We start from the raw sequence: 70,992 nt of genomic DNA on the forward strand, positions 1-70,992 counted from the left end.
TGGGACGGCCATGGTATTATTAATATAGGACCCTACTTCCAGTCGTCCGTGGAATGAATTTCTGTTTGAAAAGAGTGATAGATTGTCGTGTTCAATGAACTTTCCAGAAATGCATTACTCTAAACTATGCACGCGTGACATGCTAATAAATCCCGTCTAAAATAATAGACGTGTTTGGAACTCGTTCTAAAATAATTTTATTTTTTATATGAAAATGAAAATGAAAACGTTTTCAATTTCAGACATAAATTATTTTTAAAGATGCATTTAGTAATTTTATTAAGATATTATTTTCAGTATAAAAAAATTCATTAATGTCTATCTCTCTGCTCGAGAGAGAAGAAAATAAAAAACGACTAAAAGTTGTCTTTCATTTCTCTCTCTTTTATACTAAATTAAAAAATTATTTTCATTTTTTTTTTGACTTTATTGCGCTAAACGCCGTTTTATAAATGTTTTTATTTTTCTTTAAAATATAAAAAATAAAAACGAAATTAATTTCAAACACAACCAATGTGTTCATAATTGTAGACTTAATCTAATGGTAAATCTCATTGATACTTGCGTGTTCGTGGTCCAAATTTAGCTTAGCGGTAGCGGTAAATTTACATGTTTTGCTTTTGTCTCATATGCGAATGAAATATTATCTGTGTTTTAAGTAAATATTGATTGATATATTTTAGGGAGAAACTAGAAACTAGAAAGTGAGAGAGAGCAAATAAGGACCACAGTTAGCAGCAGTTTCTAGCCATCCATAGTGAGTGGACAAAGAGGAGTGAACTATATTGTTTCCAAAAAGTTAAAAATAAATAAAATTGAGCCGCCACTGGACAATCATGTTGCAACAAATATTTTTAAGTAAAAAAATACAAAAGCTTATCAGCAATGACATTCATCGTTGGCTTTAATCGGACAAAATACCAAATTTGTAATATATCTATTTCATAAATTTCAAACCGAGAAAATACAAATTACACATAATAGTATACTAACATTGGTTCGTAATAGAATAATTAGTATTGACGGTGAAAATTTGTTCAACGAGATAATCATATGAGACGGTTACAGAATTAATTTACTCGGTGAATGTGACAGGTAATTGAAATTACAGAAAAAAAATAAAAAAGAGGGAACACTAAAATTTTTAGTGGTTCACCTCATGGCGTCCACTGTGCCGTTCCTCAAAAATAGAAGGTCATTTCACTATAACTTTGAGAGAACACATGAATGCATGAGAGCTCTTTGCCAAAGATTAGACCTAGAGTTTCTTTTCTTTTTTCTTTTTTTTTTTTTTTGAAAGGATTGGACCTATAGTTTTTACGCAGGGTAAACCTGTTTTTTGTACAAACTTAGGTTGGTTAATACCGACACATCTAAATTTGAATTCAATTCCTAGTGTGATTATCTCTACTAATTTCAAGCTTTATCTCATGTCGGATTTTATGACTTCTTATCTTGAGTTAGATGTTTGGGTTAACCGAGATTTTTGGTCGTTATGCGTATTCTTCATATTGAATTTTGAACAACCTCATTGGCTATATGCCTATATCCTTATCTTGAGAAGATTCTGTTATAACTGGCTTATTTGGGTTAGGTCAATTCGCTATCAACAATTAATATATTTATTTTGAAAAAATTATTGAACTTACTTGTAGAATACATGTATCTAGATTTTAACATTTTACTATTGATTAATACACTTTTAATTAATATAGTATTTGATTAAAAAAGAATTAATAAAAAATGAATAGTAAAAATTCAGATTTGTGCCCTCCAAGAGCTCTTTGTCTCATTTTCTGTGTTGTTTTGTATATTTCTCACCAAAAAATCGCTTCGAGGTTTTAAAAGCTACAATGGTCATAAAAGAAAATGAATTTGTATCTACATTACACCGCAGTTCAAGCAGTACTTTGAGGAGCATTTAACACGTAGCAAGGCCAAATGAGCCTTGCAATGTTGGCCAAATCCAACCCCTCTTAATTAATTACAGATTTCTACAATAAAGTATTCGAAATAATGCATATTTCTAAACCTTACATCCACAAAACTTACACTTTTACATACCACACTATAAATTTATCAATAATACATTATCAATTTCCCAATTTCCACACATAAATTACGAAAAAAACTCGAGAGCAAGGAAAAATACTTTTAATGAAACATGACAAAACTGTCAAATTTTAATCAAATTCCATACTTTTCATAATTTGACTAAATGCAATTTGAAAGTTTAGAATAGTTCTATCACTACAATGCTTTTCATATTCTATGTAAAATTTTCCTTAATAATCTTTCAAATAATAAAAAAAAAAAGATTTTCCATAATAATAATGTGATGTTTTCCAACTCTCCAGTCAGCTGTCACGCCAGCTCCTACTTCCTCCGTCACTTTCTCGCACTCCCTCTCACTACTTCATGTCATGTGCCTGCATCCTCTCTCTCTCTCTCTCTCTCTCTCTCTCTCTCTCTCTATGTATATATATACATATATATGCGCACACACACACACAAAATCGGGTTGGCTGAGCTCTCACACTGCCAAAGCAGAGAGTAAATCCAACAACAGAGTTGTCCCAACTCGATCGTCCGTACCAACACCGATCGACCAGCATTTTTCCATCAAAAAAAGTAATTTCAGTTTGATAAGAACAAGATCGCTCTAAATGCACGTACATCGAGCTCGATCCTCTCTCTAAATTCAATCATCACCCTAACTTTTTTGGTTCTCTCTCTCTTCTGACACCAAAAACAGAGAGAGAGAGAGATATGAACGACCAATTATCCAAACCAACAGCGATCTTCGGCCTCCGCTTGTGGGTCGTCCTCGGGGTCTGCGTCGGAGCCTCCTTCGTCCTCCTCCTCTTCCTCATATCTCTCTGGTTCGCCTCTAAAAGATCCAAGAACAACAACAATGACAAGTCTTCGCAAATACCCACAATTCCAATTGTATCGAAAGATATTTTAGAGGTTGGTTTCGATCATAGCCACAGGCCAAAGCGGACCCAGATTGATCACGACCCGTTTCCCTATCCCGACACGGCTCCGGGAACGGACCGGCAAGCATTGCTCCCGCCTCCGGAGGAAGAGAGCCCGTTGGGTTATCGGAGAATCCAAATCGAAATCGGCAAGGATCATCGGATTTCTTACCCGGCAAGGTTTGGTAGATCTTGTTATAATAATGAAAATGGTGGTGGTGGTTATCAGGTGACTGTGGCCGTCCCTGAGGTTTCCCACTTGGGTTGGGGGCATTGGTACACTCTGAGAGAGCTCGAGGCGTCGACGGACGGCTTCTCGCCGTTGAATGCCGTCGGAGAAGGCGGCGACGGGATTGTCTACCATGGTGTTTTGGAAAACGGCACTCACGTTGCTATCAAGAACTTGCTCAATAATAGGTGTGGTTTTAAGAATCTAGTTACTAGTGTTGCATAAAGCCTAGTGTTTGAGTAGTCTTTTTTAATTGATGAAACGATAATAAATTGGTGTTTGAAAGGGGACAAGCTGAGAAGGAGTTCAAGGTTGAGGTTGAAGCAATTGGACGAGTTAGGCACAAGAATTTAGTGAGATTGCTTGGTTATTGTGCTGAAGGAGCTCATAGGTACTTCTTTCTTTCTTTTTTTATTTTATTTTTAAATTGCCATCTTTTTCTGAATTCCATCAAATTTATCTTCAAGTCCCATATAACACTTTTCCGTGTCTCTCATGGTGATGTAGGATGCTTGTCTATGAGTATGTAAACAACGGGAGTCTAGAGCAATGGCTACATGGTGATGTAGGACATTGTAGTCCTCTTACTTGGGAGATTCGGATGAATATCATCTTGGGAATAGCGAAAGGGTATGTTCTGAAAGCTTTGATTTTTTCTTTTCTTCCCCTTCATAAAGCCAAAAAAAATTTCATTTTTTTATAGTCACTAGTGAACTAAACTTGTAGGTTGACTTACCTTCATGAAGGACTAGAGCCTAAAGTCATCCACCGTGATCTCAAGTCAAGCAGCATTATACTCGACAAGCAATGGAATCCCAAGGTTTCAGATTTTGGCCTCGCCAAACTCATTGGCTCAGATAGGAGCTACACCACAACTCGTGTCATGGGAACATTTGGGTATGTATATCTGAGATTGAGCAAATTTTTATGTTATTTTTTTTGTGATGGTCTCCAGTAGGCCGTCCTACCGGTAGGATCAGTTTTCTGACCGTTGGATCTTGTTAAAATCAAATGAGATTTAAAAGGTACGCAAACACAGACAATTTCTGATGTAAATCTGACGGCTGAAAAAAGTAAAACTACCAGTAATTCAATTTTTCTGACCCCACGGGAAAGACTCCTTTACCTTTCAAAAATAGATCATAAGATAACATGTTGTTGTCTTTGTAGCTACGTGGCTCCTGAATATGCAAGTACAGGCATGTTGAATGAAAGAAGTGATGTGTACAGCTTTGGAGTTCTTATGATGGAAATAATTTCTGGCAGAAAACCGGTTGATTGTAACCAACCTTCAGAAGAGGTTTGCGCTTGAGATACCGCGGAAGTCAACTTGTGTGATTTAATCAGTTCTCAATGTTGTCATTTTTCCCTTGTGTCTCTCCGTGTCATGTTTGGATTGAAGGGTTTTTTTTATCAATTTTGTAGGTGAAATTAGTGGAGTGGCTTAAGAAGATGGTTAGTAACAGGGATTCGGAGGGAGTACTGGATCCGAAGCTACCTCAGAAGCCGGTTTCTAAGACGTTGAAGCGGGCTCTTCTTGTTGCCTTACGTTGCGTCGATCATAATGCACACGAGCGGCCTAAGATGGGACACGTTGTACATATGCTTGAAGCTGATGAACCCCCCTTGAAAAATGTATGTCTTCACTTGGTTCCCGCTTCTGTCAAATTCGGCATAGCATTTTTTGGTACATAAAAATGCATATCATATTACCTGAAGTAAAAAAGCCCTTTTAACCATAAGACATATCAAAATCATAAAAGGACTTAAAAAATATGCTGAACTTAAAGCACAGATATTGATGAGTATAGAAATTGTTTACATCATAGCTTAAGACACAGCCGAAAATATTTTCCTTCTTTGATATTAACATTTATATTCCATGTGCTCATGTTTCTGCTTTTGTTACTCACCAAGATCTTAACATCTTTGCTAATTAGGGTCGGATGGCTCGAAGGGACACAGGGCAATGAGCCGGTGAGAGATGATGTCGGAAATTACTGGAGCGGGAAGGTGGAGTGCCATTGCGATAAACAGGGCCAAATCAAGAGGAAAAACAGATGTCTTTTGAAGGGTATTGCTGATCTTGAACTCTGTTTAAAAGTTGGCCATCCGTGTAAATGCTGATTAATTCGTTCATTCATATGGCACTCGATTTGGCGTCTTGATTATGGATTTATAGCTAGCTAATACAAGAAAAATATGCTTCAGTGTTGATAAACACTAGAGGTAGAAGATAAAGCATTTATCAAGAGTTGTATATTGTAATTTGGCCAAGTTATTGCTTAAATCCTAGTTTAAAGAGGGATCACCAAATAATTTTGTTTCATCCACTCGTACTCATGAGCTCATACACATTAACACATGCAAATACAAATACATGAAACGGCATTTGAAGTAACAAAATTAGAGATATCTCTATTAGTCAAAGCATACGACAAGCTAGCCATATGTGGCACTGTCGTGTATCTGATACAAGTGGCGCATTTACCAAGCATAAGAATATATGTAGAAAAATTATTTCCGTGCGGTTCAAACAAATAGAAGGTATCAGGAAAAGCGTCGCAATCTACAACCAAAATGAGAGAGCCGAGGCCAATATTAATCCACACAGCCACTGCAACTGAGCTGGTCTGCTATCAAGCGAAGCGAGAGATGGCGTTGATGGAGATGTGGTACTAGTGCCCTCGGCTGCTGGTGGAGGGGGAGAAATCGGCGGAACATCACACGTACCATATGTTGCATTTTCCTGCTCATAAGACAAATAATAGGTCAACTAATGGCTAGAAAAGCAGTTGACAAAAAAGTGAATGTGGTAGCAAGTAGCATTTTTTTTCCCCTTTCAAAGTAAGTAACAAAACCTTGCAATAGGCAATGTTGTCGCAACCACATGTCAGATGACCATTTGCTTGATCAACAGCTTCTGGGGCTCCCCCACCGTCGCTTTTCTGCAACAAATAACAAATTAGTTACCTTGTGGGGCAAATTTTGTCCCCCATTTGTATTTCACTGTCTCGTTTATAGTTACCTTGCTCTATTTTTGGGTAGGTAAATCAGATATGATAGTCACAAGTATCATTGGACTAAAATGTCTAAAGTCTATACCTGGTAGTAATCAACAGCAATGAAATTTGGCCACCTGTTGCCTGCTGCTTCATAACAAGTCTTCGTCATGCTTTCCAATGGAGCTGAATTGTCTGCACATACTTTCGTTGCATTTGGGTTGTCGGGGAAGTAATTCTGCAGGACCAATGATCTTGATGTTGTGCTCAAAGGAGAGGATTCGGCACGGTGTGGACACGAACTGGAATTCATCCCACCATTTCCATCTAAAAACGTTTATCATTTGGCAAAATCTTTAACATTAGACGCATAATTCAAAAGGTTAACAACTGAATAACGGAGTCAGTTCTAGTCATTTTTCTTTCAGTAAGTTTGTAATTGAGAACTCACATTGGTTTTCCACCACATAGTCCCACTCATGAGCGAACCCTTCAGATTCCTTATTCTTTTTTGAGGTGAAGGCCACCAACCTCTGGTTCTTCTGAACCATGTCATCGACCGTCGGCCAATCTCCCCCATTCTTTGGCATCCGAGACACCGGGAAGAGATATTTGTTCAGGCCAGCGGAATTAAAGACCTTTGACAAGCCCTGAGAAGATGTCACGTAGTCCTCTATAAAAATGGTGACAATCTCGGACGGGTTTGCTTCCAAGAACGTTTGGATTTCTTTTAGCACGTTAATGGCAGGTTGCTGCATAGAACATTAATTCACATACAAAATTTCATTAAAGGGAAATTTTTTTTTTTTTTTTTTTTTTCCTGAAGTACATAAACGACAGAGCAATTTATAATTTGGACTTACAAATGCTGTGAAGTTGTAACATTTGCCACCAGTGGAATGACATAACCAAATATCATTCAAGAAGTCGTACATATCTAGCATAAGCCCTCGTACTCCGTTCTACCAAAGATTAAAAAATGAACTAAAAAAATGAGGTGTGTCATTATCAAAAGCTATTATTTAATTAGTAAAGTAAAACCAACTTAATTAAATTCCAAAAGACAATACGAGAAAGAAAAAGTAACAAAATCAGGCATATGCTCTAAGACAGATTCCATGTGGTGGGTTAGAATAAGTGCATTGGAAGGTGGGAATTAGTTAGTTCAAGTGGATTAGTTGGAATATTAATCATCCATTATAATTTTGTTTAATCAAAAGGTAAAAATAACAGGTGGGCTTGAATGCTTGATTTTAAACCTAGAGGGGACAAACAAAAGTGGGGATATGCACAGACCCACATCCCAACTGTTATACTTTCCAATTTCTATACTCATCACTATCACTCTCACTCACTCACTCTCACCTTTTTAATTTATGTCCTTTTTCTCTAAATCCAACTATCTCTCTCTCTTACTATCCTTTTCAATTTATGCCCTTTTTTTTTTATTTATCTAAAATCTAAATCCAAACTTCCTTTCAATTTCTTGGTTGGCCTCATTAGCTCATTTAACCCAACTCCTTTCAGTTTCCGTCGGTACTTGCAATTAAAAGAAAAAAAAAAAAAAGAAGAGAAAATTTTACAATGATAAAGTGATCCAGTATGCGAGTGCTGCGTGTATCCACTTGAGTTCAAACTTTGTTAGTTATTCAGCAAAAAGAAAACTTTGTTAGCTTTATTTTTTGAGTAAAATAAGGAAATTTTACGGTATATTAAATTTTTAACGATTAGATATATATTTATATTAAAAATTTATATCACGTTACATAAAATTATTTTTATTATAAATTTAATAAAAATAATTACTCTAAAATGGATCACAATTGTGGGACGCACGGTAAAGGAAGCCGTAAAACCCTATGCCACAAACCGTATGAAAAAGAAAATCCACCAGTTAAGATTTATGTTTTTAACCGTATTACTGTTTCTGTCAGTTCTAAATGTAATATTTGACTAAATACCGCTGAAACGTCACAAACGTGTGGTAAGAGCATAAATAAATAAATAAAGGCCATATTTTGTCGGGTGCGACAGTGATAACACAAGTCGAATTGAACCCAAAACCAGCTGCCACGTCAGCAGACGGAATGATATCTCCATCAAGATGATTAAAAAGAAATTGTGAAACCAAAAAAAGTAAAAGAAAAGAAAAGAAAACTTACATTGAGCTGAGAAGCAACGGTGTCTTCTTGATTCATGGGAGTGACGAGGTAAGATCCGGTGGCGGACTTAGCACCGGCTCTGGCATACGAATTGTGGGTCGTCAACCAGGAATAATTGTTAAATGGCAAGTTTTTCACCTGTTTAAAAACCCAAAAAAAATTAACGCAAATAAAAATTAAAATAGAATGGACATGAAAATATAAATATAATAAAATAATGAATTTTATTTTGTACCTCAGAAGTTGGGATGATTGGTTGGATTCGGGTGCATCTGGGTCGGGTATTCCCGTTGGCGGCGCAAGTTTCGCAGCGCAACCCGGTGTCGCAATCACTGTCCTTGGAACAAGTCTCTCCGATCTGTTTGGCAGCCCAGAAATTAAAAAGGAAAGTTTAAGAAACCAAGAAATCAAAAAGGGAAAAAGCGGAGAAGCCGAAGAATTGTTCCAACTTGGGAAAAGAAAAGAAAAACAAAAAATGTTTAACACCTTGAGAGCGGAGGAATGGGAGAAAAGGCAAATAGCGATGAACAGAAATTGAATCATTGTCTGCAGAAAAAGGACAGAACACAAAACATGTAAGAATGTGAATGAAATTAATGGTACACGAAAAAGGAAAAAGGAATTTAACGAGCAAATGGGAAAGACTTTAGAACGTGGACAAACCTGCTTTGCCTTCATTTTCATTTTCATTTTTCTTCTCAGATACTTTTATGTACGAGGGAAAGTTCTCTTCTAAATTTAATACTATTCTCTCCGATTTCTTTTAAGGAAAAAAAGGGAAAAATAAAAAAGTGGGATCGAACTTGTGAAGAAAGAAAGAAAGAAAAAAAAGTGAATGGGAAAACACACTGTTGAAAACAACGAGAGATTTGGGTTTGGTGTGGATGAGGAAATGTGTCCTTGTCCATTTTGGTACGTTGCCTTTATATCCCGTGTACCGTCTTGATCATGCTTTGTTCTATTTTTCTCCCTCCTGTTTATTAATTTATTTATTGTTGTTGATTAAGATTTTATAAATATTTTACAAAACAGTTAGCCAATTATTTCATGGTAGGATATATATAAAAAAATTACATATTGAAAGAGTATGTTTTTGAACCATCAGATTAAATAAAAAATGATCATTTTAATAAAAGTACGACAATTCAATGAGATTTTATAACAACTTGATGGTATAAAACCATGTTCTTTTAATAATAATAATAATAACAATAAAATTGCACACACACACACACACACATATATATATATATATATATATATATATAATCTTTACACTTTACCATAAATCTATTTTAGGTTCTCTCAATTTTATGTATTTTTTTTAGACATTTTGATGTGAATTTTAACTAAATTTAAATTTCAGAAACATTTATTGCGCTTAGTATACCCCCATTATAAAAAAACTCCAATTTTTCATGAGATTATACCGTAATCATGTCTTAATTTTTCCAGAAAAATATTGGAAGTCTTTAATTGTCCTCTTAATTTAATTTGATAATTGTTGAGGGATTTTTTTTAATAAAAGATTGAGAGCGGGAGAAGTATTCTCTAAATGATGGGAAATACAATCTCTCGAGAGTACTCGAGGTTAGACCTTGAAATCATTAAGGGTTCGTTTAGAAAGTATACGTAAATTATAATTTTTAATTTTAACGTTTGAAATTTAAATTTTATATGAGAGTCTGAGTTTATGAAACGAACGACCTTTAAAGAGCTTCTAACATCGATACTATAGATCAGAATTAAATTTAAAGGATAACATTGACTAAAATATATCTCGATTGAGTTAACCTCGAACTTTTCAAAATGTATGAAAAGCGATATCGAGCTTATGATGTAATTGAGATTGCTTAAGGCCCGACTTCGAATGAAGTATTGACTTAAGGGCCTGACCTTGAGTAAAACTATAAACTTAAATTTCGGTCTCCAGTAATGCATTTTAAATTAGCATTTCTTTTCACAACTTGAATTAAGAAATTGAGTTGTAAATTTTATATTAGAAACAATACTAACATACAAAGTTAAATTTGAAATTTTGTGAACAATAAAGAAAATATTTGAATTGTAATTTGAGTTATGAAAAGAACATAATAGTTCCAAAACAAATATCAGGGAGTTTTCTAAGTTATTCCCAATATAAAAATTCACTTGAATTTTTAGAAAAATCAACTAACTGGTGATGTGTATCGAACAAAGTGTATAAAAAGATTTCACTGGTTGATCGCTTACCTTTGAATATAACACTTATTTCCACATTTTCCATCTTTTACTCTCTTGTTAAAATTCTTCCAACTCTCGTAATTTTGTTCCTAACTAAAGTGTCGTGTTGGAGTGCATTTTGGTGGTCCACCCTTGTTGCCTTTCCAGGTGAAGAGCGATGAAGAACAATTGAAAATAATAATAATAATAATAATAAAGGGACATTAAGAACTTATTCTTATCTTTCATTGCGGTTTGGGCGTTTGACCCCTTTTTTATATAGAAAAAAAAAAAAAGCAGCAGGGGATAAGGGGCCAATCAGGAAAAAAAAATCCCTAATTCGTGTAAATAGGAACTTCAAAATGATAAAATCCGCTGGTCTTCTAGAAAGACTGCCCATTTTATAGAAGACTCCACAAGAAACAGTCTTAAGGAAGGAGTTTCCTAGTTTTTTCTTGGTAATAAATAGTATTATGAATAGTACTAGTGCATACAATTAAACAAACATTACCTATCATTACCAAAAAAGAAAATAAAGCATTACATTACATCTGGCGTAAAGCATGCGTATCTCACTCAACAAACTTAAAAAAAAAAAAAATCCTTTGTTTTCGCAGCCTTACCTGACCGACATTTGTCCTGAGTTGGAACCAAAGCCCAAGTCTTCATGTATAGTTTTTTAGAATAATCGCTAACGAGGCCAGTATATGTGTATATAAATATATAAATAGATATATAATACATATCATATGTTTTGTGTGTGTCAACTGTCATATTTCAAACTTCTCCTTTTTTATTTTATTTTCTAAAAAATATCAAAATTCAAACTTCTGCTTGCAAAAATAGAAAAGACATGCCCAGTTGTCAATCTCCACAGTAGATACTTTGGGCTTATTTTTTAGAGTTTAACTTGAGTATAATTCTTGAGTTGAATTTGAGTTATAACTTAAGTTGAATTTGTAATTTGAGTTTGTGTTTGGTTGTGTACATTTGAATTATGGTCTGAGATAAGAATCTTTCTGAGTTTGTGTTTGAGTGAGTCAAAATTTGAATTTGTATTTAGATAGTATTTTAATAAAAACTCCATGCTGATGAAAAATTTTAATAGGGCATATGGGTCGGGTTTTATTCGTCTTTTCATTGTCAACGCATAGAAAAAAAATCATCTCAATCAGAATTAAAACGAAAAAGTTATAGCATTTTTAAGAATAGAAAAAATACTGTTCATTAATTTGAGTGCGAGTTTCTAAACTCGAGCTGAAGGGGAAACTTGAACTCGAGTTTTAGTCCTAAACTCGAGTTTAAACTCGAATTTAAACTTAAAAGAACATGAACTCGAATAAAATTATAACTCGAGTTATCTTTTTTTTGAGTTTTTCGCTCAAAAAAACAAGTCCTTTCTTTTTTTCTTTCATTTTTGGTGATGTGAACAAAGCAGTTATTGAAGATCACTTAGCAAAGTGGCCGCCAAATGGGACCTCCGACCACGTACACAGATTGTGAGATACCTCATTAAAACCCTCGGCATCCAGGAGAAAACAACAGAAAGGAAGAAGAAAGAAAGAAGATATGTATACACACATATAGAAATCGTCTTAAATCCAGCCGGATCAGTTAAGTACGTGTAATTTTTTTTCGTATTTATGCATGTGTAACACTCAATTTACTTCAGCGTAATATTCAACAAACATAGTCTAACACATTAAATATTGATTGTTACATGAACATATATACGTAAAGAATTACATATAAAAATAGACATTGTTACATTTACATTAAAAAATTACATTTTAATATATATATATATATATATATTTCAGAAAAAAAGATATATACATAATATTGAATATAATTGAAAAAGACTCCTTGGCTAAGTACACAGCTACTATGGTCGACGCATGTGGTTGATTGTTAATTTTAGAGATTTCTTTATTTCTTAAAAAAAAAAAATATTAAACATGATATCATCTATGTTTTTACGAATCCTGCCGTAACATATTGGGATAGCCGGGTAGGACTAGTCCATGTTACTCTTTAATCAACAATATCTATCGAAGAAGTCCTCAGATAAAAACAATTGCTTAAAATAATCTTTGATGACGTATCGTAATTAACTTCGACGTTGATCCATCTTGAAGAATTTAAAAATGAAATTAGTCTCCACAGCTGGTGAAGTACGTATTTACGTATTAAATAATGTCATACAAATTGATGTAACATGCTTTAGTAGGCGGTCAAGTAATACTTCTTTCCTTTAAATTAATTGAAAGATTTACGGGTTTGTGCGGTTTATAGATTTGAACAAAATTTTAATTTGTTTATAATTTTATAATAGAAGATACTGTAGCAAAAACATTTTGAACTGTGAAACAAACAAAGACTTGTTGATCTTAAATGGAATCGGTAATTATGGGTGAGCTTTAGATGATAATGTGGTATTTATAGTTTGTTTTAGAGTTCAGGCATTGACCCGTGACCCACCCATGTCCGCATGTACGGCCGTACGGATGTGTCATGCAATAGGATAAATGTCAATTACCAGTGGTTCTTGCACTACATTTGTCCAACGGTAGAGATGATCCTAATTTTGTCTGGAGTTCACATGGTGTACAGAATTTGGGGTGCCCTCGGGTGTTAGGCCATGTAAGGCTCATGCAGGGCTGTAGGAGGAGTGTGGAATGACGCCTCCAGGTGATCCGAACAGGAGGCCAGGGCGCCTTGATCGGCTGGCTGCGTGAGTAGGCTCTGTTACTATGTGAAAGGCTGATCGGTACAGCTTTGTCAGAACAGTGATCGACTTAACACGCTGATCAACCCATCAACACATATAGGGCTTGTTCTTTTGAGTGAAAAACTCAAAAAAAGATAACTTTAGTTACAATTTTATTCGAGTTCATGTTCTTTTAAGTTTAAACTCGAGTTTATGACTAAAACTCGAGTTCAAGTTGCCCCTTCAACTCGAGTTCAAAAACTCGAACTCAAATTAATGAACAGTATTTTTTCTATTCTTAAAAATGCTATAATTTTTTCGTTTTAATTCTGATTTAGATGATTTTTTTTTCTATGCGTTGACAGTGAAAAGACAAATAAAACCCGACCCATATACCCTATTAAAATTTTTCATCAGCACTGAGTTTTTATTAAAATACTAGCTAAATACAAATTCAAGTTTTGACTCACTCAAACACAAACTCAAAAAGATTCTTATCTCAAACCATAACTCAAATGTACACAACTAAACACAAACTCAAGTTACAAGTTTAACTCAAGTTATAACTCAAATTCAACTCAAGAATTATACTCAAATTAAACTCTAAAAGAACAAGCCCATAATTTTTGGGTTAAATTTGAGTTATAACTGGAGTTGAACTTGTAACTTGAGTTTATGTTTGGTTGTATGCATTTGAGTTATGGTTTGAGATAAGAATATTTTTGAGTTTGTGTTTGAGTGAGTCAAAACTTGAATTTGTATTTAGATAGTATTTTAATAAAAACTCAATGCTGATAAAAAATTTTAATAGGGTATATGGGTCGGGTTTTATTCGTCTTTTCGTTGTCAACGCATAGAAAAAATAATCATCTCAATCAGAATTAAAACGAAAAAATTATAGCATTTTTAAGAATAGAAAAAATACTGTTCATTAATTTGAGTTCGAGTTTCTGAACTCGAGTTGAAAGGGAAACTTGAACTCGAGTTTTAGTCCTAAACTCGAGTTTGAACTTGAGTTTAAACTTAAAAGAACATGAACTCGAATAAAATTGTAACTTGAGTTGTATTTTTTTGAGTTTTTTACTCAAAAGAACAATCCCATAGTTTCTTGAATATAATGGATAAAAATATAAATAAAACGGGTAATTTTGATAAATACTCGAAAGTGTATGAGTTAGAATTTTTATTTTTAACTCTTGATTTATAATCTTTTTAATTAAATAATTACACTAATAAAATAATACTTGTCAAAAATAAAGAGTAAAAATTTAAACTTGTGTAAAGATAAATTCTGTAATTTTTTCAAATAAAACACTTGTACATGTTATTAGTCCATGTTTCGCAATCCAGACGAACAGAGATTAGGTCTGAACATTTCCTTGCGTATCTGAGCCCAAAACTTAATATAATACAAATTGACTCGATTGATTACCATTTGTAATTAGTCAATGTTTATCGATTAATTTCCAATAGCTGATTCGTAATTCTATGTTTTGTTTTGTTATTATTATTATTTTTGGCTGAATGTTATTCTTTGGTGTTTATTCGTTTTGTCGCCTTTTGGAATTTGGACCGTTTTGTCGATGATTATTGAATGGTTCAGACAAAAGCATGTGCTATTATGGGTATCATTTGTGCGTGAGAAAATTAACTGGAATCAAATATCGAAATTCAGATGATGACCATACGGAACATTGACTAAACCCAATAAATCTTATGGCACAAGTATTTTATAATAGATCAATTCCATAAAAAAGTATTATAATACAATAAGGGAAAATAAAAGTGACAAATAGAGTGTATGAACTTAAATTTTTATTTTTTTATTTTTAATTAATATTTATTTAATTAAATAATTATATTAATAAAAAAAGTATTAATAAAAAATAAAAGATAAAAATTGAGGTCCTCATTTGTTTTATAGAAATTACTATTTAAACTTTTTTTTGTTATAAAATTTTCTCTCGTAAAAAAAAAAAAAAAAAAAAAAAAAACCACCCACACGCGCACACAGACTTCGGAACCCTATCTGACTCCTTGTGTACTTAGGATAACGAAAACTATAGAAGAACAGCGGAGAGAGAACCGATTAAGATAAGAGTGTTTTCAACGGAGTTACGATTAAGAGGGAGGGTTTTTTTTTTTTTCTTTCTTTTTTTGGTGGAATTTAATTATTCAGTTTTATAATTAGAAACTATTTGCTTAGATTTACATATTTTTTTGCTATTCGTTTTTCATGCTATCCAGGAATGGACGGTAAAAGCCACAAGATGGATATTATCTTTTCTTCCAAGAGAAGACGCTGCTAGAACCAGTGTATTGTCTAGACGATGGAGTTCTATCTGGGATTCCTTCCCAATATTTGAGTTTGACCAATTTTGTCATATAAAATCACGAGGTGGTTCTCCTTCTAAGTATAAGGAGAAAGCTAGGGAATTCATGAACCTTGTGGATAAATCCCTGCACAAATTAATTCAGAAGAAGTTGCGAATCGAGAGATTGAGTTTTTTAATCGATTCTGTGGATCATAACTTGGTTTCGATGATTGATAGATGGTTGTTTTTAGCTCTTAATAATGGTGTTCAAGAGATATCCCTCATGATCACTACAGATTTGGCAGGTTTTCCTCAAAATTATTATACTTTGCCTAAAACATTATTTGCGATTATATCAGTTTATGCGTCTTCCAGCTTCAATCCTCTTAAAAAATTATCGCTGCACAGGGTTAGTATAAGCGAAAATGTTCTACGAGATATCGTCCATAATTGTCCAAACATCAAGTATTTTGCTCTCGAACATTTTTGTGGATTGAAGACTGTCAAGATATTTCCAAACTTAACAAACTCGAGTCGGTTAGTATTGTGGACCCACTGCCTAATGATGAACTTGACAGCGTTAGTATTGATGCGCCAAAACTTAAGTACTTTAGTTTTCAACCTTATGATCAACCCAAATTGCCTTCTAGAATCAGTTTGAATTCCTGCCATGATCTGAAAGTTCTACGTCTAAGTAAGTGCGGTGTCACCGATGATTTGTTGCATTTCATATCTTTCTAGTTTTCCTTTCCTTGAAAAGTTGGAAATTGTTCTCGTCCCCACGTTGCGAAGGGTTAGAATTTCTGGACAACAACTCAAGACTCTCTGTCTTGACAGATGTAACAACATTGAGAGTACTATTCATATTGATGCTCCAAGACTATCATTATTCAAATTAGACATTTGTAATCTGCCTATTATAGTATCGGAGAACGTTTCATGTCCAGTGGAAATTTTTTATGAATTTAGTTCCAACTACGGTAAAGTTGGTAATTTCTTGGAGATTGGCCTCGGGGAAAATATTTCACACTAGTCGACGTTAAGAATGAGGTACGATCAGTAGTATAAGTTCGACTGTTATTGTTACCATTCTTGACATTTGCTTATATGAAATAAATGTTACTTGTTACAGCTTCTTGCATTTTTTTTTTTTCTAATTCACTATTTGTTCGTGTGTTGAAGGTTTGTTTTGATCTTGAAGAGTTGGGACAAGTGACAATTCCTTCACCGATCAAAATTGACCGTTTAAACCCAACTTCTTTTAGAATTTCACCATCAGTGGATTGGGCAGCTCTTATAAATGGTCCACTTTGGAGTTGTCATCCGATGACAATATCTCTTACCCCGGGTTCCATATCCCAAAACAAGTTCATAAAAGTATGATTGCCTTCGCTTATTTTTGCTAGGAAAGGGAAACACACATACTTGTTGATACGAGGTTCATAGCCTGTATTTTTATATGAGATGCTTCTTTCTGTTATGTGTTGTGAGACGCTAACGAGTGATGGTTGTTGTCCTGAATACTTCACGAAGATCATAGTTTTATGAATGATTTAGAAGTTGGCAAAGCTTTTGAGTTTGGACATCGATCGATAGTGTATTGACAATTACTTCCTATAATTTGTAGGATCTTTGTGAGAAGCTATTGGACAAAGAAAACTCATTTTGCTGCATTTCTTCTCACATAAAGTGCTGCCGCCACGACTGGAAAGCTGTAAAGATTGAGAGTTTCGGAGGAATTGAAGACGGGAGGCTTCTTGATTTGGATCTGTTGTTTCACACATTGCCATTGCTTACAAGAAATCAGAAAAGTGTATATTAAATTGGAGTGGCAGATTTAGTTCTTTGTTTACTTAGAATAGACAATATGTGGGAAAATATAGAATAAAATATGTATACTTAGGTATGAAAAATTTAGTAATTTGTTGTATTGTTACTTGAGTTGGTGTCATTGGAAGGGTATTCCTATACGCCTTGTTTGGCAAGCTGGATTGGTATTGCGCCATTCCTCGTGTTAGTAAACACTGTGGCGGGTAGGTCCTCTTGCCCGCATGATCTGCTGAAACTTCTCCTTTGGAGGATTGGCATAGACTCCCACCCTACTCGTGCGCGGCTTATTAGGGTCAATCTTTGTAGGATAGAGTGGCAATTCGTGTTAGTGGGTCGTGTTCGTGTCAACCTGTTTATTAATCGTATTAGAAAACATTAATTCAAATACGATATGTTTATTAAACGTGTTAAAAATGTCAACCTAAACACCACACATTTATTAATCGTGTCAACCCGTATAACTCGTTTAAATTAATATATTGAATAAATAACTAATATAATAATGACTTATTTAACACGGTCAAGATAGGTTTAACATATTTATTGGTCAATTTATCTTTTTCTTTAAGAAAAATAAATGAATTTTACCTACAAATATTAAAATTCACATTATTTGTATTTAATATGTCATATAAACTTTCATGTTATATCACATATCCTTAGATTGCAGATAACACATATAGTTAATCATGTCAATTCGTGTTAAGAGGTCAACCCTAACTCAACCAATTTATTAATTGTGTTAATCGTGTCAACCCGATTATGACCCAAACCCATTTATACTTAACTCAAACCTGCTAACTTCGTACGGATTTCGAGTCTTATCATCGTGTCGCTATTCGGATTGTCAGCCCTAGTTATTTTCCTTTTGTGCTGTTCTGTAGACGAATCTCTTGTGCATCTCTTCATGACACTAAGATGGTTCTGTAGACAGTTATTTACCTATGAGAGATGGTTACCTAGGAGCTTATAACACTAAGATTCTTGTGATGAAAACGTTACATATGAGAGAATGACTTTAATATATATATATATATATATCTCACTGTATTTGGCAAACTGAGAAAAACTCGTTGCTGCAAAGCTACAAAAGACTGGATTTGCTGGATTTTGTCCCTATTTTCTATGTGATCTAACTAATATACATGCCCATATGATTGTTTAATAAGAGCTGTTCTGGATACTCGTCCTGTGCGTTGTACTTCTTTCAATTCTTGTTAATGGGTGGCTGGGCTAGATTATGATGTAGTGTCATGTCAAAATTTTCCCATTTAATCTCCCAACTCTTCTTTGAATTCGTGAATGAATAAGCTTTTGTTGGTTGTTAAATCTGGGTTAATTACGTTTAGTTGCTTGAGCAGAATAAAGTACAGAAAGTAAAGGAACACACAATATGATATCGCAGTTCGGTGCACACATCTACATCTGCGGTGCCACGCTCAAACAATAAACAGTTCACTATGTTCCAGAAATTACAAACACTGGACAACTTATTCACTCAAGGACCCCCTCATAGACAATGACGCCGCTGTGATGAATCTCCACAGTGATTGTTTAGCGTGCACCACACGTCTTCTATTCACCTGACGAACTTCCTTCGACCGGTAGAGCTTCCTCCCGAAAGCAATAAATTCCTCTCCCGAAGGACGATCTCAATAACTCATAAAAACTCACATATGCCTCTCGGAATATTTTCTTAGTAAATAAGCTCTCAAATTCACAGACTTTTTCTTTGGAGATATTCTATTAAATCCGTACTTCCATATGCTATGAAACAAAACCTTTAAATAAAGTGAAGAGAATCTAATTCAAACAATTCGTCCATCAATCACTTTATCTTCATGTTTCACCACTTCTAAAGGCTTTGAATTGTGCAACACCTTTTAAATTCAAATCAAGATATATATATATATATACATATCCAAATATGATGCCTTTGAAGTATATCTCGTAGCGACCAACTTGAAATAAATCAATGCATATTCAGATTATACAACTACTTTTCAAATCCGAATTACTTTTTTAAAATAGCAACTTAATCTCCACATTATCTTGCTAGAATCCCATGTAAATTCAATAACCAATTCCTTATCTTCATTTGACCAGGGTCTTATCATTATCTCTCCAAATCTCAACCAATGTCTTATCTTTCTTTGACCAAGCTTTTATCCTTATCTCTTCAAATCTCAACTCAACAAAATCTGCAACTTTAACTTCAAATCTTATTTTGAATCTTTATCTGAAATATAAAATCTTCTTGAACTTGTTTTTTTTTTTTTTACAAGATTGCCAATAAATAGCAAACTAATAAAAATACCTAACAATCTCCCCCATTGGCATTTTTTGACAAAATTAATAAGAGATCCTAAAAATTCAAAAACGACAAAAAATATAAAATTACATTGTTCTCTCCCTTTTTGTCAAAAATAAGCCAAAGACACAAAAAAATAAAAGAACTTCACACCTTAGAGTCGTCTTCAGCAGCTGATGTCGCAAATCATGTTGTAACACTTGTTGAAACACTCGGTGCAACACTTCGCACTAGATATCTGCGAACGCATTGATCTTTGTAGCTCACTCCCCCTGAATCTTCTTTGTGTCTTACTCCCCTTGAATGTAGTATTCTCCCATGTATAATGCCCTTAACACCTGTCAATCGTTTAGTGCAACCAGCATCACTACACCCACAATCATTAGTGTATGCTTCTAAAGAAGTATAAGCCTTATGACATCTCAAATCAAATTTCCTTACCCACACATGTCTAGAAAAATTATTTTTCACATCAATCTTCACGTTAGTTGTCTTTTTTGAGTTTGAAAAATTTGGTGGATTAACAAACATACCTCTCTTCAAGGCATTTAAATACTTGTAGCATCTCAGTCTTATGTGGTCAGGTAATCTGCAATAATGGCATGTGGGGACAAACCTTCTATGTCAAGGGGATAAGATAGTAACCTTCTTACTGGAGGAAGTTGGAGGCTTAGGGGCAGGCGTCTTCTTCACAAACACTGTTTTGGATGTTGAGCTCTCACCAGTATAGCCAAGGCCATGTTGATCACCACTCGCATTTCCTATCGAGGGAATGTGACCCAATTTTGTGGTGCCGGAATTCATCATTTTCAATGACTTTTGAGTGTGCTCCGATTCAGCTCTCGTCTCTTGCAGTTTTTTCTCATTTTCAACAGCCCAAAATTCATTGTTTACAACAGCCCTCTTAAGCACATCCTTCTCTTTAATAAGCTCATCGACTCGCTCCTGCAAAGACTTATTCATTTTAACCACCAAAACCCATTTGTTGAACATGGTTTCATATGCCTCATGTATTGTCTCATCAGTCAATTCTTCACCATCACTGGAACCGTCAGAATCTAAAAAATCTATGTTTTCTTCTGGTTTTCCAGAGTGTGTTGCAGATGATGTTGCAGATGATATTGCAACATGAGTTGTGAAATGATCTGTAACACTGCAGTTTGGAACATCTTGGTAGACATTGAACGCAACATAGTTGTTCACGTGATCATCATCTTCCTGGCTGCCTTTAGAATCCTCACCACTCCATGTGACGTTGAGAGACTTCTTCCTCTTCTTGAGAGTGTTAGCACACTCAGATTGAATGTGACCGTAACCATCGCACTCCCGACATTGAATTCCCCTATTCTTCTTCTTATTATTAGAGGAATTTGTAGCTCCTTTATTTTTCTGAAAATTGTTGGAGTTGTTGAAAGTTGGAGTTTGGTTCTTCTTGTTGAACTTCTTCATCACCCTGTTAAAATTTTTAGTCAATCGAGCAAGAGACTCCGCTAAGTCTTCATCTTCTTCTTCAACATTATCTTTCACTTCGGCTTGGAAAGCAATCCCCTGAGAAATCTCCTTCTCCTTCTTATTTTGACTTAGATTCATTTAAAATGTCCTCAATGATCCCATCAATTCATCAAGTCTCACAGTCTCAGTGTTTTTCGCCTCTTCAATAGCAGTGACTTTGTAGGCAAATCTCTATGGTAAAGATCTCAACGTCTTACTGACAAGTCTTGCCTCGGGAATTTTTTCACTAAGAGCAAAGGATTCATTAGCTATATCACACAACCGTGAATTAAATTCAGAAATAGTTTCACTTTCATGCATTCGAAAATTTTCAAACCTGGTTGTGAGAATATTCAATTTGGATTGTCTGACGGCAGCGGTTCCCTCATGAGCAATCTCTAAAATCTCCCATGCTTCTTTTACCGATTCACATGTAGATATCATCTTGAACTTATTGATGTCAACTCCATTAAATATTGCATTAAAAACATGAGAGTTGTAGATGGCCAACCTATCTTCATAGGTACTCCAGAACTCTTCAGGTTTGAGAGCCTCTTTTCCTTATACATCTTTAGTTACTTGATGTTTTCAGCTATTCAAAATAACACGCTAGACCTTCTCATCTTGAGCTGTTGCGTGATATTTATGCTCACAAGTGCACGTGTCGCAGACAACTAATAAAGAGTGAATAAGAGTGTCGATCCCATGAGGCTTGAGTCACCGAAAGTACGTGTTGGAAGTTATATAATCAACAAAACAAGTAAAGAATAAATGTGGCAAAAATTCACTAAAATGATGTAAATAAAATGAATGCAAACTAAATGCGGTCTAAAGTGACTAACAGTAACAAGAACGTAATTATGGGCTGTAATTCAGTGATGAAAATGAGCTAGGTCTACTAACTTCCCCTCAATTGCAAGTCTGACTAGAATGTTACCTAGAATGCTGCAGCATTTTACTATCCCTGTTAACAGAAACTCCTTGATTGCATAAAGTTCTTCCGAATTAATTATGACTCAGGTTCCTCAAGCCATTTCTGACATATTCCTATGTGAATCTAGCTCTAGGAATGCAGATTTAAGCTCAGGTTTCAATAAGTTATGCAAGGTGAATAATATATTCCTATACCATCCACTAATCAACAACTCAGCAAGTTTATTGAACATGCATCATTCATGCTAATCCGATTAAAACTAACCCTTCTAGTATTAATCTTAATCTTGTATCCTAAAATTGATGGCCAGTCAAGACTAGAAATAGACATTAACTCACATGAATGAACATGAATAGGAAATTAATAGCATCTCAGAAACAACTTATCATTCTTACAATCTTGGTTCCATTAGCAAACCTAGCTAAAGCAAATTAGTTCATAATAAGATTTACAAGATTCAAAGCTCCAGAATAATCCATAGCTAAATTAGTAGCTAAATAACAAAAGAAAGTTAAGCTAACAGAAGAAGAACGAATTTCAGCTGGAACTTGGATTCCTCTTTGGCCGGCCAAAATGTCCTTCAACTTCCAGCCATCTTCTCACGTTTTTGATTATTTTTCTGGGCTGAGTACTCTTTGTATTTTCAACCTTCTTCAGCTCTCGTAAGAAGCTTTTTCCTCTCTGGGTAGTGCTCTGTGAGTTTTTCTGGAGAGGGCTACTCTATGTATTCTCTCTGTGGAAAAATAGTCTCTGTCCTCCCTTTTCTATTTCAGCCCCGTTTCTCTCTCCTCCTTCTTTTCCCTAGCGGCTGCCTCTTTGTCCTAAGAAAACATTCCCTTCTAGGGCAACACAAGGGCTGAGGTGTCACTTAATGATGTGTGCAGGGGACCACAATGACACCTGCTCATCCAGCTCACACGGACTCCTTTTGTCTGTTTTCTCCAGCTAGTACGCTGATGTCAGGCATATGCCAGCTGTTCCCAGAATGTTGCCAGAATGCCGTAGCATTTAGCCCAGAAATTTTCTACAAAGTGCGCACACAACCTTAGTCATTTTTTCACCTCATTTTACTTCAAAATCATTAGCTTTCACTTCAAGAGGAGCACCAGTATGAAATTAAGTCAAAGTGAGTGTAAACTATACAAATCTAAATTAAAACACACAATAAACTAGAAAAACACTCTTGGTCACGCAATTTTTGAGCTAGAAAACCAGTGGATAACTCTAATTTCTTAGAGTTATCATGAGCCTTGATAAAAGCCTTTATCCGGGCCTTACAGTATGAATAATTTGAACCATCAAGCAAAGGGGGACGTACAACTGAACCTCCTTCCTTTAGAAAATCTATTCCAAACATAACAGATCAACTCTCCAAGATCTTACCGAAGTTATGGTCAGTGAACCGCTATGATACCCCTTGTTAGATTTGGGTTAATTACGTTAAGTTGCTCGAGCATAAAGTAAAGGAACACACAATATGATATCACAGTTCAGTGCGCACACCTACATCTGCAGGGCCATGTCCAGACAATAAACAGTTCACTATGTTCCAGAAATTACAGACACTGGACGGACTTATTTACTCAAGCACTCCATCCTAGACAATGACACCGCTGTGACGAATCTCCACAGTGATTGTTTAGCGTGCACTACATGTCTTCTATTCACCTGGCGAACTCCTTTCGACCGGTAGAGCTTCCTCCCGAAAGTAACAAATCCCTCTCCCGAAGGACGATCTCAATAACTCATAAAAACTCACATACGTCTCTCTGAATATTTTCTCAGTTTTAAGCTCTCAAATTCACAGACTTTTCCTCTGGAGATATTCTATTAAATCGTACTTCCATATGCTATGAAACAAAACCTTTAAATAAAGTGAAGAGAATATAATTCAAACAATTCATCTATCAATTACTTTATCTTCACATTTCACCACTTCTAAAGGCTTTGAATTGTGCATCACCATTTAAATTCAAATCAAGATATATATATATATATATATATATATATATACACACACATATATCCAAATATGATGCCTTTGAAGTATATCTCGTAGTGACCAACTTGAAACAAACCAATGCATATTCGGATTATACAACTACTTTTGAAATCTGAATTACTCTTTTAAAATAGCAACTTAATCTCCACATTATCTTGCTAGAATCCCATTTAAATTCAAATAACCAATGCCTTATCTTCCTTTGACCAGTGTTTTATCCTTATCTTTCCAAATCTCAACCTATGTCTTATCTTCCTTTGACCAAGCCTTTATCCTTATCTCTTCAAATCTCAACTCAACAACATCTGCAACTTTAACTTCAAATCTTATTCTGAATCTTTATCTGCAATACGAAATTTTCTTGTACTTTTTTTTTTTAAAATTTTTACAAGATTGTTGATAAATAGCCAACTAATAAAAATACCTAACATTGGTCATATGGTGGAAGATGTTATTATTTACATTGCGCTATTATGTATATATAACTAGTTTGAGGGCTTGCCTAAATCACGTCCCCATTAGTAACAAAAATAATGTTTATCTTGCACTATATTTTTTACAAAAATTTTATGAGAATTTTTATGATAGGAATTATTATTTTAGTTGTTAAATTAATTTTTCAACAATCTGATATGTGAATTACAAAACTATCAAAAATTAGGAAAACTTGAGAAAAAAAGTATTTAAGTTAAGCAATTAGTTAAAACTAAACAAAGCCCTTTTTAAAGTGCTACAGATGCTACGTTTCTTAGGGGCTGTTCGGCAGCCCCATTCTTGAATTAAAAACTCAAAAAAGCAACTCGAGTTACAACTTTATTCAAGTTCATGTTCTTTTAAGTTTGAACTCGAGTTTGGGACTAAAACTCAAGTTTAAGTTTTCCCTTCAACTCGAGTTCAGAAACTCGAACTCAAATTAATGAAAAATATTTTTTCTATTCTTAAAAATGCTATAACTTTTTCGTTTTAATTCTGATTGAGATGATTTTTTTATGTGTTGACAACAAAAAGACGAATAAAATCTCACCCATATACCATTTTAAAATTTTCTATCAGCATTGAGTTTTTAATAAAATACTATCTAAATACAAATTCAAGTTTTGACTCACCAAACACAAACTCAAAAAGATTATTATCTCAAACAATAACTCAAATGTACACAACTAAATACAAACTCAAGTTACAACTTTAACTCAAGTTATAACTCAAACTCAATTCAAAATCTATATTCAAGTCACCTAATTCAAAAACGCCAAAACAATAGCCCCTTAATTTTTCCTGTCAAAATATTTATAATTGACTTCCAGTTGTATACATGTATTGGAGAATTCTAAGGTAGTAAAAACATGTCCCGCCATCGACAAAGTTTTATTTTTTATTCATTTTTCTAAAATGTAAAGCTCTGTTTGAAATTGTCATATCTGCATATTGGGTTCTGTAATTTTGCATATTTTTCATTTTGATTTGAATTTTTTCATCAGATTTAAACCTAACACATGCATGCATTAGTAGTAGGTACCCCTACCGTGTCTGGAAAGACTATCTATGTTTTATATAATGCAGCCATTTTGACGAGAAAGTTAAATCATGTTATTTTGCATTGGACGTGACAAATTACATTTAATAATGTGCAATACGTTAAGTAATCCTCAATCTATTGTCGATAGAGATTCCCTACCATATTTTTTATACATCAATTATTGATGTGTGTGTCGTGGGAGTTGAACGTGAGTTTTATATAAGACTGCAACAAATGGCAATTGCCATTGACGATTTGGGATCTCACTGTGACAAAACTCAACCGGTAACGCGCTCTCTCTTTCCTCTCTCTCTCTATCTCACAATTAATACGCATGGAAAACATCAAGCACAAACGTGTAGAAGTAAGAGGACTAAAGCTTCACGTAGCTGAAGTTGGTAGCGGTACGTACCCATTAATACCTACTCTATCTATGCAATTATAGTTTCGGCAAAACTTAAAACTTATGGTAAGACGTGAATTTTTCTTTGTCGGTAGAAATTGTGTTACGACGTTTGGTTGGATGATTTAAATCATGTGATTTAAATCATTTTTTATTTATGTGAATTTTTTGTGAGAGAAAATACTGTAGCGAACCATGAATCATGATTCGAATCAGGAAACGAATCCCTCAACTAAACATCGCTTAGTATTTAAACAATTTGACCTGAAATAGAAACAGTTATGTATCACGTGTTGTAAATTTTTAATATATAGACATGTATAAATTTAACTGTTAAAAAATTAATCTTACAGTTAAAAATAACAATTTATACCAGTAGAGTAAAAATGCATATCCTACTACCATATTGAATCCCTAATCTTTATCTATTGTTTTTCTTTTGGCCTGAGAATTGCTGCACATAATCGGATGTAAAATAGTACAGGTTCAAAGGTGGTGGTGTTCTTACACGGCTTCCCAGAAATATGGTACACATGGAGGCACCAAATGATTGCCTTGGCCAACAATGGCTACCGAGCCATAGCCTTCGATTTCAGGGGCTATGGACTCTCCGACCAGCCTGCAGAGCCTGAGAAAGCAACGCTTAAAGACCTTATCGACGACGTCGTCGGCCTCTTGGATTCCTTGGGCGTCAATAAGGTAAGGATTAATTATATAGTCATTTTGAGTGCGTAATTGTTTGGTTGGCTAGCTAGTTGGCCTTTCCAATGGATTCTCATATTTAAAAGTTCAAAATATTCGCATTTGTTTTTCTAAAGTTAACTTTAGGAAAAAGAAATGTTAATTGGCGAATGCAACTAAGGCCTTAAGCCCCCCTCAACTTATTAAATATGTTTTTTAACTTATATATATCTATAAGTATATTTATTTAACTTATCTATATCTATAAGTATATTTATAGATAATTAAGATATAATCCCACTAAAAGATTGAAAATCTAATCTGAATTTAAACCTCCAATTTTTTTCTAAACTACTTTCTAATGAAATACCTCTAAGAATACTACTTTCTAAAAAACAGAACTAATCTTAACTTTAAAAGCGTTTTATTACTAAGAATAACTAATGCATATCTACTTTTTGTTATCACTACTTGCACCGCTACTATAGAGAGGATATTTTTTGCTTTAAATATCGTGAAGAATTGGCTACACAATCGAATTAAAGATCAATTGATTAATGATATATATTTATGTTTATCGAGAAAATTATCTTCAATAACTGTAATAATGTGGTTATTATGCAATATTTTCTAAAACAGGAAATCTCATCTAGGACAATTTGTAGTAACTCAACAATAAATTTTGAAATTTTTTTTGATGTAGTTAAATTTTATGATTAAATTTTTCGTGGTGGTGACTTCATCTATTTGTGACATGCTTGATTCTTTTTTTCTTGACAAGCAAAAAATTTTATTAAAAAAAAGAGAAAAAAAGTCTTATAAAAGTGAAATGTAAGAAATGTTGTAGGGTAAAATGCCAAACCCTAAATTAGATCCTAAATGGGGCATAAAGAAGAGCATTAAATGATCAATGACAGCTCAATCCTAAGAGCTACGTTAGCCGATAGCTTTTTTTGGAGTCGATCGTTTCAATGACGGGTTTGATGTAAGTAAGAGGTCTACTGTTATGAGAAGTGGACATGAAGTCGACCGCACTCACTGACAATAGCGAAGAGGATAAAAAAATCATCTACGGAGTCGAGGCTAAGCAAAGATAATGATCCGAAAGATTTCGTCTGAGATTTATTACTTGTAATTCAAATATATGAAATTTAAATAAAGAAATCACCCCGATTGATTGTGACCTTTATCTTTTGGGTGACTATCTTAAAAGATAAGGAAAATATCCCAAAATTAGAATTGAAAAACAGATAAGAGCGGTGACCTAAGGTATAAGTAAGGGATTATAAGTCAGAAAATTCTTAAATTTCATCTTGAGCATTTATCCGTGTAATTCCTCCAAAGATAGTGAAGTTTCTCTCCTATCCACAGTGGACGTAGCTCTCAAATCGAGGGTGAATCACTATAAATTATGTGTATTCCTGCTTTAATTTTGCTTTAATTGCATTTTAGATCATTAAATTTGTGTTTACCGTAAAGAAATTTCTTATTATTCTGTTGATGAATTTTTACCGTCAATAGGAATAATAAAGCAAAATAAAAAACCAAATTCTTAACCATTTCTTTGATATGAAATAATGAAAACTTTGTTTAATTGATTTTTTTAAACGATATACCAAATTCTTAACCATTTCTTATCCAGCATGAAAGCCTTGCACATATACCAAAATTAAACTTTGGATTTATCTTTTCTTTTATTTTTTATTATTTGCTAATACTTGATTGTCGTTTAATTAAGTTGTCCTATTCTGCCACATGGATGCAGTTTAGAAAAGGATAAGGAGCAATGAATATTTCATATTGTGCTCGCAAAATAACACGTCACTTGGTGAAAAATAACTTTTATACATGACATTACTCATGTCAAATACTAGTTTCTTGTTTACTCAAGAATTATAAATAAATTGGTATAAATTATGTAATTATACGTACGTGACAATATTTTGTTTACAACTGGGCATGATTTTAATAGAGATAGGACTGAATTTATAGCATTTCATAAAATTGGAAAGTATTAAATAAGATTTTTTTTTATAAAAAATTTCTGTTTAATAGGCTTTTCTTATTGGGAAGGACTTTGGAGCTCGACCCGCATTCCTAGTATCAGCACTGCACCCTGAAAGGGTGTCCGGCCTCGTAACTCTGAGTGTTCCTTACACTCCACAACCTCCCTCATCGACCCAAAAACTCCTTCCTAAAGGCTTGTACATCTCTAAGTGGCAGGTACTTTTAGTGGTGCCTATTAATTACATGTAAGGATAATTAGCGTATTAATGTTTGAATTATGAGCGTTGTATCACTTTGATTTATTAGACCGGACTTTCTTTTTTATATATATATTACATCTTATCCCTATGTATTGCCGTTTGTTATTGTCATGGTTGATTTTTACCTAGTAGTATTAGATTCTCTTTGCAAATTACTTTGAGAGTAATAAATTGTTGCATAAATCACTAATATTAAGCATTTTTTTTTCGTGTTAATTCCTCCGTTAATTTCAGCATTTTTTTAATTATTAAATAATGCATGAAAATTGCAACAATAAGTTTATGATATATATTTTCAGGAACCAAGGAGAGCAGAAGCAGATTTTGCCCGCTTTGATGTAAAGACAGTTATAAAAAACATTTATACTCTCTTCTCAAGAAGTGAGCTTCCGATAGCCGGGGAGGATCAGGAAATCATGGACTTGTATGACCCGTCTACTCCTTTACCGCCATGGTTCTCCGAGCAAGATCTATCAGTCTATGCTTCCTTGTACGAGAACTCCGGATTTCGCTTTGCATTGCAGGTTCCATACAGGTAATTAAAAGAGAAAAATAATGTTGCAATCGTTTCTGAATAAGGCATTTTGGTAGGCAGCATAAGAAAAATTTTAAGGGAGATTCTTTAGTACGCTTGGCGTATCAATGGATCAGATTTTTTTAACCGTTGCATTTGCATATTTTTTTGACTTTTACGTGATTTTAGATAGATCCGACAAACAGAAAACCTAACCTACCGGTATGTTGACATACCGAAAAAGGTCCTAAATCTTAAAACATCAACTTCATTTGTCCCATAAACTCACTTTAGCCTCAAATTTGCGACTTATTGGTAGTACTTTGTGAAACACAATAATAACATTTTCTTTTGACAAATTTGACCAAATTGACCAAACAATATTTTGTCATTCCGTCCATGGTAGGAGTTTATCAGTGGATATTGGTATTGTTGATCCGAAAGTAACAGCTCCGGCATTGCTAATCATGGGCGCCAAGGACTACTCGCTAAAGTTTCCCGGCATAGAAGACTACATAAGGAGTGGGGCAATGAAGAAATTTTTGCCTGCTTTGAACATTACATTCTTGGAAGAAGGAAGCCATTTTGTGCACGAACAATTTCCAGACCAAGTTAATGAGCTTATCATCAGTTTTTTGAATAAACATAGTAACGGCTTATGTTGATATGTGCAATTGTGTCTTCGCAACGGGAAAAGTTCAATTGGAAGAATAACATGTCATATGGTATTGGCCATATGCTATCAAGGAGTTATTGGCTAAGAAATTTTGGAGATCATTAATACAGTAAAATGTTATATGTATGTATATATGTCCTGATAATTTTTTAAAGATTATTTTTGGCTTTAAAGCGTATGTGATATCTGCGTATTCGTTTTACAGCTTTCTCGATAGGATAGAGAAATGGAAGGTGGTGAGGGAATTACTAGAAGAAATTTGGGATCCATTTGTTTTGTACCAGGGAAAATAATGGAGAGTAAATTGACGGAGAAATTTTAAATTTTTTAGGATAATTAATTTTGATTTGGCTATTTAATCAAAGTTTCACCATAGTCTCAGTACGCCTTTAGAGTCCCAAAATTTTAGAAAGTTAGATTATCTCTGAGCATTTTTATTTCATATATTTTTGGGAGAAGGAATTTGGATTTTCAGGAAAAAAAACTAAGGTACTGTTCATTTCACTGACTCGAGTTTAGAATTCGAGTTTTATTATAGTAAAAAACTCTCAGAAATAGTTACATCTAACTTTTTTGCTACAGTAAAAAGCTCTTACATAAAATTACATATCAATTCGAATTAAAAACTAAAACCAACAAACTAAACGAGTCATAATTATATCTTCTCTAAACCACATCTAATTATGTCCTCTCTGAACCCATTCACACGCACTTTACCATCCATCACTAGGACGCTTAAATAGACATTTTTCGCAACCTTTCTCTTTTCTCTGCTTATTAGAATAGCTTGTAAATAGCTGAGTCAGCTTGTAATTAGTTAGTTTTAGTTTCAATTAGTTTCAATTAGTTGTACAAGTTGTTAGTTAGTTATAACTTATCTACACAACTTGTGTACTGGTATATAAGCTTGTTTTTGTATCATTTCGCGTCCAATCCTCTGATTAACGATTTTTGATCCATCTGGTTTCTGATCTCGGTGAATCTCGTTTGTTTCACGATGAATTCATTTGTTTCTGATTCTTCCTCTGGCCGATCCGCCATTGACGATTCTTCCAGTGTCTATTTTCTTCATCACTCAGATAATCCAGGCTTGGTGCTTGTTTCGCAGCAATTGACGGATGACAATTATGCCTCTTGGAGCCGTGCCATGACGATTGCGTTATCTGTGAAGAACAAGCTTGGATTTGTCGACGGCTCAATTACGAAACCTGATGGTACGGATTCTTCTCTTCTTCACTCCTGGATTCGCAACAATAATATTGTTATTTCCTGGATTCTCAATTCTGTTTCAAAAGAAATTTTTGCAAGTGTTATCTTCTCTGATTCTGCTCATGAGATCTAGATTGATCTCCGAGATCGTTTCTAGCAAAGCAACGGCCCTCACATTTTTCAGCTACTTCGGGAATTGGTGAATCACAAACAGGATTAGCATTATGTTGGTGCTTATTTCACCAAGCTGAAAACTTTATGGGAAGAACTGAGCAATTTTCACCCAGGCTGTTCATGTGGAAAATGTTCTTGTGGAGGCGTGAAAGCCTTACAGGATTATTACCAAATGGAGTATGTTATGGCGTTTTTGATGGGCCTGAATGATCAATTTTTTCAAGCTCGCAGTCAAATTCTACTTCTTGACCCTCTTCCTCCAATCAACAAGGTTTTCTCTCTCATTGCTCAGGAGGAGCAACAGAGAAAGATTAATCTTCATTTTTCTGGTGAAAATTCCAACTCCACAATGGCGTTTGCTGCCAAAAGTGATTCTGCTCGTCCTAATTCTAATGCTGGCAACAACAAAACTCAGAGGAAAGACAGGCCATTTTGTACACATTGTAATTTTCATGGGCACACAATTGACAGGTGTTATAAACTTCATGGATATCCTCTTGGATATAGACAGAAGCCACGCCAAAATGCCCCTCAGACTGGTTCTGTCAATCAGGTTGCTGATGATTCTGATGGTAAAACACCTGAACTTGTTGGAAATTTTGTTCAAAATCGCAATGCCAGCCAATATCAGCAATTAATGACCATGCTGTCCAATCACATGACCGCTTTTGTCAGCACTGATCAACAATCCCCACTCACAGGTTCTTGTTCAACAGGTACATGTTTTTTCATATCTTTGGATCATTCTTTATCTTCTTCTCGATACTGGATTGTTAACTCAGGTGCGTCTAGACACATATGTTGCTGTGCTGATCGTTTTGTCTCTTTAAAGCCCATTTCTCATTCTATAGTTACCTTGCCTAATAATACCACTGTCAGTGTGGAATTTTCTGGTGATGTGCGGTTATCTTCTACTTTGGTTCTTAAAGATGTGCTATATTTACCAAAGTTCAAGTTCAATCTAATCTCTGTCAGTGCTCTCATTTGTAACACTGACATTATAATGATTTTTTTTTTCCAATCATTTTCTCATTCAGGACACCCACAACCAGATGATGATTGGCAAGGGTAATAAGGTGGTTGGTTTGTATGTTCTTGATTCCAGCAATCTTATTTCCTCTAATCAGTGTTTGGTCAATTCTGTGTCTACAACAAGAACTGCTCAGTTGTAATTCTTAAAAGATCATTTACAGCTTGGTCAGAATAAATGGTCAGATGTTTGCTATATTTGTCCTTTCGCAAAACAGAAAAGATTATCTTTTGTTTCTCACAATAATAGGTCGCCTTCCCCTCTTGATCTCATCCACTGTGACATCTGGGGGCCCTATCATGTTCCCTCTCATACTAGACATAGATACTTTGTTACTCTTATTGATGATTGTAGTCGATTTACTTGGGTTTTTCTTCTCAAGAATAAGTCAGATGTTACCACTATTATTCCTAGATTTTTCAATCTTGTAGAGACTCAATTCAATATTCGAATAAAACTTTTTCGTTCTGACAATGCTAAAGAATTGCACTTCAATGATTTCCTTGCTGATAAGGGAGTTCTACATCACTTTTCGTTTATTGAGACACCTCAGCAAAATTCTGTTGTTGAGAGGAAGCACTAGCATTTGTTGAATGTGGCTTGTGCCTTATATTTCCAGTCTAGAGTACCATTGGTGTATTGGACTGATTGTGTCCTTGCTGTAACTTTTTTAATTAACGAGACTCCTTCACGAGCGCACCAAACACATTGAGATCGATTGTCACTTTATTCGTGACCGAGTTGTTGATGGTTCTATCAAGCTACTGCCCATCATAACACATCTTCAATTGGCTGATGTCTTCACCAAACCACTACCGGCTTCTACTCTTTGTCCTCTCCTTTCCAAGATGGCTGTCAAGAATGTTTACAGTCCATCTTGAGGGGGAGTATTAGAATAGCTTGTAAATAGTTGAGTCAGTTTGTAATTAGTTAGTTTTAGTTTTAATTAGTTGAGATTAGCTGTACAAGTTGTTAATTAGTTATAACTTATCTACATAATTTGTGTACTGGTATATAAGCTTGTTTCTGTATCATTTCTCACTTAAATAGAATTCTAGATTATTCTCAATCGTTTTTTCTTCAATTTTTTTCACTTTCTTGAGATTTTCTCTTCTAACATTGCTCGTTCTTAGCGTTTGGTTGAGGGTAACAGAATGAAAAGAAAATGCCATTATGAGAAAATGGTCCAATTCCATCATTTAAGCCTCGTTCGTTTCGCTGATTCGAGTTTAGAATTCAAGTTTTGCTACAGTAAAAAACTCTCACATACAATCACATCTCAACTCGAATTTTAAACTCGAATCAGCGAAACGAACGAGACCTTAATTGACAAGTTTATTTCAAAAAGGCCTTTCTTGAAAGCCCATTCACCCAAATTGGGTGAATCAACATTCACGTGGGGAGAGAGAAAAAAGACCTTTCCATTCAGCTTTCTTTTTTTTTTTCTCTCCAAATTGCCTTTCTCAAATTTCTCCATTATTACATTTCAACTACCCTTCACTCCAACTGAGGCCAACTACCTCTTCCATCTTATAAAGAAAATCAAAAACCCATTCTTCTCTATCAAATCCAACCCACGTTGAAACCCATTCTTCTTCTACATAGCAGAAGAAAATTTCAAAAGTAAAACTTGTTGGGTTTGTACCTAGATGATAAACTTCCCTTGATATTGAAGCCGATTTCTTCTATTGTTGCTTGGTTTTATTGTTTTGTGCACAAATATTGATAGGTTTCTTTTTCTTTATTTAGTTTGTTCAGAATTTGGTTTCTTTAGATCTGGGTTTGTTCTTCAAAATAGTCTTTTTTTTTTTTTTTTTTTTTTTTTTTTTTTTTTTTTTGCATAAAGCTCTAGTTATAGATTTGAAGCTGCTTTTTAATGATGGTCTCTTTTTTAGATTTGGGGTTGCTCATAATTATTCTCAGATCATGATTTTTTTATATTTGGATAAACTTTGAATATTAGTTTTCTCTGTTAGATTTGGGTTTTTTGGTATTCTCTCTAGATAATGATTTTTTCCGGGTAAACTTTGAATAGTGATTTTTCATAAGTACAGTTGTTCTTTGACAAAAAAATTTAAAGAACATTCATGCTAGTTGATTGTGTAATTTGACTTTTTTATTAAGGGTATTTTTACTTGATACATATATTGTAGACGTTAAATATGATCATATTTAAGCATGTGATAATTTATTATTATATAAAAAATTAATATTATTTTTTACTATTAAAATATAATTTTCAAATTTTATCCTTCAAATAAAAAGTTTTTTCAATAATTAAATTTTTTTTTACTATTTTAATTAATTAAATATTAAATTATCTGATGATTATTAATTAAGGGTATTTTTATCAAAATACAGTTTATTTTTATTTCATTTCGTTGGAAATCAAACAACATAATCTTCATTCAGGTATTAATTCTATAACTCTAATTAAATTAAAGAATCAATTTATAATTTCAGCACATTCTAATTTCATTTTATTACTATTTTTATTATCATTCACATTATTATTTCCTCACTGTAACCAAACACACTCTTAATTCTATCTCTCTAGCTAGACACACAAACAAATGGAAACCATCGAGCACAAGTATGTCGACGTGAAAGGACTAAAGCTTCATGTAGCTGAAATTGGAAGTGGTACGTACCCAATACTTCCCCTGGACCTAAGGGCTCCATATAATTTTACCCCCAATAAATTTTTTTTCTACATCATATAAATCAAAAATCAATTCTATGTACCATAAAAATTCATAATTAATTTAGATTTAGACTCTTATAATTTTAGATTTTTTTTAGAAGAAGAAAAGGAAGATAAGTACATAATTAACAAAAATTGTAGATCATTTGATGTTAGTTAAAAATGTAAGCTTAATTATGTCCCCGACAAAAATGCTAACTATCTCACACAATATGTCTTAGTTTTGTTTAATATTTCATTGAATTGGTTTTCTTGTGAAACTTTCTTTGCTTCATAAAAGCGAATCTAAAGTAGTTTAAGTACAACAGGTCCCAAGGTGGTGGTGCTCTTACACGGATTCCCAGAAATATGGTACACATGGAGGCACCAAATGATTGCCTTGGCCAACAATGGCTACCGAGCCATAGCATTCGATTTCCGGGGCTATGGACTCTCCGATCAGCCTGCGGAGCCTGAGAAAGCAACCTTCCAAGCCCTCATTGACGACATCAGAGGCCTTTTGGACTCTTTGGGCATCAATAAGGTCATATTCTATAAGCCATAGTTTTCAGACATTACTGATGCACAAATAAACCTTGTTATCACATCTCTTACCAAATTTTATAGGGCCGTTTTGGATTCCTGCAAAATATGGTAACCCTTTAGGATCATTCTCGGGTTGGTCCTATAGAAATCTTAATTTTATTTCTTCCGTCTTGTCTTTTCTTTTGGTGACTAGAAGTATCTTTAGTGCACAGGTTATAGTGCACCAAATTCCGAGGAGATCCAGGTGATGTTGGATTCCGTACACTGTAAAATTTGATAGAGTATACACGAAATCATTGTTAAAGTCAGCACCGAATTTGGTACATGAAATCACTGTCTATGGTGTTATCCAGAATAATACATAGCATCGAAACTGGTTATGGTGCGCACAGGCTTTCCTTGTGGGAAAAGACTTTGGAGCTATACCAGCATACTTGGTAGCGGCAGTTCACCCTGAAAGGATCTCTGGAGTTATTACATTAGGTGTTCCCTTCCTTCTACCAGGTCCCTCTGCAGTAAAAACTAATCTCCTTCCTAAAGGCTTCTACATCTCAAGGTGGCAGGTATATATATATATATATATATATATATATATAGTTAATACGTATTCATTTCTGTTCTCCTAGTGATATTTTTGTTCTAATTCTTCGGGCTAATTAAGTTGTGTTCAAAGTGTTGAAAATACTTTATTCTGAACTTAATTTTGTACCTTCTCAACTTTACGATCATTCCCACTTTGTCCTCCGACCATTAGAAATTCCTGCCATTAACTACAAATTAGTCTTAGTCAATGCCCTTTGTTTGACTTCTTATTAAGAACGACGGAATAAACACAAACAGAGAGGCTAAACATAAAATTAACAATAATCCCACCATGAACAACCCCTAAATATCACTGTATAACAAATAGAAACTCAAATTTTAACCCAAAAAAAAATGGAACTTTTTTTCCTTAGGTTGGCACTATACGTGAGTTTTAGGGTTGGATTCCATGTATACTGAAATTCTTCTAGTCCAAGTGGATAAAATCTCAAAATATTCCATTAAAATTCTTTTATTCGTATTGTTCATCAATAAAGGATATTCTAACAGAGGGAATTAAGCAAGACTAGATCAATTCAAAGTTTATAATAGTAAAGTGAGAGTTTTTACAAATTATGGGAAAAATTAAGAGAGTAAATTTTGAGGGCATGAATACGAATAACAACGGTAATTACCGAACTCTATGATCAGGAGCCAGGGCGAGCCGAGGCAGATTTCGGCCGCTTTGATGTGAAGACAGTCATAAGGAACATATACACTCTCTTCTCAAGAAGTGAGATCCCTATAGCAAGTGATGATCAAGAAATCATGGACTTGTTTGACCCATCCACTCCTCTGCCTCCTTGGTTCTCTGAGGAAGATCTATCAGTCTATGCTTCCTCGTATGAGAAGTCTGGATTTCGTTTTGCGCTGCAGGTTCCATACAGGTAAATTATAACAAGAAAAATGACTCAGTCCAATCGATTCGAATTTTCCAACATACTTTCAAATTGGTATCAATTTGGTCCTTAAACTTAATTTTTTACCAACAATGCCAACATTGAACTTTGTTGGAAGTGATGGATTATTCAGACAAATTATACTAACAATTAACAACAACTTCATCACATGATTGTCAATTTACTTGTTGTTTCATCCGTGGCAGGACTTTATCGGTGGATATTGGTATAACTGATCCGAAAATGACAGCTCCGATGCTACTAATCATGGGTGAGAAGGACTATGTCTTGAAATTTCCGGGGATGGAGGACTACATACGAAGCGGGGAAGTGAAGAAGTTTGTGCCTGATCTGGACATTGTATTCCTGAAAGAGGGAAATCACTTTGCGCATGAACAGAATCCAGAGCAGGTTAATAAGCTTATCATCAGTTTCCTTCACAAGTACAGTGCTGATGAATAGGATTTCTAGTAACCCAAATAAGCCGTTATGTTCTATGGCATTTTCCATTTGGTATGCAAGGGCCTTTCTTGTTTCAAGTTTTAGGAGTTTGGAAAAAAAGAAAAGAGTGTCCTGCACTGGAATGTCTTAAAATGGTCGGCATAAGTTGCATGCTTTTGATTTAATATTTGAAATGTCTCTCTGCTTAGCTTAGTAAACCTTTCACAATAAAGTTTCAAAAAAGCAGTATAAATTTTGTTTTATAACTATTATACAAGAATCGTTACATATTACGTATTCTACTTGGTCATGCATATATTTCTACTATTAATTCATAAAAATGAAAGATTATCTAAGATTATCTTGTAAGTTTTCGACCTGTTTGAACATGCATTTGTGGTATTTGAAATTAGTTCTAAAGCCGTGGGGTCATGTTAGTAGAATTCATGATGCCAAAAACAATAATGAATGTCTTTCCTTAAACCAAGAAGAATCCGTCAAATTTTTGCTAGTTTATCAGTCATTTACCATTAAAGTGGAAATTTCTTGACTTGCAATTATGAACAAGGTCATTGAGCCAGGAAAATTTTTAAAGAGCGTGAATTGAGCCAAAATTTTATGCAACTACTTTTTCTCTCTTTCTCTCTCTTTTATCTTCTTCTAAGCATTTGTATCTTTTGTTTCTCCTTCCAAATTGTTCAAGTATGTAATTTAGGCCAATTCACGTTTTAAAGTTTGATGCAAATTTACGAATTTATATAGCAGTGTAGCTGATCTTTTTTTTTTTTTTTTTGAAATTAGAAAATTTAAATATGAGTATGTTTAAAAGTCAAATTTTAAGTTATAATTGAAACATTTTATAAAATAAGGTACAAGTATGAGGGACAATAAAAACATTTTAGAAAAATCTCTATGTACAAAACTGCAATTAAAAAATCTTAGGGGGCAAATAAAAAAATTGTAAGAAAATAATTTTTCAAGGCAAAAGTTGAAAGGAGCCTCTTGAGCCAAGGGAGGCAACCGTCCCCAATCTCGTCTAGAGTCTAAGGTGGTGACTAGACCTCTGATTGTTACGTATTATAAGTACTTAAAACATTAAAATATAATATAAAAAGAAACTATTTTCAATTGCCAAAACAAAATCAATAACACATTATTCACTTAACAATATCTCCGACGAAGGATAATTTCTACTTTCTATGAAACTTTCATCCCTTAAATTTTATTTTTGAAAATTATGTTTTGATTCTTTAATTTTTTATTCTCAGAAAACAATTGTCAAATTTATTTTGTGAGAATAAATGAGAATAGTTTTCATTCTTATTTCCGAAAACACAATTTAGAGAAGAGAAAGTAGAGAACATGGCCTATGTTTTGAAACAATATTCCTCCGTGAGTACTCTTCAGGGTAAATTATATGGGTTTTTTGCACAATTGTTCCTCAAATTTATCGTGATTTTGTAAATTGCCTCATAAAAGTTAAGTTGTTTTCTGAACTTATAAATTTATTTTAATGTACCATATTTAACTAAATTTGTTTAAATTTTTTATTAGATCTAAGGGATTAAAAAAAGATATTGAAATATTTGTGTTTTTTTAATTGAAATGTTAAAATTTTTATTTAAATGTGCTTTTTTGACACTAATTTAACACAAACCTCGTTAAAAATATGATATATTGTAACAAATTTATAAATTAAGAAATAACTTGTTAAAATTAAAATTTAGAGATAATTTGTTAAACTATGATAAATTTAAAGGGTAAATTTGCTAAAAATTCAAATTATATTGAATGCTAATACAATGGTTACGCTTTCAAAAAATGAGCTGTACGTGATTAGCAAAAAAAAAAAAAAAAACTATGGTTAAGGCCCGTGAGCTGTACGTGATTAGCAGTACGTAGTTCAAACTATTCGATCGGAGCCGTACATGTCATTAAGGCCCGGAACTGAACGACTACGATTCACAGCACTTAAAAGCGGTTTTCAGAAAATAGAAGAGGTAACGGGAAGAATTAACTCTGACTCCCAATTTGTTCTAACTATGGTTAACTGACATGCGGTTAAATTCCCCAACCTTCCTTCTAATAACGGGGTATAAAAATCCCAAACAGAGCAGATAACACAGACCTCACAAACCACCGGCGTCTTGATAAACGCCATTTCTCTCTCCCTGGAATTTTCTTCTCTCTCTCTCCGCCATTGTTAAGCTTTTGCGATCTTCTCTCTCCGTATTCCTTTCGTGATTCCTTCGAGCCAAAATGAGAGAGTGCATCTCGATCCACATCGGTCAGGCCGGTATTCAGGTCGGAAATGCTTGCTGGGAGCTTTACTGCCTTGAGCATGGCATTCAGGTACGATTAGTTCATAGTTCTTCTCTATTTTCTTCTCCCACTTCCATTTTCTTTGAGATCTGGACCAGATCTGGTAGTTTTGTTTGTATATTGTCGTTCACATTGACGAGAACAATTGCTTCATCGATTTGTTATTCCAATATGCACTAGATCTGGTGTTTGTTTGTGTTTCCATGGTTGTCGCCGACAAAAGTTGTTTAGTTTCCTACATTTCCTTTAGATTCGTTGAACTTTGTCAAGTTAGGTCATTTTTTATGTTGATTGATAGAACATTTATAGTCATTTGATTCTCCCACTTCCATTTTCTTCTCCCACTTCCATTTTCTTTGAGATCTGGACCAGATCTGGTAGTTTTGTTTGTAGATTGTCGGTCACATTGACGAGAACAATTGCTTCATCGATTTGTTATTCCAATATGCACTAGATCTGGTGTTTGTTTGTGTTTCCATGGTTGTCGCCGACAAAAGTTGTTTAGTTTCCTACATTTCCTGTAGATTCGTTGAACTTTGTCAAGTGAGGTCCTTTTTATGTTGATTGATAGAACATTTATAGTCATTTGATTCGTTTAACCTGTAATGTGTACCAGATCTAGTTGCGTATATTGTCGTGAATGAGAAGCGTAGGCTTTGATCTACAAATTTTTGGCTAGGTCTGAGATTAAAGAACATTTCGATAAACTTGATGTGATATCTGGATTTTTTTTTTATATGTACTAAAATAAAATCTATAATGAACTCAGCGTCTGTTTGTATCTTGTGGTGATTGATATGCTTGATGTTTGATATGACATGATTGGTATGCTAAATCACATTTTGTCTAGGGCACATTCGATTGATATTCTTGATGTTTGAATATCTGATTTGTTTCTGTACAAATGTGATTGTTAATGAATGAGACTATTTCCAATATGTATTTTTTTTTTCACTTTTAAAGTCGACAGTGTGTTTCCCGGTCTATTTATGTGATGATTGGCTTTGCATTATCACTTAAAAGAAGGAATCGTATGTTAGTTTGTAAGACACTAGTATTGGATAACATCTGAACTTTGTGATTATTGTTTTTTTTTCGATGATTTCCTTTTCCTTTATGAGGTTCTAAAATTTAAATCAAATGTTTTTTGTGACAGCCTGATGGTCAGATGCCAAGTGATAAGACTGTTGGAGGTGGTGATGATGCTTTCAACACCTTCTTCAGCGAGACTGGTGCTGGGAAACATGTTCCCCGTGCCATCTTTGTAGATTTGGAACCCACTGTCATTGATGAAGTTAGGACTGGAACTTACCGTCAGCTCTTCCACCCTGAGCAGCTCATCAGCGGCAAGGAAGATGCTGCTAACAACTTTGCTCGTGGCCACTATACCAGTAATGTTCTGCTTCCTTGTTTTGACACTTTCCGATTTTGAATTTCCTTGCACCTGTTAACTTTTTATTGATCATTCTTGACCTCTAAATCTTTTCCCTATTTTATTTTCAGTTGGGAAAGAGATTGTTGATCTGTGCCTGGACCGCATCCGTAAGCTTGCTGACAACTGCACTGGTCTCCAAGGATTCCTGGTTTTCAATGCTGTGGGGGGAGGCACTGGTTCAGGTTTAGCATCTCTCTTGCTTGAGCGTCTGTCTGTGGACTACGGCAAGAAGTCCAAGCTTGGATTCACTGTCTACCCATCTCCTCAGGTCTCAACGTCTGTGGTTGAGCCATACAACAGTGTCCTCTCCACTCACTCCCTTTTGGAGCACACTGATGTGTCCGTGCTTCTCGACAATGAGGCCATCTATGATATTTGCAGGCGCTCCCTAGACATTGAGCGCCCCACCTACACCAACCTTAACCGATTGGTTTCGCAGGTATTTATCGTTTTACATTTGAATCTGATAGTTTCATTTTCCCTTTAAAGGGACATTATGTTGATCTGTTTTGGTACAATGTTCTCAGGTGATATCATCTTTGACGGCTTCTCTGAGGTTCGATGGTGCCTTGAATGTTGACGTTACTGAATTCCAGACCAACTTGGTCCCATATCCCAGGATCCACTTTATGCTTTCATCTTATGCTCCAGTTATCTCAGCCGAGAAGGCCTACCATGAGCAGCTCTCTGTTGCGGAGATCACCAACAGTGCATTTGAGCCATCATCCATGATGGCCAAGTGTGATCCCCGCCACGGGAAATACATGGCTTGTTGTCTGATGTACCGAGGAGATGTGGTGCCCAAGGATGTGAATGCCGCTGTGGCCACAATCAAGACCAAGCGCACCATCCAATTCGTCGACTGGTGTCCCACTGGATTCAAATGCGGTATCAACTACCAGCCTCCAACTGTGGTTCCTGGTGGTGATCTTGCCAAGGTACAGAGAGCAGTGTGCATGATCTCAAACTCGACCAGTGTTGCCGAAGTCTTCTCGCGCATTGACCACAAGTTCGACCTCATGTACGCCAAAAGGGCATTCGTTCACTGGTATGTGGGTGAGGGCATGGAGGAAGGTGAATTCTCCGAGGCGCGTGAAGACCTTGCTGCTCTGGAGAAGGATTATGAGGAGGTGGGTGCAGAGGGTGATGGTGCTGAAGATGATGATGGGGAAGATGAGTACTGAGTGGAGATCATGTTATCCGGTAGTTCAGCTTAAATATCTATGTTGTTTGATTCCTTTTGCCTTCTGTACTGTGCTGCTGCCTTACTTAGTGTGAAGCGGCATTGATGTCTGTTTTCTCTCCTATGTTAGTTTTCTCAACGATATGAAAGTGGCTTCGCTTTTGTGTTTTCTGTCTTCCGGTTCTTTCTTTTTATGCTTACTGCATTATCTGAGCTTAATTATTCGACTTTATATATTGGGCTTGTAGAGCTATTTGATAATGACGTGGCGCTTTGTTGGTAAGGGATCTGATATCTATTGAATAATTTCTCGTCCAGAATTATCATTAATACTCTAATGGGTGAACTATTTATGAATAAATAATAAAAGAAGATTTGAGTAATTAATACAATGTCTAATATTAATTATCTCAGAGCGCCTCTAGCAGCCAAGTTCTCGTAGTAACATTACATGGGGATATCACTGATCTTAATGATAAAGTTGTAGATTCTATGAGGATGTTTGGTAGAGAGATTCGTTTTCTGATTTGAATCATGATTCGTGGTTCGTTACAGTATTTTCTCATAAAAAATACACGTAAATTGAAAATGATTCGAATCACATGGTTTGAATCCTCCAACTAAAATTATGACATTTCCGGCTATTTATAATATTATGTTTCCAAAATAGCGTGTTATCGATTTCTGTATAAATCTCACCCGTTAGTAAATCAAGAGGCATAATACATAAACGTGAGTCTGCCAATTACTCATAGTTAAAGTCCATCCATAAATTGATCATTTAATATGAATAAAATATTTTTTTTAATATTTAAAAGGATTTAATTAAAGAACTATTTCTTTTTGGGTCCAATTCATGTATTCTCAATGTAGAGGTGTATATATATAATAATGATAAACATTACAATGATTCAGTTAAGGGTCTCGTTCACTTCGCGGATTTGAGTTTTTAATTCGAGCCGAGATGTGACATTTTATAAGAACTTTTCACTGTAGCAGAAAAAGTTAGATGCGACATTTTTTGAGAGCTTTTTACTGTAGAAATTTAAAACTGAAAACTCGAATCGGTGAAATAAACGAGACCAAGATCTTCTCTTCAATTAGGTATATAGACAGCACGACAATCTTTTTTTCCTTAGTGGGCATTAAACTTGGGCACTTTTCTTTAAGGCGTGGATTTCTTGGGTATAGACTATATTTTTTGTCAACAAGTTCTTCAAGGAATCAAATGAAGAAGAGAATAAGCGCGGTGGAAAAGCAAAGTTGTTAGTCTATAATTCCCTCTCCAACTTTGATCATGTAGAGAAATTAGGATATGCTTTATACGGTTTGTTTGTTGATTTAAATAAAAATTAAAAGATGAGGAGAGGAAAAAAAATAATCTACATTCCTCTTTCTTTTGTCTACCGTTTTATTGATAATATTTGTTAGAAGAATTAGTTCTACGAAAACAAAGGAAAATAGAATTGAGTAGCTTCATCAGAAAATTTATTGTCCTCGAACCATTAGAACCGTCCGATACAAGAAATATGAAGAATTGTAGGTGACATCTCTCGTCATAGTTCATTATGTCTTTAGGAAAAAAAAAACATAACGATACCGTTGGAGACGCCATCTCCGTCGAAGTACAAACAGATTGCAAAATAGGACATACAAACTTATTTTATTGTCCAATCAAGTGAGCAATCCTTCTCCCGTGATAAATTCTTAGCAAAATAGGTCAACAAAACCGTCAATTACATTGATGAAACTCCTTAGCAATTACTTTTAGTTTTAAATTTTCTATTATCCCATGGTGATGCTTTCTATCTTCTTCCTTCAATAACACCAAAACTCCAAATCTCTTTCCCATTTCGTCAATTTTTATTGCCCTGTTAAATTCCTTTTCCTAACTTTCTCCGAAAAGAAAAAAGACCGAAAAAAAGATGCTTGTTTTAAGGCATTTTTTCTTTGATATGGTGTGAGACCTATGACTCCCGAATTACTGACAAGAAATGCATGCAGCACTAAGAAAAATAAACAGAAACAGAAGAGAAAAAAACTCACCAGTAACTTGCGACAATGAGATCAAAAGAGTAAGAAATATTTGAAATTTAACCCTTATTCCAATGCAACATCATGGAATTTACTTTTTTCTCACCAAATGGTCCAGACTTGGCCTCTATATCACGCTTAATATCTAGACATTAAGAAGCTTGCACATAACATATAAGGTTCACTTGTGCAGCCATGTGAACAGTGAAATTCGACATCGAAGCTAACGGGATCTAAGTTAATTGATAAAGCTTCCTGATCAAATGAGAAAAGGATATAATTTATAAATTGAAGACTTGACGATATCCATTTGAGATTTTAACAATTCTAGAGCCTCAGTACTCGTTGTTGCATTAACTAAGCCCCGTTCATTTCGCTGATTCGAGTTTAGAATTCGAATTTTGCTACAGTAAAAAACTCTTACAAATAGTCATATTTAACTTTTTTACTACAGTAAAAAACTCTAACATTAAGTCACATCTCAACTTGAATTAAAAACTCGAATCAACGAATTAAACGGGCCTTAAACTAAGTTCAATAACTCTTTTCGACCTGAAAAATTAGGAGGGAAATTAAGGGGAGAAATTCTGTAAGCAAAACGTAAGAAAAAGTTATTCCCAGAATTCGAAGACAACCATTTACCTTTGTATACATAACCTGAATATTATATCTATCATATCATGTGAGATGAATAGCCAAGTTAGAGCATCTTATGATGGCCAGTGACCAATAGAACATGTAAAACTAAAAAGCTAAATAGCCTTAGTAGATATTATGTCGAAAATGCCTACTCTACTTTTAATTATTGACATTTTAGTAACTATGAGAGTAGAATAATTGCTGTATATTCCAAAGAGAAGAACTTGATGAAGTGGGCTGGAGTGCTTCTGTACTATCTGTAGTGCCTTTTTTTTCACTCCGTGTGGGGCCATCCCAGTTTTGGTCATTAAATGTTCAAAAGCGGAGCACTCTTTTCTTTATTTTTATTATTATTATTATTATGATTATTTATTTATTTATTTTTTTCAAGAAACGCTGAAGTTAATAGTTATGACAAGAACTGGAATACAAAATCGACTCATAAATCCACTTATCTCAATAAGCATGAACTTACCTTCCTGATTTCATAAATTATATTCTCAAGAAAATAGGTAACGACCAAAAATAGCTTTGACATGACGTATTATATGGTTGGGGCTAATCAACCAACAAAAACAAAAAAAAAAAAAAAAAAGACTCAAACCTTTCCCACTAGCACAAAGGTGGAAAACCATTACAAGTCCATTCATAGAGAGTTGGCGTTTTTCTATTGGCTAGTCATCTTCACTCTTTGTACTGGATTAAATCCATAGTGCAATTATTTGCGAAAAGAAAAACAAAGTGAATTAGCTCGTACTGAATCCCAAGTCTCTAAGAAAACTGATCTGAAATTTGACAGACAAAAATGAGAAGTGATAGTAGGAAAAGAAAAAAAAAGATTTAAACAAATAAGATACAGTATAAACTTCCAACTTATAAGATAGCAATTATTTGAAGGCAAGGAAATAAAAGATGTAAAAAGAATCTCATGATTCATAATCTTGGCCCCCTACTTTTATAAAGGAGCTGTAAAGGTAGAAAAGTAGTGCCTTATGTCCACCACAATATGGAACTGGTCCAAAACCTTATTCTCTTACTAATGCTTTTGGTGCTTCATGGTGACATATTTCTTGATTAAAACGTGGGAGAGATTGACCATAAATAGCCAATCTTGTCTCTGCAAAAGAATAACCAATCCAACCATGGCTAATCTAAACAATATGGTTATAGATACTATAATTATATTGGTGATGAGCTCTTTCTTTTACTTAATTTCAGCACAATCTCAAACATACATCATACACATGGATAAATCAGCCATGCCCAGAGCCTTCTCAGCACACCAAAGCTGGTTTGAATCTACTTTTTCTTCTGTATCAGAAAATTCTCAAGAACCAATTACATCAAAACTCATCCATACTTACAAAAACTCGATCCATGGCTTTAGCGCCACTCTAACACTATCTGAGCTTCAAGCCCTCAAGAACTCCCCTGGCTATATCCATTCTACCCCGGATCGCATGCTCAAACCCCACACAACTCATACTTCCAAATTTCTTGGATTAAGCCAAAATTCTGGTGTATGGCCTGCTTCATCTTATGGTGAAGGTGTGATTATCGGTGTGGTTGACACGGGAGTTTGGCCGGAGAGCGAGAGCTTTAGTGACAAAGGAATGACTAAAGTCCCTTCTAGATGGAAAGGAAAATGTGTGCCTGGTGAGAAATTTAATTCCTCCTTGTGCAACAAGAAACTTATCGGTGCTCGCTTTTACAACAAGGGTCTCCACGCCAACATTCCCAAGTTCAAAATATCTATGAATTCTCCCCGTGATGACGATGGACATGGAACGCACACAGCTTCCACGGCTGCAGGCAACTACGTGGAGGGCGCGTCCTATTTTGGCTATGCGGAAGGCACCGCCAATGGAATGGCGCCAAGGGCTCACCTAGCTATCTACAAGACGATTTGGAAGAACTCCGTCTTCACATCTGATTTTCTCGCTGCAGTAGACCAGGCGATCGAAGATGGTGTGGACATATTGTCGCTATCCTTGGGGCTAGGCACTGATGACTATTTCTTGGAGGATGATACAATGGCTGTGGCCACTTTTGCAGCCATGGAGAGAGGTGTGTTTGTTTCGGCTTCAGCTGGAAATGGTGGCCCAATGCCCGGGACAGTTATCAACGGAGCGCCGTGGATAACAACGGTGGCTGCAGGCACTGTGGATCGCCTTTTCAAAGGAGAACTAATTTTAGGAAATGGTGTTGAAATCAGCTTTGATTCCTTGTATCCAGGGAATTCTTCTGAAGTCCAAGTTCCCCTTGTTTTCTTAGATGGTTGTGAAGATGTGAAGCAAATGAAGAAAGTGAGAGACAAAATTGTTGTCTGCAAAGACAATTTGAGTATAAGTGATCAAGTAGAGAGGGCAAAGTCTGCAAAGGTTTTTGGAGCTATCTTCATTACTGACATTTCATTGTCTAGTTTTTACACTAGTAGTTCGTTTGCTGCAGCATTTATTGGCCTAAAAGATGGCCAAACGGTTATAAGCTACGCTGAGAAAGGGAAAAATCCCACAGGAAAATTGGAATTTCAAAAGACCGTCCTTGGTACGAAACCCGCGCCGCAAGTCGATAGCTACAGCTCTAGAGGACCATTTCTGAGCTGCCCAAATGTGTTGAAGCCAGATATTATGGCTCCTGGCTCATCAATCTTGGCATCATGGTCGCCGATTAGTCCAGTTGCGGAAGTTCTAAAAGGCTCTTTGTTTAGCAATTTCAACATAGATTCCGGCACTTCCATGGCTGCACCACATGTTGCAGGCCTGGCGGCTCTCATCAAGGCAGTTCACCCTGATTGGAGCCCTGCAGCCATTAGGTCGGCGATTATGACCACCGCAAATCCATTAGACAACACACAAAACCCCATCAAAGATGTTGCGAGGTTCGACATTCCAGGCCTAGAAACCGGAGCCGGCCACATTGTTCCGAACAAGGCGGTTGAACCTGGCCTAATCTATGATGCAACAGCAGAGGACTACATAAAAGTTCTGTGTGGAATGAACTACACTGCTAAGCAAATACAGATCATAACAAAGTCCGATCACAAGTGCGTCGATCGGTCTTTGGATCTCAATTACCCTTCTTTCGTTGCCTACTTTAACGGCCTCGGGGGTTCGAGTCCGAGTGGCAAGGTTGTAAGGGAGTTTAAGAGGACAGTGACCAATGTGGGAGAGGAAAACTCAACTTATAAGGCGAAATTGAAAGCCATGAATGAGTTGAATGTGAAGGTAGAGCCAGAGAAGTTGGTGTTCAAGAAAAAGTATGAGAAGCAAAGTTACAAGCTCACTTTGGAAGGTCCAAAATTGTTGAAAGCAGAGACGAGCTTAGGCTCTCTAAGTTGGGTGGAGGATACTGGCAAATATGTAGTTAGGAGTCCCATATTGGCCACAAACATTGATCCTTCTTCCTTGCAAGAATAATTATGTTCTCTTAAAATTATTGGACCTACTTGCTTTTAAAAGCAAGTAAATATAATGATGACGAACAAATTAATGGGTATAATGATGACGAACAAAGTTTTCCCTCCATTTGTACCAAGGACGGTCTTTTGAAATTCCAATTTTCCTGTGGGATTTTCCCTTTCTCAATGTACTTTATAACTGATTGGCCATCTTTGAGGCAAATAAATACAGCAACTAGACAATGAATAGCTGCTAATGAAGATAGCTCTAAAAACCTTTAGTCTTTGCTTTCTCTAATTGATCACTTACACTAAATTGCCTTTGGACACAACAATTTTGTCTTTTAATTTTCTTCATTTCCATCGCATCTTCACAATCATGAAAACAAGGGGAACTTGGGCTTCAGAAGAATTCCCTGAATACAAGGAATCAAAGCTGAAGCTATATTGTATCAAGAATATTCATTAATCTAACTAGACTTATTATGAAGCTAGCATAGGGACCAAGTGGACCAATATATTTAAAGTTCCAATAATTAGTATTTAATTTAATTAACTATTCATCAATCAAATATAATTATATTAACTTAATTTAATTTGTGCCACAGTCAGGAGTAGTGTTGAAACTTTGGGTCGACGAGCTGGCCTGAGGCCTGAATTTTTCGGGCTTGGCGGGCAGGCCCAAATGCCGGCCCGTCCAACAAAAATTTTTGGGATTGGGCAACCCGAAAATGGACACCTTGCCGGAGCCCACCGCCGTGTTATCGCCGTCCGCCGGAATTTTTTTGAATTTTTTCGATTAGGCCCGAACTGCCCGAAGCCCTAGCTCGACCAACGGATAAATTTATGATCGTTGGAGCCCGACCCGACCTGAAGCCCAAAATGCCCGACCCCGACGGCTTTTTTGGACTGTTGCCCGATTTTCTGCCCGAACCCGACCCGCCGAAAAAACTAGCCGTTGGATCCGAATTTGGGAGAAAAAAAATCAATTTTTTAACCCAAAAATTTCTCTATAAATACCTCTCATCTCCCACATATTTTCCTCACTCAAACTCTCTCAATCTCTCTCAATTTCTCTCAAATCTCTCTCACAAATTTTTTAAAAACTATCACAATATCCTAAAGCTCTCTCCCTCAAATAGCTCTTATTTTTTAATAATGGATTCTTTTGGTTATAGTGGTATTCCCGTTGATGTCCAACACAACGTGAAAGAAGGGCAATTTCCCATTAATGAATTTGTTACGCAGGAATCTGCTAATCCGAGCCCTAGTGGACGTACTAGAGGTCGTGGTCGCAATGGTGGTGAGGGTGGAGAAACGACGAGTGCAAGTGCGACTGCGTCTGCAAGTGTTGCAACCTCCAGGAGGAAATGCAAGCGCACCTCGACAGTTTAGGATCACTTCGACACAATTGAGGAGGTCGACAATGCAGGTAACACTAAACATATAGCTTTAAATATTGTTTATCTAAATTACAACGTGATACTATTCACGGCACCACACACTTGAAAAGACACTCCGAAAAGTGTCTTCAAAAGCTTAGCCAGTCCGGCAGACCCGAACTTCACCAAACACAATTATCTTTTGATCGTGCAACCGGTGGTCTAAACACTTGGAAATACGATCCGCAAGTAGATCATATGGAAGTTGCGTGAATAATAGCTGCATTAGATCAACCACTTAGTTTTGTAGAGCATCTTAATTGGCAGTGATATATTAAAGTTGTACACAGTCCTAATGCATAATTTTTTTAAAAAACTACTCTTAGGAAAGATTTGTTAAAATTATTTAAACAGGAAAGAGAAGCATTAATAAACCTTTTACACTCTACTAGCGGTTGCGTTGCGTTAATGGTAGACATTTGGTTTGCCGTTACTAACAAAGATTATTTATTTGTAACCGAACATTACTTTAAAGGCTTCGACGAGCTTATGGCATACCTCAGTGAGAGCTTAGTAGTCGACGATACTAGAGAATTGTTTAATCTAGTTCAATGGTGGAGGACACAAGCATTAACTTGGCCAATCCTAACTCAATTGACAATGGATATATTTTCGATCTCAGTCTCCAATGTTTCATCCAAATAAGCCTTCAGTACGACATGATGAATACTTGAGAAACGCCGTAACATATTGCAAAAGGATATTGTTGAAGCCTTGGTATGCATTAAGGATTGAGATCGCGCCGATCAACGTCTACAGGATACAATTTCACCGGCAAGTCAAGAATGGATTGATGAATTTAATAGATTAACATTTAATTTTGAAGATGATCATTTAGCTTCAAATTAAATTGTAAATTTGTAATTTGTAAATATATATTTGCTTTTGACATTGTAATTATATATTTTGTAAGTTTGTAAAATTTGTAATTCGTCACAAAATGATTGTACTCTTTTTTTCTTACCAAGTTTTTATCCCAATTGGGTTTTTCTTGGTAAGATTTTTAACGAGGCAATTATGAATTACGAATTTAAAAATTAATATATAAAATTAATTTATTAAATTGTGTTAATAATGTGTGTTGAATGTTGATTTTAGTTTTTATATAATTTTAACACAAAATAACTTAATAATTATAAAAATTAAAAAATATATAAAAAAATTCGGGCATCCGGGCGGGCTCGGGTAGCCAAAGCCAGGCCCGTGGCCCGTCCACGGGCCTTCTCGGGCTCGGGCGGGCGGCCCAAAAATTTCAGGCGGGTCGGGCATTAGGCAAAAAATCGGTATTTTCGGGTGGTCGCAGCGGCCAATCTAATATTCTAACACTAATCAAGAGTCAAAGTTGCATTTTAAGAATATACAGATATATTTACGAGAAGCTAATACATACAAACAAAAGGTTTTGTCCACTGATATATAGTTAATTACTGTGTGATGTTTTCACTATGAATATTCATAATTACATATGTAAATAATTCCATTTTAACCTCTCTAATTATATTTTTATTTATTAGTTCCGTCAACTCTCTAATGAGTGTTTTATTTATGAATAAATCATACAAAATTATTTAGTCCATTAAATGGATACGAGATCTAATTCACTCCAAATTCCCAAATTTACGCCTCATGAGAATGTCATTACTATTCAACATTGAAGTTATGACTTCCATGTCTATTTCCCGACTACCCTAAGCAATATGCCTCCAGCACATTAAGGTATTGGTCTACCAAATATTCTCACTCATTATTTATCAACAAACATGTTAAAGATCTGGATGTGATTCCGTCAACCACTTAGAATTAAAGTTCAACCACAATTATCCATAATGTAACAATAGTTCTTTAAATAAACGGATCTTATTAAAGAACATATCTTGTTCAATATATTCTTAAGACAGATGTTTCTATTTTGTAATACCATTTACAGATAATTCAGATCAGTCGTTCCAACAATTTGGAAATGGACAACACCACAGCCTTATCAGAATAGTGTCTGGCTTTATTTATAGGTTGAATAATTCTTTTTGTGTTTTTATACTTAAGATTATATTTCTCGGATAAAGAAATGTTATTGTCACTCTTTCTGTCACTCTCTTTATCACTTTTTACATTCATTATTTGACACGTGGATCTATTAACGTGATGTATTATTATTTAAACAGAAAATGATATAGTGGAATTCGCGTGTCATACAGTAAATGCAGAAAGTGATAGAAAGAGTGACACTAATATTCTTAGGATTGTTCTCAACATATATATGTGTGTATATAATTAATGATGAAACTAAAAGCTTTGGATCATGATGTATCTTTAAACAATTAACCATGAATTAAATAGCATACATCTATTGGAATAAAAAACGTACCATTAATACTGTATAATAATGTCTCCATGTCAAAATAAAAATTACTTTACGAAGCACCTTATCCTAACATATCACTACATATCCCAGGCATAGGGCCACCATTTCAGCTAAAGCCGAGATAAACATGACTTTGTCTATGGTTGCAGCTGGGTGTTTGGTATGAGGATTCGTACTATGATTCGAATCATGGTTCGTGGCTCGGTACAGTATTTTCTCTCACAAAAAACACACATAAACCGAGAATAGTTCTGAATCCATAAACCAAATATTCATTCGTGCCTAACTCTAAGGACAGTGACAATATGTTCACACCATCTTTGACAGCCTTGTTTATTACAGCGAGAAAATCATATGTGAACTCAGAGTTCTTCCAAATCATTTTGTAGATAGCTAGATGAACCCCCTCAGTACCATTCCACTGGCTGAGCCTGCTGATCTATCCTCATACAGCCATACATAGCAAAGGCGTAAATTCTGCCAAAATAGGAGTGAACCAGTAAGAGCTTTTATGTGGAACTAGACTGCTAAGCAAATCCAGATCATAACAAAGTCTGATCACAAGCGTGTCAGGCGGTCTCTGGATATCAATCACCTGTCATTGCCTACTTTAGCGGCCTCGGTGGTTCAAGTTCGATTGATGGCAAGGTTGTAAGGGAGTTTAAGAGAACAGTGACCAATGTGGGAGAGGAAAAAGCTCAAGTTATGCGACGAAATTGGCAGCCATGAATGAGTTGAATGTGAAGGTAGAGCCAGAGAAGTTGGTGTTCAATGAAAAGTATGCATGAGAAGCAAAGTTACAAGCTCACTTTGGAGGGTCCAAAATTGTCGAAAGCAGATGCGAGCTTAGGCTCTCTAAGTTGGGTGGAGGATACTGGCAAATATGTAGTGAGGAGTCTCGTAGTGGCCACAAATTAATATTGATCCTTCATCTTTGCAAGAATAATTATGCACTCCTAAAATTATTGGACCTACTTGCTTTTAAAAGCAAGTAAAAATAATGATGACGAACAAATTAATGGGTATAAATTAGAAGTTACAAAGTTTTCACTCCATCTTTTTCCCCCTTCTTTTTCCTTCCATTTTTTACTCCTTCACACCTTTACTTTAGTACTTAATTTGTGTTGTTGTCACCATCTTTTTGGTTTTGTTAAGGGAGAAAATGTGGCCCGTGATTTTGATATGTTTAAAATATTGCTGGATATGTCGTTTAATTATTCAGGGGTCCTTAAGTTAATCTTATATTACAAAAGTGGTAAGGATAAAAGTATATAGAATCTCCTATTTTGATGTGATGTCATATTAATTAACACTCCTGTTACGAGTTTAATCAAAGTGAGACTATAGTACATTAACACTTTCGGAAAGGCTAACAGTAAAGATTAGTTTAAAGATTGGTATAATGTTGTAGTTCAACATAAGTTTCCTAGTCATAAGAAAAGACAAGATAGTCTTGAAAAGAGAATCCCAAAAAAAAAAAACAAAAAAAAAACAAAAAAACAAAACAATGCCCTCATCTTCATTTGTTTCAAAGCTATTAAAAAAAAAATCTAATCTTCAAAAAGGACTAAAGCTTCATTTTGTTCAATCTTTTTGTGTTTTTTTTTTCTCATCACTTTTGAATAGTCTTGTATCTTTAATAGTACCACTACCAACTCCAACACCTACGTCATTACTGGGCTTTTAAGCCAAGGCTAAAGCCTTCAAAGGACCATTACAACATGTTTGACAGTTTTAGGACTCGTTCATTTCACCGATTCGAGTTTTCAGTTTTAAATTTTTACAGTAAAAAGCTCTCAAAAAATGTCACATCTAACTTTTTTTCTATAGTGAAAAGCTATCAGAAAATGTCACATCCCAACTCGAATTAAAAACTCGAATCCACGAAGTGAACGAGGCCTGGTGCCTTTATAAACTCCTCGGTTATTTCTAAGCTAAGTGATACTCTCAGTGGCGGAGTCAGTCTTTCACTTCAGTATAGACGTATATTAAATTTTTTAACAAATTATATTAGTGGGGACATATAAGAAAATATATTTATTTTAATAGGGGCATATATTATTTCAGTGAGAGTTTAAGTAAACTAGGAGACCGAAGCATATAATGCGGTGCCTAATTGAATCCACGAACAACACCCAGTTTATATTTTCTTCTCGACAATCTCTTCATATCACGGTTACGTTCTTCGACACTCATGTTCGTTTCGACTAAGGTTATTGCCATTTTGGTAGTCTGACCTCGACCTACTATGCACCCTTCACCACGCCAAGATGCGCTTTATTGTTCTTACAAGAGTCAAGAGTAAAGGAATAATCTTTCTGCTTTTTAATTTTAAACAAGATTTTCCTGCTTAATGAATACCATTTGTTACCAACGTTGGGTTTGTAGTATGATACTAAACCATCTCGATCACGGATTTCATTCTATAAGGTTTTTTTTTTTTTCTTTTTTTTTTTGGTACCGGCACATGCGTAGAAGGATGATAAATTAAGGGATTGGGCCTTTTCCCACATTGGAGGGCGCAGCCCAAGAAAGTACATTAGGAGTTCCAAGTTCTAATAGTAAGTTGGGGAAATGAGATAAGTATTTTTCGGAAATAATAGAAAATAAGTCAATATGAAAAGCTTAAAAAAGTATATATGTCAATTTTTAGTTATAAAATTTAATAGGTCATAACTTGTCAAATTATGGTTCATAACCAGATAAGTTATAGACAAACTTGTCAAGTTATGGTTCATAACCAGATAAGTTATGGACAAATTTGTCAAGTTATGGTTCATAGTCAGACAAGTTATGGATAAAAATTGATAATAAATCGTCAAGTTATGGTTCATAACCAGATAAGTTATGGACAAAAACAGTAATTTGGCCTATTTATTAACTTATGTAAACTATTGGCCTATTAATTTTAATTCATCTCAAGTCTTGGTCTATTTCCTCTTTCTCCCAATGTTTTTTAGGTGTATAGTTTGAATTTTTACTTCTTATTTTTTAGTAATATTTTTTTAGTCAATAACTATTTAGTCAAAAGTGTATTAATCAAGAATAAAGAGTAAAAAAATATCTTTGTTAGTAAGATAACTATATTAGTCAAAAGCGAATTGCAAATTTATGCATTCTAATGATAAGTTCAGTAATTTTCTCAATAAGAAATGAAAGTATGAAATTATCATGTAAGAGAAATTAACAAAGAGACGTGTAATTAGTTGATCCTTATTTTAAGAGAAATTTTCATATTCTACCTCTTTAAATATCTGACTTCTTAAAGTACGTCTTTTAAAAAAACTCTACCTCTTAACTAGTTCTAATCTAAAAGATAAAAATATATAAACTAATATTAAGGAGTAGAAATAAGACCCAAACTCCAACAGAAGAGATTTGATCATATGAGACTCTTCTTCAAAAGGCCATATTTGCTCGGGTAATCTTTAAATACTTTTTAAAAGTGCATATGTCAAGATTTTTATTATTTATTCTTAATTTATAATCTTTTTAGTCAAATAATTACACTAATAAAAAAATATTTATCAAAAATAAAGAATAAAGATTTAGACTCGTACACTCTTTAAGAATAAATTCTCAAATTTTTTTTTTCTATTTGCTGCCATGGAAAATGGAGTTTGGGCCCTTAGTTTCAGACAAAGCTAAATGGGATCCCAGGAGTACCATATAATGCCTTGCTTGCCGGTACAATAGATCTTGATTTTAATAATTGAACCATAGGTCTCGGCATTTGGTTCTCTGGTTTAGGTAGATGCAGTGGGTAAAGCAAGCATGTGGTAAGAAGTCAATCTCTTTTTGTTTATTTGCTACTGAAACGTATGTCTTGAAAAAAAAAAAAAAAAAAAAAAAAAAACCCAATAAGTAGCGCTAACGCTAATCACAACTGGTCCAAAGGTTGGATTTCTCTGATTTTTGCCTTCTTGGTTTATGTAGAGGTTGGATTCTACAATTAACTTTATTTAGAGGGTTAATGGCCGCTCCCGGAAGTTGATTGCACTGGTGAGTCGACTCGGATCGATTTGAGTCGATATATCACTAGAACGAGAATGTAATGTGCTGAAAAATAAATTGACACACGAATGTATAGTAGTTCTCCTGATAATCCTAGGGTACATCCACTATAGAGTCTCGGAGTTTCACTATTTTTCTAAATGTTGTCCACGTGTACGGTGATGATTGTGGTACTGATTTTGACTCTAATAGTTTAAATCAAGAAATCTGAATTTTTTACATGGTTCAAATTGCCAAATTGAATAGGGGGAGGGCAAATTCCAAATTTGGTGGTTTCGAACTTGATTTTTTATTGCCGAACACAATCCGAAACTTTTACTCTAAATGTAAGTTTAGATCGTTGGCATGATTTAAATTGAATTGCGTGATCTAAACTCATGAACTAAACATACTCTAAACATCATCAATAACAATAACACTATTTTATTTTTAAATAATTGAATATTATTATGCAAATTTGTGTATGTTTGATGCAATGTTATGTCAATTCTAAAATTAAAACATGAATATTTGGTTGGTTTAGAGAGTAACAACAACTACTAGTACCGATGAATAACATTTCTCCTGCAAAAAAAAAAAATACTAAATCCCCAATTATCTATACTTTCGAAGTTCAATCTTATGAATGACATCCTAATTTTAGTCATATGGTTAACATTAAAGGCGTGAGAGGTATGCCAATGAATTCATCTATGACTTTGCACAGTCTCACCAATAAATCATCAAATGCAACAAATTTTGGAAGTTACTGTTAGATTACGAGGCTGTGGTTTTCTTACCAACCTTTTTATCTGCAGCTGTAAGTGGATTCGGTGTCAGGTGTTCTGGTCCCTGTCTCCAACCACATACCAGGATTTGGCCTGATACAGTCATACGTAACAGAGGGCGTACATTCTGCCACAATAAGAGTGGACCTTTTGACTGGGGAAGCCCAATGCGGTCACATCATAACATGTCAAAATGTGACCCCAAAAAAGAAAAAACTGCCGTCTCTTTGAATTGTAAAAAAATTGGTAAATAGGTAAAGTATTTTGAAGATAAATCGAGATACAGACACACACACACACGTGAATTACGAATTATTATCACTCATGACTTCTAAACTTTGAGATTATTTTAAGTTTGCTTTTCAAATTTTAAAAATTCCTGATTTATTTTTTAAATTTTGAATAGTTCACACTTAATCGATTATATTAAAAATTCTATTAAAAATGGATAGAAAAAGAGAGAATAATGCGTTCATGTAGTCTTTCTGTTTAAATATCTGTTAAAAATAAATTGATATAAATCCTGTGACCGCACTTAATCCTTTTTTCGGTCTACTTTTAATATAGATTCTTATAGAAGGGTATTGATGGCCATTTTTGTATTAGGCCCATACAAGAGTCCAGGCCTAATGATTCCGTCCCGTGACGAGATTGTGCTCGATTTGTAGACCCAAGCAACGCTCGGGGAACTCGCGTAGGCCGTAGTTTGGTGGACCATGGGTAATCGAACACGCTCATTTGTTTCTTAGTCCGGTCCGATTTTAAGTCCTGCTTTGGAGGTTTTAAAATCATTGAGCTAATGAATGATTGGGTGATGGAGAATCCAACCCCAAAATCATTTGTTTGCCTTTTAGGAGTCTTAGAAACCATTTTTCAGCCTTTAGAGATTCGAAAGTTCAGAATTTAAGTTGTGGAACCTTCCCCTTCGACGCTAGATGAGAAGTTTTTCTGCTCTGGAGTAGCTTCCTCCGGAGCTGGCAAGGATTCATCTCCATGATAGTTGTTACTCCGAATGAGTCACTGTGGACGCCCACACGGAGCATCACCGCAGATGCCACCATGAGGATACTTTCCATGCTCTAAAAGACTATTCTGTGACTTAATATACCTCATATGCTCTGAGAGACTCCCATGTGTCCGAAGGTTCTTCCCGTGCTCCATGGAGACTGAATGTGTCAGGTGCTTCGGCGACGGCTATTTAGCCTAAATCGGACAGCGGGGCTCTGAAGCTGGTCTAATGTGTGTTCAGACCTCTGAGAATAGAAGCGTCCACGGAGCACTAGATTTACTCAATTGTCCTGGGGAAGGTCAAATGTCAACAAGAATTCCGTATTTGGTCTCCAAATACAACCATTTTTTGCCATTTTTTTGTCAAATGGGAAAGTAACCTGATACAGGTGCTCTTGAGGGAAATGGTTCGTACAGGTCTCTGGCAAGGCGTGATTGTATGGCTCCAGAGCAACCACACAAGACTCCCAAGCCTTGTCCTATAAATACCCCTTAGCTTCTTCATTTCAGCGGACACAAACACATTACACTTCTGAGACCCTTTTCGACACACATTCTTTCCGAAAGATTACAACTTGAGTTTAACCCCCTAAGAGTTGTTCTTCAAACTTGTTCTCTTCGGGTTCGAAGTCCTTCATAGAAATTTCACTCAAAAAGTCTCAAAACACTTCGTTTGATATATCCAAACTCTCCTACAAGCTACATTTGAAGTTTATGAGGTTTCTCCGGAGGTTCGAAAATTTGCCTCTATGGCTGGACTCCCCCGTCCCGGAGCACACTTCCGAAAAACCATAAACTTCATCTGTTGAGACACATTCTCGGAGGTAACCTGTGTTTGTTCTCCGAGCACTCCTCTAAAACTGTTGCGTCCCGAAGCCGGGGTTAGTGATGTGGAGGCTCGATTAGGAGTTAAACGTGATTAAGAAAAATAAAAGTAAAATATTAAAGAAATCTCCAAACGAGCCCCACTATTTAGCTGAAAATAAATTACAAGAAAGTTACGGGGCCTGCCCCACTTTCTGATTACAAGAGGTCAAACTCGAGCCTCTAACAGTGTTCAGGGCTTCACCCACAAGATATGCAGTATTGTACATACATGAACATGTAAATAACATTACAGACATCAACCACAGTCTAGAAATCCAAAGTTCAGAGTTTATAGAATTTACAATTCTTACATTCTCTCACAAGGATGAAAAACACAATCCTCTCTTAATCGGATGGTAGCAACTAACTCAGCTACTCCGCCATGCTCCTAAAGTCGGCTGGGAAGGGTTAGTATTTATAAAACAAATAAAACATGAGCGAAAGGCTCAGTAGGATGTATTCTGAAATAACTTTATGAACAAATAAATAAATGAGTAAGCAAGTAAATAAATAAATGAGTAAACAAGTAAATAAATGAGTAAGCAAGTAAATAAATAAATGAATAAGTAAATAAGACATTCAATTCCAACACAACAACCGGAACCTCACATCCTTTTTCTAAAAGCAAATATAACTGAAAATATCTGTATTACAGGCATCAGGAAGTAATTTATACTATGATAAATTACTTACACAACCACAAGCACAAGCCTTATCACCCCCGGACCGGGTTTCGGGTTCTGTCCCCAAGGATACACTCTCCATATCCTATCTAGGCCATCAGCTGATTTACCAATTCGCAAGATCTCTTATCTTAAGAAATCATTTATTAAACTTTCTACAATAGTTCATTATAATTTCAATAGCTAAAATCAAGCTATTGTTTTCAAAATACTTTTCTTTCACAAACATGCCCTTTCTTTAAAATGTTTGCAAGGCCAAAACTCTATTGAAATCAGGCTATCAAGAAAGGGGCAAAGAAATCCTACCCCTCAAGTACCAAACCTGGCTAGCGTTGCACTATTCCGGCTTTCACTTCCTCAAAGCCCCTCAATCTGAGTCCTCAGCTAGCACTGATACAAAACAATACTTTAGGATCCAATTCTCATTCCTAAAGTAATTTCAATCTCAATTATATCCTTTGATTTCCTATTAGTGTGCCTTAATCAATTTTCAAGTTTCATAAATCAATTCATATTTCAAATCATCATTCCAAGGATTTTCAATCTCAAAACATGGATTAAAGATGTTAATCCATTCACTCTAGATCCCTAAATGAAGCTAATTTGGGTTCTCCTAAAAAACTGAGGTCAAAACAGTATTTTCAGGCAAAACAGGGTCAAACTCCGTGTACACCGGTCGATCGGTTACCGAGCAGTGCAACACCACTGGTCGACCGGTGGTGTGCAATTCGGTCGACCGCATAGGTCGACCTAATGGAGTGCAATCCGGTCGACCGGTGGAGAACAGTAGGGTGAGGAAACTCGCCAAATTAGTCCAGAAACCTGCAAATCAGAGTTCCAATTCAAAATATTTCAAAGGGAAATCATCCCATCCAGGTTCCAAATGACAAATACAATCCAAAGAATCAAGAATCCCCAATTTCTACCGGGATTTTACTCAAAATCTATGAAAATCTGTTTTGAACCAAAATAGGTTTTCAAATAAACAAATCCGAGATTCAAGAGAGGTTTTTCAGAAATCTTACCTCAAATCCTTCTCTTGACATTGAAAACTTCTTGAAATCCTTCTTTGGTTTAAGATCCGGTAGATTCGAGACAAAAATGGAAGAGAGAGAGTGAGAGAACGAGAGTGGGAGTGAGAGAGAGAGCGAGAGTGCTCGGGAAGGAAAGGAAAAGAAAGAAAAGGAAAAAGGAAAAAAAAGGAAAAGAAAAGAAAATGAAAAGATAGGTGTCCAACATTTAAAATGACAGTCCGAAAAATGTGTCTGCACACACTTCTGGGTAAAAATGTAAATACTGAAAATATTTAAATACATTGAAATTACTTAAATTTACACGTCAGGAACATTTAATAAACCATAATTAATTAATTAGATCAGATTAGGCACACTAATAAATCTTAATTACCTTGATTAATCTCGTTTAATTTCTCGAGGTGTTACAACTCTACCCCCCTTAAGGAATTTCGTACTCGAAATTACGACTTACCTCAAGTGCAAACAGATGCGGATACTGCTCTTGCGCCATCATTGCAAGCTCCCATGTCACTTCCTCAACTCCATGGTGCTGCCATAAAACTTTCACTAATGGAATCTCACGATGACACAAACTCTTCATTTTCCGATCAAGAATCTGAACTGGTGCCTCATCATATGTCGTGTCATACTGTAGCGGAACGTCATACCATTGCACCACTGCTTCCGGATCAAGTTGACATTTACGAAGCATGGGGACATGGAACACGTCATGCACGTGAGATAACTCAGGCGGTAGGGCAAGACGATACGCCACGACACCAACTCGTTACATGATCAGAAATGGTCTAACGTACCTCAGCGCAAGCTTTCCTTTTACACCAAAACGAACGACTCCGTTACATGGGGAAACCTTCAACAGGACGAAGTCGCCTTCTTAGAATTCCAAAGGTATGCGCCTTCTGTCAGCATAGCTCTTTTGATGACTTTGAGCTATTAACAATCGTTCCTGAATCACAGCTATCTTTTCATTGTTCTCTTGAATAACTTTTGGTCCAGTAGTAAGTCGATCTTTTGGTCCCAGCCAACAAACAGGTGATCTACAAGGTCGACCATAAAGAGCTCCGAACGGTGCCATACCGATACTGGTCTGATAGCTGTTGTTATAAGCAAACTCAGCAAGGTGAAGATATTTCTTCCAGTTTCTACCAAAATCCAGAATACAAGCACGAAGCATATCCTCTAAAATCTAAATAACTCTTTCAGATTGCCCATCAGTCTGAGGATGAAATGTTGTGCTAAAATTCAATTCTGTTCCCATGGCTTCTTAGAAACTTTTCCAATACCTTGTATTAAAGTGAGTATCACGATCGGACGTAATGGATAACGGTACCTTGTGAAGTCTCAAGATGTGCTCCAGATACAATTTTGCCATAATTTTATGAGAATACGTTGCACGGAACGGTATGAAATGTGTAGATTTCGTTAACCTATTCACCACCACCCAGATGGCATCGTGCTTCTGCTCAGTTCTCAAAAGTCCCATAAGAAAATCCATTGTGATGTGTTCTCATTTCCATCCTGGCACAGGTAAAGGCTGCAATACTCCCGCAGGTTTATGATGCTCAGCTTTGATCTGGAGACAAGTTACACATTCTGAGACATAGTCATGAATGTCTTTCTTCATACCTCTCTACCAGTATTGCCTTTTCAAATCCTGGTACATTTTGATACTTCCCAGATGAATAGCGTAACACGACTTATGGGCCTCATGTAGAATCGTCTTCTTAATCTCGTCCACCTTAGGAACAGCTAGGTAGTAGCGAAAGTAAAGCGCTCCATCCTCTCGGATTCTCTAATCGTCAAGTTGCTCTCCATTCTAGATTTGAATCCAAATTCCTTAGAGATGAGGATCCTGCCATTGATTCTGCTTAACTTGTTGTACAAGGACCGATGTGGAGGTCAGATTATACACCATTGCCTGGTTATAATCCTCATAGTACTGAAAATCATAATCGCTCACAACTTCAGTCATTTTCTAGTCTTCTAAAGCTAATGACACCAAAGATCCTGAAGTCTTCTTGCTAAGGGCGTCAGCTACTATATTAGCTTTTCCTGGATGATATTACAGCGTGAAGTCATAATCTTCCATGTATTCCATCCATCTCTTCTACCTGAGGTTCAGATCTTTCTAAGTAAACAAATACTTCAGATTCTTATGGTCAAAGAAGACCTGAAACTTTACTCCATAGAGATAACATCTTCATATCTTTAGAGCAAATAACACCGATGCTAGCTCCAAATCATGAGTGGGGTAATTTCGTTCATGTGGCTTCAATGGTGAGATGCGTAAGCTACGACGCGTCCACCTTGCATCAAGACACATCCAAGTCCACTCATTGAGGCATCAGAATATACCTCATATGGCTCTTCACTATCGGGTAGAGTCAGGACTGGTGCGCTTGTCAGCCTTGCCTTCAATTCCTGAAAGGCCTGTTCACACTCAGCGTCCCATTTGAATCTGACTTCTTTCTTGGTCAACCGAGTCATCGGTGCAGCAATGCTCGAGAAGTCTTTTACAAAACGTCGATAGTATCCTGCAAGTCTGAAAAAACTTTGAATCTCTGCTACATTCTTTGGCCTTTCTTATTGTAATACAGTCTCGATCTTGGAAGGATCGACAAAAATTCCTTGTCCTCATATCATGTGTCCAAGGAACTTCACCTCATATCATGTGTCCAAGGAACTTCACTTCTGTCAACCAGAAGTAACACTTCTCTTTCTTCGCATACAACTGGTGCTCACAAAGAGTCTGAAGAACAATTCTCAAATGCTGCTCATGTTCTTCCTAAGTCTTCGAATAAACCAGAATGTCATCGATGAAGACAATCACAAACTGATCTAGGTACGGCCGGAAGACACGGTTCATTAAATCCATGAATGCAACTGGGCATTCGTCAGCCCAAAATGCATCACCAGAAACTCGAAATGCCCATATCGAGTTTTAAAAGCAGTTTTCAGAATGTCTTCATCTTTAATCTTTAGCTGATGATATCATGACCTCAAGTCAATCTTAGAGTAATACTATGATCCACCAAACTGATCGAATAACTCATTGATCCTCGGAAGTGGGTATTTATTCTTCACAGCTACTCTATTCAATTAACGATAGTCAATGCACAACCGGAGAGATCCGTCGTGTTTCTTCACAAATAACACAGGTGCACCCCATGGGGAAGTGTTATTCCTATATACCTTTTTCTGCTAACTCGCCGAGCTGCTTCTTTAATTCTTTCATTTCTGCAGGTGCCATTCGGTAAGGAAGAATAGAGATAGGAGCCACTCTCGGTATTAAATCAATACTGAATTCAATCTCCTAATCCGGTGGTAAATTGAGTAACTCATCAGGAAATACATCCGCAAATTCATCCACCACAGGAATTCCCGCATTGTCTCCAGTTACCTCGGGTTCACCTTCTAGAGTAAGAAGGAATGAAAAACAAGCTAGCATCCTACGTCCTCCAATGTTGTATCTCAATAGTCGTTCTTCTAGGACTGAGTTCATGTTTGTCTGATAGGTAATTTCTGCTCCAGACTTAGTCATCAAAGTCATTCTCCTACGGTAGCAATCAATAATTGCACCGTATTTTGACAACCAATCCATTTCGAGTACCACGTCAAACAGATTCATCTGAAGGATTATCAAGTCAGCTCGTAATCGCTCACTCCCAATCGTGATTTCACACGATCTACATACACTAGCTACCTCCACACATTCCAGTGGATAGTTCAACATTATTGGGGTTTCCAAGCTTTGAGCTTTCAATTTCAATGTTTGAACAAAAGAGCTTAATATAAAAGAATGGGCAGCACCAGTATCAAATAATACATGTGATAAAGAGTGGGAGATCAGAATCATACCCTCAACCACCGTGTTGCTGGCTTGTCCTCTAGAACTGTCTCCTATCAAGATATAAGCTTGTCCTTGTGCTTTCCCCTTTCCTTTATCACCAGTATTAGGCCTCTGGGTTCCTGGCCTATATTGTTGTGGCAGAGGTGTCTGCACTGGTCCCGATGTTTGAGGCTGAAATTGTGGATAAGACATCGGTCGGTATGTTGGCGCAGGAGGAAATGGCATTGGTGCTGGCAGCTGTGGCTAGTAAGGCGAACAAATTGCGGTGGCCTATCTTGACTATAAGAAGCATCACTTTGAGATTGCTGAGTCGGCGGCCGATTTTGATTTGGACAGTTCCACCTGATCTGGCCAATCTGCCCACAATGATGGCACTTGGGTCTATAAGGACCACTATTGTCACTTCTAGACGAACTACTGCCACCACTTATCATCTCTCCACTAATCTGTCCCTAATTACGGTTTCTCCTACCACTCCGTTGTGGCCCGCCTGAAGTAGAAGGTCCACCAGAAACAGAAACTCAACCAGTTGCTTCCTTTAAGTTATCTTATTCCACGCTTGTAGTAGCAGCCACCAGGTCTCAAAAATTTTAGATCCTTAGAGCCACCAAGGGTCTCCTTACAGAATTCTTAAGACCCTTCTCAAATTTAAGACACCTTAGGTGTTCAGACTCCACCAGAGATGGTGCAAACTGGGATAGATCATTGAATTTAGCCTCATACCCCATCACAGACATATCACCCTGTTGCAAGGACATAAACTCCATTGCCTTTTCATCCTGATAACTCTGAGGGAAGTATTATTCATTAAAAATAACTTCAAATTATTCCCAAGTCATTCCTGTAACATCAAGCCTTCTCCTTACCTGCTTCCACCAAGTACTTACTTGACCTTCCATCTTATACACCGTAAATTCTACCCAATACTCCTCCGGTATTCCCATGGTGTTTAGGTGTTTAACTATGGAGTCAAACCAATATTTCGCTTCCTGGGGTCGTCCTTCACTGTTGAATGTGAGGATAGGTGCACGTCCAAACTTACATAAATAACGCTGCTTCCTATCCTCAGCCGATCGCTCATTCTGAGCTTTAGTGGCCATCCCTTGGAAAACATCATACATAGCACCCATGAATTCTTGATTCTGTGGTGCCGGTTGGTTAATGGATCTACGATGCGCGACATTTAATTGAAAAGAAACTAGACTGTTTAGTGGATTCCTGATGTCACACATGTATGTACAATCCTGTGGTTTGTAAACCTAAGTCTCTGATACCACTCTGTCGCGCCCCGAAGCCAGGGTTAGTGACGTGGAGGCTCGATTAGGAGTTAAACGTGATTAAGAAAAACAAAAGTAATATATTAAGAAAATCTCTAAACGAGCCCCATTATTTAGCTAAAAATAAATTACAAGAAAGTTACGGGGCTTGTCCCACTTTCTAATTACAAGAGGTCAAACTCGAACCTCTAATATCGTTCAGGGCTTCACCCACAGGATATGCAGTATTGTACATACATGAACCAGTAAATAACATTACAGACATCAACCACAGTCTAGAAATCTAAAGTTCAGAGTTTAAATAATTTACAATTCTTACATTCTCTCACAAGGATGAAGAACACAATCCTCTCTTAATCGGATGGTAGCAACTAACTCAGCTACTCCGCACTACTCCTAGAGTCGGCTGGGAGGGGTTAATATTTATAAAACAGATAAAACGTGAGCGAAAGGCTCAGTAGGATGTATTTTGAAATAACTTTATGAACAAATAAATAAATGAGTAAGCAAGTAAATAAGACATTTAGTTTCAACACAACAGCCGGAACCTCACATCCTTTTTCTAAAAGGAAATATAACTGAAAATCTCAGTATTACAGGCATCAACAAGTAATTTATACTATGATAAATTACTTACACAACCACAAGCACAAGCCTTATCACCCCCGGACTGGGTTTTGGGTTCTGCCCCTAAGGATAAACTTTCCATCAGTCAGTTTTTCGATTCGCAAGATCTCTTATCTTAAGAAATCATTCATTAAACTATCTGAAATAGTTCATTATAATTCCAATAGCTAAAATCGAGCTATTGTTTTCAAAATGCTTTTCTTTCGCAAACATGCCCTTTCTTTAAAACGTTTGCAAGGCCAAAACTCTTTTGAAATCAGGCTATCAAGAAAGGGGTAAAGAAATTCTACCTCTCAAGTACCAAACCTGGTTAGCGTTGCACTATTTCGGCTTTCGCTTCCTCAAAGCCCCTCAATCTGAGTCCTCAGCTAGCACTGATACAAAACAACACTTTAGGATCCAATTCTCATTCCTAAAGCAATTTCAATCTCAATTATATCCTTTGATTTCCTATTAGTGTCCCTTAATCAATTTTCAAGTTTCATAAGTCCAGTAATGTTTCAAATCATCATTCTAAGGGTTTTGAATCTTAAAACATGGATTAAAGATGTTATTCCATTCACTCTAGATCCCCAAATGAGGCTAATTTGGGTTCTCCTCGAAAACCGATGTCAAAACAACATTTTCAGGCAAAATAAGGTCAAACCCTATGTACACCGGTCGACCAGTGACAGAGTAGTGCAACACCACCGGTCGACCGTTGGTGTGCAATTCGGTCGAACGCACAAGTTGACCTAATGGAGTGCAATCCGGTCGACCGCATGGTCGACCGGTGGAGAACAGCAGGGTGAGGAAACTCGCCAAATCAGTCTGAAAACCTACAAATCGGAGTTCCGATTCAAAATATTTCAAAGGGAAATCATCCCATCCAAGTTCCAAATGACAAATACAATCTAAAGAATTAAAAATCCCCAAAATCTAGAGGGATTTTACTCAAAATCTATGAAAATCCGTTTTGAACCAAAATAGGTTTTCAAATAAACAAATCTGAGATTCAAGAGAGGTTTTTTTTAGAAATCTTACCTCAAATCCTTCTGTTGACGTTGAAAACTTCTTGAAATCCTTCTTTGGTTCAAGATTCAGTTGATTTGAGAGAAAAATGGAAGAGAAAGAGAGTGAGAGTGAGAGAGAGAGTGTGTGTGTGCTTGGGAAGGAAAGGAAAAGGAGGAAAAGTAAAAGCAAAGAAAAGGAGAAGAAAAGAAAAATAAAAGATAGGTGTCCAACATTTAAAATAACAGTCCAGAAAATGTGTCTACACACACTTCTGGGCTAAAAATATAAATACTGAAAATATTTAAATACCTTGAAATTATTTAAATTTACACGTCAGGAACATTTAATAAACCATAATTAATTAATTAGATCATATTAGGCACACTAATAAATTTTAATTACCTTGATTAATCTCGTTTAATTTCTCGAGGTGTTACAAAAACAGCCTTATCCGTACTTTACAAGTCAATAGCCGCTCCGGAGGCAACCCGTGCTTGTCCTCAGAGCATTCATCTTCTGAAACAGCCTTATCCGCATTTTATGATTCAGACATCCACTCCAGAGGCAACCCATGCTTGTCCTCAGAGCATTCCTCCTCTAAAACATTCTTATCTAACTCTCCGAGTCAAATCTCCACCAACCATTCGGTTACTCCTCCCACCATACTTCGTCCATGCGATCTCCATGACTGAGTTCAACATCTTTTCATGCGCATAGTCGAGAATGCCTCAACAACTTAGGAGCAAAGTGAGTCCTAGAATTTGATTTCTTCGGCTTACTTTTGGTCTAACCGATCCCATCTTCTTCGTTGGAGGTCCTATCATACAAAGTCTTTATGTGAATGTCGCGTGTTTCGTCCGCATCAACATTGACAGCACGGAATTCAGTACTTGCACGTGTATACCTCATACACGTTGTACCCACTAGATCTATCAGGCCCCAATATAAATGCGACTCCACTGGGAAGATTAGGTTGCCGTTTTACAATGGCACCTCAAAACAAGAGAACTCGTCTCGCCCATGAAAGAACTTCCTAAGAAATGAGCGTAAATGAGACTAATTCTAAATTTAAGAGACAAAATAAGAGTTTTTAAAATTTAAAAGTAAACTGAGAATGAGGCAAATTGCACGGTCATAAGTGAGATATATATATATATATATATATAGGAATTGTCTCTGGTCAGACACTTGGAAAGTGCCTGACCAGTCAGGCACTTGTATAATCGTGTATAAATTATGTATATTTATACGTAAATGATGTATATTTACATGTGAAGTCATGTATATTTAACATGAAATATAACAAATCAGTCAATATACATATTTTCATGCTATGTGTTCACTAATTGCTATAAAAAAAATATGTTTTGAGGATTAATATACATTGTCGTTTCTTATAACTTAACATACATGATTTATATGTAAATATATACGATTTACATATAAATATACACGATTGCACAATTATACAAGTGTCATGTAAATATACACAACTTACCTGTAAATATACACAACTTACTATAAATATACACACTTCATACAAAAATATACAAGTATCATTCTGGTCAGGCACTTTCTAATTGTCAGAGACCTTGCCTATATATATATAGGAATTATCTCTGGTCAGGCACTTGGAAAGTGCCTGACACCAGTCATGCACTTGTATAATCATGTATAAATTGTGTATATTTATACGTAAATCATGTATATTTACATGTAAAGTCATGTATATTTAACATGAAATACAATAAATCAGTTAATATACATATTTTCATGCTATGTGTTCACTAATTGCTATAAAAAAAACATGTTTTGAGGATTAATATACATTGTCATTTCTTATAACTTAACATACATGATTTATATGTAAATATACACGATTTACATGTTAATATACACGATTGCACAATTATACAAGTGTCATGTAAATATACACAACTTACGTGTGAATATACACAACTTACTGTAAATATACACACTTTATACAAAAATATACAAGTGCCATTCTGGTCAGGCATTTTCTAAGTGTCTGACCAGAGACCTTGCCTATATATATATATATATATATATATAGGCAAAGTCTCCAGTCCGGCACTGGACTTGTACATTTGTCTATAAAATACGTATATTTCTTCTTTAGAATGTGTATATTTCTTTTTCAAATATGTACATTTCTTTTTATGGTAAAATATATATCTCCATTCTAAAGAAGAAATATACATATTTTATAGACAAATGTACAACTGCCGCTTTTTTGATAAAGTGCTTATAGACATTATCTTATAAGTGTATTAAGCATGTCCATGATATCTTCCTTTTTTTTAACGAGTAATTGGAATTAATGCACACTGAATCGTTTGTCATATATATCCTTTTAGGGTATTTGTCATTTATAATTTAGACTCAATATTTCTCAACTTTTGAATTTGGACTTTAAATTTAACGTTTTCAATTAATCATGAACATCAATTAATAGACAACAATTAGGGCATTTGTGTAAAAATAGGAGGAATTTCATGCATCAATTGAGTAATTGGACCACGAGTACAACGAAATATTAAATTTATGAGTCCTATCCTTTTTAGTAAAATTAAAATTGTAAGGTTCAAGTTGTCAAATATGCGAATAAATCCAAGGTGTATTAGTGAAGAAAAAAACCCATTATAGACTAAAATTTATATAGTAGAAAGGAGAAACTTCCTTTGATCTTATTCTAGATGTGTTTATTATATATAACAAGAAACTTCCCTTGATCTTATTCTAGATGTGTTTATTATATATAACAATTGCCATTTAATATCTCCAATTGATTAATCATCCTTCCCAAAGAGAACAAACAAGAAACAAGAAATGTTAAAAGCCTAACATAAACCTTATACAGAAATTGCATTAAAAAATCACCAAGTAGCCATGCAACCTGTCAAGTCCGCCTTGTCTTAATAATTATCCGCCATAAATACACACCACTTATATCCATAAACAAATACATAAACCCCAACGTGAACCATCCCTGAATCCCAGGACCTTCTTTCCACAGATTCCACCTCTTTTTTAGCACCCAAAAAACAAAACAAAAACAAGAACAAGAAAAAGACTTCTTTCCCTTTCACTTCACTTTCTCCTTCTTCTTTCACTGAAATTAAGGTTGTTGAAGCCAAAAAAAAAAAGATGTCGGTGCTGGCGAAGACGGACTCAGAGGTGAGCAGCCTATCGCAGTCGTCGCCGTCGCGGTCACCGGGCCGTGGCGGGCGGCCCGTTTACTACG

General features: G+C 35.5%; 8 protein-coding genes across 12 annotated transcripts in view; 6 read left to right on the forward strand and 2 right to left on the reverse strand.

The window, feature by feature from the left end:
- Positions 1-2,527: 2,527 nt before the first annotated feature.
- LOC21394317 (probable serine/threonine-protein kinase At1g01540) lies at positions 2,528-5,471 on the forward strand. Its single transcript, XM_010095318.2, has 7 exons — positions 2,528-3,395; positions 3,494-3,598; positions 3,715-3,837; positions 3,934-4,104; positions 4,378-4,507; positions 4,633-4,842; positions 5,148-5,471. Exons 1-7 carry the CDS (start codon positions 2,770-2,772, stop codon positions 5,178-5,180), a joined length of 1,398 nt encoding a protein of 465 aa, XP_010093620.2. The 5' UTR covers positions 2,528-2,769; the 3' UTR covers positions 5,181-5,471.
- A 129-nt stretch (positions 5,472-5,600) lies between these two features.
- LOC21394318 (PI-PLC X domain-containing protein At5g67130) lies at positions 5,601-9,198 on the reverse strand. The gene is made up of 9 exons (XM_010095319.2): positions 9,035-9,198; positions 8,858-8,917; positions 8,607-8,729; positions 8,372-8,509; positions 7,073-7,171; positions 6,661-6,961; positions 6,313-6,536; positions 6,069-6,155; positions 5,601-5,956 (listed from the first exon to the last, which is right to left on the reverse strand). The coding sequence occupies exons 1-9, from the start codon at positions 9,059-9,061 to the stop codon at positions 5,777-5,779; spliced, it is 1,239 nt and encodes a 412-aa protein (XP_010093621.2). The 5' UTR covers positions 9,062-9,198; the 3' UTR covers positions 5,601-5,776.
- Positions 9,199-20,363: 11,165 nt separating this feature from the next.
- Positions 20,364-21,329, reverse strand: LOC112091065. Its single transcript, XM_024163816.1, has one exon. It carries the CDS (start codon positions 21,327-21,329, stop codon positions 20,364-20,366), a length of 966 nt encoding a protein of 321 aa, XP_024019584.1.
- Positions 21,330-26,016: 4,687 nt separating this feature from the next.
- Positions 26,017-30,501, forward strand: LOC21394320 (AB hydrolase superfamily protein YfhM). The gene is made up of 5 exons (XM_010095321.2): positions 26,017-26,086; positions 26,570-26,784; positions 28,822-28,989; positions 29,333-29,568; positions 29,954-30,501. The coding sequence occupies exons 1-5, from the start codon at positions 26,017-26,019 to the stop codon at positions 30,210-30,212; spliced, it is 948 nt and encodes a 315-aa protein (XP_010093623.1). The 3' UTR covers positions 30,213-30,501.
- A 3,525-nt stretch (positions 30,502-34,026) lies between these two features.
- LOC21394321 (bifunctional epoxide hydrolase 2) lies at positions 34,027-38,089 on the forward strand. 5 transcript variants are annotated; one of them, XM_024163823.1, is made up of 7 exons: positions 34,027-34,273; positions 34,998-35,048; positions 35,194-35,279; positions 35,649-35,863; positions 36,258-36,428; positions 37,099-37,334; positions 37,553-38,089. In XM_024163823.1, the coding sequence occupies exons 3-7, from the start codon at positions 35,210-35,212 to the stop codon at positions 37,806-37,808; spliced, it is 948 nt and encodes a 315-aa protein (XP_024019591.1). In that variant the 5' UTR covers positions 34,027-34,273; positions 34,998-35,048; positions 35,194-35,209; the 3' UTR covers positions 37,809-38,089. The 5 variants fall into 5 exon arrangements, with proteins under 5 accessions (XP_024019591.1, XP_024019593.1, XP_024019592.1 ...); XM_024163825.1 differs by having other exon boundaries at positions 35,198-35,279; XM_024163824.1 differs by having other exon boundaries at positions 34,027-34,259.
- A 1,801-nt stretch (positions 38,090-39,890) lies between these two features.
- On the forward strand, positions 39,891-42,903 carry LOC21394322 (tubulin alpha chain). The gene is made up of 4 exons (XM_010095323.2): positions 39,891-40,139; positions 41,266-41,500; positions 41,613-41,983; positions 42,072-42,903. The coding sequence occupies exons 1-4, from the start codon at positions 40,047-40,049 to the stop codon at positions 42,726-42,728; spliced, it is 1,356 nt and encodes a 451-aa protein (XP_010093625.1). The 5' UTR covers positions 39,891-40,046; the 3' UTR covers positions 42,729-42,903.
- Positions 42,904-46,545: 3,642 nt separating this feature from the next.
- LOC21394323 (subtilisin-like protease SBT1.9) lies at positions 46,546-49,122 on the forward strand. The gene has a single exon (XM_010095324.2). It carries the CDS (start codon positions 46,561-46,563, stop codon positions 48,817-48,819), a length of 2,259 nt encoding a protein of 752 aa, XP_010093626.2. The 5' UTR covers positions 46,546-46,560; the 3' UTR covers positions 48,820-49,122.
- A 21,768-nt stretch (positions 49,123-70,890) lies between these two features.
- LOC21394324 overlaps positions 70,891-70,992 on the forward strand; it is a 1,916-nt gene continuing 1,814 nt past the window's right edge. The window contains exon 1 of the mRNA XM_010095325.2: positions 70,891-70,992. This exon is cut by the window's right edge and continues 401 nt beyond it. Coding sequence (XP_010093627.1) covers positions 70,896-70,992 — 97 coding nt within the window. The 5' untranslated portion in view covers positions 70,891-70,895.

Source organism: Morus notabilis, unplaced genomic scaffold (assembly GCF_000414095.1).
Source record: "Morus notabilis unplaced genomic scaffold, ASM41409v2 Scaffold803, whole genome shotgun sequence".
In the NCBI taxonomy this organism is placed as follows: Eukaryota; Viridiplantae; Streptophyta; class Magnoliopsida; order Rosales; family Moraceae; genus Morus; species Morus notabilis.

Bases quoted from the DNA above. Each gene is read 5' to 3' on its own strand.
- LOC21394317 (XM_010095318.2), top strand. From the start codon at position 2,770: ATGAACGACCAATTATCCAAACCAACAGCGATCTTCGGCCTCCGCTTG. The intron at 3,396-3,493 runs GTGTGGTTTTAA...GGTGTTTGAAAG, and splicing joins AAGAACTTGCTCAATAATAG to GGGACAAGCTGAGAAGGAGT. The intron at 3,599-3,714 runs GTACTTCTTTCT...ATGGTGATGTAG, and splicing joins TGTGCTGAAGGAGCTCATAG to GATGCTTGTCTATGAGTATG.
- LOC21394318 (XM_010095319.2), bottom strand. From the start codon at position 9,061: ATGAAAATGAAAATGAAGGCAAAGCAG. The intron at 8,730-8,857 runs GTGTTAAACATT...GCTGCCAAACAG, and splicing joins CCCATTCCTCCGCTCTCAAG to ATCGGAGAGACTTGTTCCAA. The intron at 6,962-7,072 runs GTAAGTCCAAAT...TGTTCTATGCAG, and splicing joins GTTACAACTTCACAGCATTT to CAACCTGCCATTAACGTGCT.
- LOC112091065 (XM_024163816.1), bottom strand. From the start codon at position 21,329: ATGAATCTAAGTCAAAATAAGAAGGAGAAGGAGATTTCTCAGGGGATT.
- LOC21394320 (XM_010095321.2), top strand. From the start codon at position 26,017: ATGGAAAACATCAAGCACAAACGTGTAGAAGTAAGAGGACTAAAGCTT. The intron at 28,990-29,332 runs GTACTTTTAGTG...ATATATTTTCAG, and splicing joins TGTACATCTCTAAGTGGCAG to GAACCAAGGAGAGCAGAAGC. The intron at 29,569-29,953 runs GTAATTAAAAGA...CGTCCATGGTAG, and splicing joins GCATTGCAGGTTCCATACAG to GAGTTTATCAGTGGATATTG.
- LOC21394321 (XM_024163823.1), top strand. From the start codon at position 35,210: ATGGAAACCATCGAGCACAAGTATGTCGACGTGAAAGGACTAAAGCTT. The intron at 35,280-35,648 runs GTACGTACCCAA...TAAGTACAACAG, and splicing joins TGTAGCTGAAATTGGAAGTG to GTCCCAAGGTGGTGGTGCTC. The intron at 35,864-36,257 runs GTCATATTCTAT...TGGTGCGCACAG, and splicing joins ACTCTTTGGGCATCAATAAG to GCTTTCCTTGTGGGAAAAGA.
- LOC21394322 (XM_010095323.2), top strand. From the start codon at position 40,047: ATGAGAGAGTGCATCTCGATCCACATCGGTCAGGCCGGTATTCAGGTC. The intron at 40,140-41,265 runs GTACGATTAGTT...TTTTTGTGACAG, and splicing joins GCCTTGAGCATGGCATTCAG to CCTGATGGTCAGATGCCAAG. The intron at 41,984-42,071 runs GTATTTATCGTT...CAATGTTCTCAG, and splicing joins TTAACCGATTGGTTTCGCAG to GTGATATCATCTTTGACGGC.
- LOC21394323 (XM_010095324.2), top strand. From the start codon at position 46,561: ATGGTTATAGATACTATAATTATATTGGTGATGAGCTCTTTCTTTTAC.